The sequence below is a fragment of the Dendrobates tinctorius genome, unplaced genomic scaffold (assembly GCF_039654945.1).
Source record: "Dendrobates tinctorius isolate UK_male_01 unplaced genomic scaffold, ASM3965494v1 ptg000250l, whole genome shotgun sequence".
Classification (NCBI taxonomy): Eukaryota; Metazoa; Chordata; class Amphibia; order Anura; family Dendrobatidae; genus Dendrobates; species Dendrobates tinctorius.
In genome coordinates this window covers 53,986,766-54,054,098 of record NW_027361917.1, presented here as the reverse complement: position 1 = coordinate 54,054,098, position 67,333 = coordinate 53,986,766, and the positions used below count along the sequence as shown (strand labels likewise).

General features: G+C 46.9%; 1 protein-coding gene across 3 annotated transcripts; it reads left to right on the top strand.

Annotated features, from left to right (window-relative positions):
* Nucleotides 1-7,849: 7,849 nt before the first annotated feature.
* FBXO5 (F-box protein 5) lies at nt 7,850-26,110 on the top strand. 3 transcript variants are annotated; one of them, XM_073557693.1, is made up of 5 exons: nt 7,850-8,016; nt 19,977-20,644; nt 21,406-21,496; nt 24,061-24,234; nt 25,148-26,110. In XM_073557693.1, exons 2-5 carry the CDS (start codon nt 20,004-20,006, stop codon nt 25,397-25,399), a joined length of 1,158 nt encoding a protein of 385 aa, XP_073413794.1. In that variant the 5' UTR covers nt 7,850-8,016; nt 19,977-20,003; the 3' UTR covers nt 25,400-26,110. The 3 variants fall into 3 exon arrangements, with proteins under 3 accessions (XP_073413794.1, XP_073413795.1, XP_073413796.1); XM_073557694.1 differs by having other exon boundaries at nt 8,010-8,148; XM_073557695.1 differs by lacking the exon at nt 7,850-8,016 and adding an exon at nt 8,224-8,242.
* The last annotated feature ends 41,223 nt before the right edge of the window (nt 26,111-67,333 follow it).

Here is a 67,333-nt window from a genome sequence, read left to right as displayed (position 1 = left end):
CCAGACCTTCTAACCCAGGGACCTCTTGTACATCAGAGACCAGAGATGCTACAGCCATCAGCCTGGATCCTGAGGCGGAGATCCTAAAATCAAAAGGGCTCTCCGAACTAGTAATATCAACTATGCAAAAGAGTAGGAAATCGGTAACCTCAGCCATATACCGGAAAATCTGAAAGAGGTTCTGTTCTCAGTGTACAGTACCAGTATCTGTTAGCAAGGTCCAAATATCCCCCATATTTTCGTTTTCCTCCAAGTGGGCTTTGACAAACGACTGAGGCCTAGTACGCTAAAAGTACAGGTGTCAGCCCTAGGTTCATATTTTGATTATCCACTAGCCAATCATCTCTGGGTGGTGAGGTTCATAAAAGTCATACAGCATATGAGACCACAATCCGAAGCTCAATACCACCCTGGGATCTCAGCTTAGTTCTAAATGAACTACGCAAGGAACCATATGAACCACTAGAGCAGGCCCTCTTAAGATCAGTAACGTTCAAAGCCCTCTTTCTGTTAGCAATAATTATTGCGAGACGCATAGAGGAAATCCAGGCCCTGTCCATAAAACATCCATATTTAAAAATTCAGGAAGACTGCATGGTCTTAAAATTAAATCTGGCCTTTCTTCTCAAAGTGGTTACCGATTTTCCACCGGAATCAAGAAATAGTACTATATACTTTGTGCCAGAATTACAGCAACGAGAGAGAACGCTCTCTCCACCTCTTGTACTTTAAAAGAACCGTTCTTCAATACGTAAAACTCACGAAAGACTGGAGAGTGGACTCTAATCTCTTTGTCCAAATGGCAGGCAAAAACAAAGGGAAGAAGGCATCGTAATCTAGCCTGGCCAGATGGTTGAAGTCAACTGTTGGTGCAGCATATGTGTTGGCGGGGGAAACTCCATCAGAAAACCTTAGGACCGTTTCTGCCTCATGGGCAGAGAGCTCAGGAGCATCCATGGACCAGATCTGCAGAGCCGCAACCTGGTCTAAATTTAATACCTTTTGTAAACATTACAAATTGGATGTTATGGCAAATTATCAAATGGCCATTGGGAGGAAAGTCCTTTAGGCTGTAATCTTGCCCTACTTGGAGTAACTTGGTATTTCTCCTGGTGGTGCTGTCAGGAGGGGTGTCCTGGAAAGTAGGAATTAGTCATACCGGTAATGGTATTTCCAGGAGTCCATCATGACAGCACCCCTATATACCCTCCCTTGAATTTCCAGCCTGATATGTGATGTAAACATGTGTAGAAGGAAGTTCAATAAAATTGTGTTGCATCCATCCTGGTATGGTACTTAGAAAATCACTGAAGGGTGTTAGTTGGGAGGGGCTATTTAACCTCTTCTGTGTTCTTGTCCCTATCAAGGATAAGAAGGACAACCTCTTGGTGGTGCTGTCATGATGGACTCCTGGAAATACCATTACCGGTAGGACTAATTCCTGCTTTTAGTCTATAAACTTCTGACAACATGTCTCTGAATTTCCAACCAATAAATTTTGTATTTTTTTTCTGACAAAGAAAAATGGTCAAAATTAAAAAAAACAACAACCAAGTGCTTTCAGACCTCAAATAATGCATAGAAAACAAGTTCATAATCATTTAGAAACAACAATACTAATGTTTTAACTCAGGAAGAGTTCAGAAATCAATATTTTGTGGAATAACCATGATTTTTAAAAACCGCTTTCATGCGTCTTGGCATGCTTTCCACCATTCTTTCACACTGCTTCTGACGCAAAAGCAGTTCTTCTTTGATGACTTGTGACTATCCATCATCCTGTTGATTGCATTCCGGAGATTTTCAAAGGGGTTTAGGTCTGGAGAATGGACTGTCCATGACAGGGTTTTGATGTGGTGGTCTCTTAATTTTTGCCAGAGCTGTATGGAAGGACCCGTGCCCACTGTATCACAAGCAGCTCCTTATTGACAGATGCTGCCTGTGGCTCATTGCTGCCTTCTCCCCTGATGAACCCCATTTTGGACTGGGAATATAGAGGGAAACACGTCGGGATGGGGCACCTGCCCTCTGAGAAGTGTTTTTCTATTACTGGTTGCTTATTGGTGCTTTTAAAGATTCATGGTGCTGGTGGGGAATTAATACAATTATGCTTACAGGACCATGCATCTTTCAATGTGAGTGGCTGATACTTGATCATTCTTTCTTGCCTTTCTTCATTTGAAAAACATTTCTCGCCTGAGAGACACATCTAGATATTATCTAAATTACTTGTGATTTAGGGATAACAGTCTGGTTGTCCCCTCTCACTATCACACTGAGATATGAATATAAATGGACAGACCTATATGAGCGCTTGGATGTTGGATACAAAGGCTTATGAGAGATGTGCTTGATCGATATCACTGCTATGTAATATTGAGCCTTATCTTCTGCACGGCTCACTTTAGTCTAGGCACCAAGGACCAGACCACTTGTTTGCACTAAAAGCACTTTATTTGGTGTTTGCTGGTGGCTTTTGTTAGGGAGTCCTGATCAGGGCCAGGGAGGGTCAGTCGAAGTGGAGCGGGGTACCAATTCGCTACCCAGGGTGTCAACATCCGCTGCTAGGAAGGGACTCTATATAGGGTAAAGCCCCCTTCACACACAGCGGCGCACCAGCGATCCCGACAACGCTATGATCTGGTCAGGATCGCTGGTGTATCGCTACATGATCACTGGTGAGCTGCCAAACAGCTGTGTACCTTGGATACCAGCGTACTCGCGCTGGGAGCTAGTATCCAAGGTAAACAGCGGGTAACTAAAGCGCGCGGAGCACTTAGTTACCCGCTGTTTACCTTGGATACCAGCTCCCAGCGCGAGCACGCTGGTATCCAAGGTACACAGCGGGTAACTAAGCGACGCGCGCGCGCTTAGTTACCCACAGTTTACCTTGGATTCCAGCTCGGTGATCGATGGTCTCCCACTGCCACACGCAGCGATGTGTGCTGGCCAGCGGGAGACCAACGATCAAAAAAATGTCCAGGGCATTAGAGCACGATCAGCGATACCTGGTGGGGGGAGGCCGGTCGCTGATACATGTCACACACAGCAAGATCGCTGTTGCATCACAAAACTTGTGACTCAGCAGCGATCTCGCTAGCGATCTCGCTGTGTGTGACTGGGGCTTTACGCTCAACCGATCTTCCCTAGACTCTTCCGGTATCTTTATTTACCTATTGGATATATTTATCATATAATTCTCTAACTTGATTGATAAACTACAGTGCTGTGCAAATTAATTGGGACAAAGCATTTTTTTAAGTAAAATCGTAAGTTAGTTACCAGTCAGTGATTCAAAACAGTTTTAACTGCTTTCAACAGGCACTCACAAATAATTGGGGTATTTGACTTTTTTAAAGTATTGATTAAAAGGTATTTTTTAAAGGATTTTTTGTTTGGTTCTCATAAAGTATTCATACCCTGTGAACTTTTTCCACATTTTTTCATGTTACACCCACAAACTTAAATGTATTTAATTTGAATTTTGTGTGATATATCAACACAAAGTAGCAAGTATTTGTGATGTATAAAGGAAATCATGCATGGTTTTCTAATTATTTTAAAAATATGAATCTCTAGCTCAGTGAGATTGGATCAAGAGCGACAGGGACAGCAATTTTTAAGTCTTGCAGTGTCTCAATGGGATTTAGGCCTGGACTGTGGGCCAGTTATACACACTAATGTGCTTTGCTTTAAACCATGTAGCTCTGGTAGAATGTTAGGGTCATTGTCTTGCTGGAAGGTGAACCTATGCCCCAGACTCAATCTTTTGCTGCCTCTTACAGGTTTTCCTCCAAGATTGCCCTATATTTAGCTCCATCCATCTTTCCATCAAGTCTGACCAGCTCCCCTGTCTCTGCTGAAGAAAATCCTCCTCACAGCATGATGCTGCCACCACAATGTTTGACAGTGGGGAAGGTGTTTGAGATGATATGTAGTGTTTGTGTTCCACCAAACATAGCATTTTTTCATTTAGCCCAAAAAGTTCTATTTTGGTTTCATCTGACCAGAGCACCTTCTTTCACATGCTAGCTGTGTCCTCTACATGGCTTTTTGCAAACTTTAAATGTGACTTCTAATGGCTTCCTTTGTAAAAAAAATAACTTTCTTCTTGCTCCTCTTCCATAAAGGCCAGATTTGTGGAGTATACAACGAACTGTGCACAGATTCTCCCACCTGAGCTGTGGATCTCTGCAGCTCCTCCGCAGTGATCATGGGCCTCTTGGCTGCTTCTCTAGTGCTCTCCTTGCTTGGGATGTCCGTTTAGTTGGATGGCCAAGTCTTCATAGATTTGAAGTTCTGCTATACTCCTTCCATTTTTTGGGATGATGGATTGAACTGTTTTCTGAGATGTTCAGAGCTTGGGCTATTTTATTTTTATAAACTAAAGCCTGCTTTACTGTTCTCCACAACTTTATCCCTGACTTGTCTGGTGTGTTCCTTGGTTTTCATGATGCTGTCTGATCCCTAAATGTTCTCACACAAACCTCTGAGGCCTTCACAGAACAGCTGTAATTATACTGAAAATAAATTACACATAGGTGGACTCAATTTACTAATTGTGATTTCTGGATGCTATTGGTCACTCCAGGTTTTATTTAGGGGTATCACAATACAGAGGGTCTGAATACACATGCACGACACATTTTTCAGATTTATATTTTTAAAATAATAAGAAAACCATCATTTCCTTTACCCTTCAAAAATACTTTCTACTTTGGGGAATTTGTCAGCAGGTTTTTGCTATCTAATCTAAATGCACTATTATATGGGAACAAGGTCCCAGATTCCAGTGATGTATCACAACTGCTGCACCCAGAACACTAAGGGCCCCGTCACACATAGCGATCTCGCTAGCGAGATCGCTGCTGAGTCACAAGTTTTGTGACACAACAGCGATCTCACCAGCGAGATGGCTGTGACAGCGATCAGCGACCGGCCCCCCTGCCGGTATCGCTGATTGCTGTAGGAAACCGCTGGACATTTCTTTTGTCGCTGGGCTCCCGCTGGCCACGCATCGCTGCGGGAGACCAGCGATCTGCTGGTAACTAACGTACACATCGGGTATCCAAGGGACGTGCGTCCCTTAGATACCCGATGTGTACGTTAGTTACCAGCGCGCTGATGCAGGGAGCTGGTACTAATGTACACATTGGGTATCTAAGGGACGCACGTCCCTTGGATACCCAATGTGTACATTAGTTACCAGCTCCCTGCATCAGCGCGCTGGTAACTAACGAACATAGCGACGCCCTGCGCTCGGCGTCGCTGTGCTGATCGCTGGTGACGCTGTCTGTGTGACAGCTCACCAGCGATCACATAGCGACTCACCAGCGATCCTGACACGTTGATATCGTTGTCGGGATCGCTGGTGAGTCGCGATGTGTGACTCCAGCTTAAGTGATATAATCATTTACCTCTGCTGCAGATTTGTCAGAGCTCATTATCTTGAGCCCTGTGTAACCCCATCAACCCAATTAGAAGCTTTCTATGTGCATTGTATTCTGTAATGATAATCTACTGCTGATAAAACATTTATATTGAAACAGATAAACACAGCCTAGCAAGGGACATATCCCTGTGAGCAGGATCTCTTTACCTACATCATGCTGCTTTCAAATTACATAACAAAAAAATCTTGCCAAAGTGCATTGTGTGGTGGAACATTCCTAAGACAAACAGTAATAACCTCTTAGATGGCAGAATAGACATGTAAGTGTGGGGATTCCTGCATGTTGGTGCTCGTACTCAAGATACTGAATAAGTTGAGATGTTTTCAAAATGTTTCCGTTTTATCATTTTGCGTATCACAAATATGTCTCTACATCCTGTGATTTCCAGAACTCCACACAGCCCACATCTTTCCCGGAACGTCAGCTGTTGTGAAATTGCGATCCACACGCTGCTGTTAACCTGTCAAATGCCACTGTCAATCTCTGGCAGCGGCATTTAATTTGTGCTTACCAGAAGGGCGCTGGAAGTCTCGCCCATCACTTGATCGCGGGTCACCGATGGGTCAGCATGACAACCAGAGGTCTCCAGCAGCCCTCTAGGGTTCTCATGGCCGTATTGCTATGAGCGCTGCCTGGTTGGTTTACGCCCATAACAAGTGAGCACTTTTGCTACACACAGGCCATCTGATCATTGCCTGTGTGTGGCACGAGCAATCAGACAACTGCAGTTTCTAGTCTCCCATGGGGACTATTGAAGCATGTAAAAAAAAAAAAAAAGTTTTTAAAAATATAAAAAAAAATAAGTTAAAATCTCCTCCCTTTGGCCCCATTCAAAATAAAACAATAACAAAAAAATCAAACATACACATATTTGGTATCGCTACATTCAGAATCTCCCGATCTATCAAGATAAAGAAATTTAACCTGCTCCGTAAACGGTGTAATGAGAAAAAAGTTAATTTAAAAAGCCAGAATTACGGGGGGTTTTTTACATTGCAATAACGGATGATCAAAAAAAATTGTATCTGCACCAAAATGGTATCAATAAAAACGTCTGCTCGGCGTGCAAAATTAAACCCTCACCCAGCCCCAAATAAGGAAAAATGGAGACATTACAGGTGCTATTTTTTTTTAACCAAAGTTTGGATTTTTTTTCAACACTTAAGTAAAAAAGAACCTAGACATGTTTGGTGTCTATGAACTCATAATGACCTGGAGAATCATAATGGCAGGTCAGTTTTAGCATTTAGTGAACCTAGCAAAAAAGCCAAACAAAAAACAAGTGTGGGATTGCACTTTTTTTTTTCTGCAACTTCACCGTACTTGGAGCGTACTTTTCCCCTATTTTCCGGTTCACGATATGTTAAAACCAATGATGTCATTCAAAAGTACAACTCGTCCTGCAAAAAAACAAGCCATCACCTGGCCATTTTGACCAGATAATCACAAAAGATATGGCTCTGGGAAGAAGGGGAGCAAAAAATGAAAATACCGCTGGTCGTTAAGGGTTTAATATGGAGGAGGGTAATGTGCAGCAGCTTAATTGGCGGTGCGGCTGTGGGGAGAACATGTGCGTACGAGGGCTGAGCGCTCCCCATCACCAGCTGCATGTCACGGCTGGGGACAGTCACATCACATGCATGGAAAGCCTGGGTGGTAGCTATTTGGATATTCGCTCATCCCTAGTGCGTCTCGCTTCCCTGTTAGCTGGAAGGGATGGGGGATCCATTGCTCCCTACACAGTGACTTCCTACGGTGTGATCGCCATTCCTTCTGTTTGGTAACGCTTTCTCTGGCGGCCCCATAGAGAACGGATGAAGCAGCGGATGGGCGCCGGTATGGCAGAGCCATTTTGTAACGGTGATAGATTTTGCGTTCTCCAGTTCACTGCGGGTCCCAGCAGTCAGACCCCGCCATAACCAGACAGCTTGTGGTTACTGATGGTGGGGTCTCCCTGATGACCTCAGTCTAGGCAGCAGCTCTCATGGACAGGCAATGTCTGGGGTGCCATCATGGCCATACTATGTCCTGGAGCCTTTAGTTCGGACCTGTTATTTATTTGGGGACAGCAGTGTGTCATATCATCTGCAGTACACTGTGTTGCTGTACCCAATGCTGCATGCGCCACCCTGTCACCAGCTGTGTCACAGCATGTACATCTCTGATGCCACCCTACTACCCGGCAGTAACACACCGCCATTGTCCCCCGCCAGACACCAACATGGTGGCTCCTGCGCCCGGCCCCTTATTACCAGGAATGTTTGTGCTGATGCTACGTGCCTCCCATCAGCCAATGGACTGCTCAGACTGCTTCGGCGCCAGACGCCTCCTGATTGGCTAGCAGAGATCGGAAGTGGCCTTTCATTGGTCAAAGCTTTTAGACGCGAAATTTAAACATTTTCTAAGTTGCTTGAGCAGCTGGCGCCATTTAACTGTGTGTGAGCGGCCGGAGCGCTGGTGCCGAGCGGCGGGAAGAGGTTTAATAGAACAGGCTTTAATCGTTCATGGTCATCTACATGAAGCGCTGAGAGCAGCACAGCCAGGACCCTGAGGCTGGGAAGCAGTAAGTAGCTGACACCGTCTGTACTAATGGCTCTGCACGGAGGAGGGCGATGTGCCGGGGAAGCTGGGAGTGCACGGTGGAGATGGCGGGACCTGTGAGGACGGAGCCTGCTGTGCTGAGTGTAACCGTCAGGTGGGAGCTCGCTGCGAGGGAAGGCTGCGGACACCGGCTGCCACCCGCCAAAATCCCTCCGGAGCCCTGCATCACTTTCTGTGGGAGAAATGGGGTGAGGGGAATAATGGAGTAGACTGTGGGGGTCGTCACTCTGCTGGGTACAGTCTGTGTGCGCGGCCGGAGGCACACAAAAGCAAGTTTAGGCGGATGGAAAATGGCGCTTAGTGGGGGAGGGGGCGCCTGGTGTTACCTCATCCAGTGCACAGTGTATACACACTGGGGAGAGGTGGTGTATACTGGTAACCTGCCCAGTGACACTACTGGGGAGGTATAGGGTGTATACTGGTAACCTGCCCAGTGACACTACTGGGGAGGTATAGGGTGTATACTGGTGACCTGCCCAGTGACACTACTGGGGAGGTATAGGGTGTATACTGGTGACCTGCCCAGTGACACTATACTGGGGAGGTATAGGGTGTATACTGGTGACCTGCCCAGTGACACTATACTGGGGAGGTATAGGGTGTATACTGGTGACCTGCCCAGTGACACTATACTGGGGAGGTATAGGGTGTATACTGGTGACCTGCCCAGTGACACTATACTGGGGAGGTATAGGGTGTATACTGGTGACCTGCCCAGTGACACTATACTGGGGAGGTATAGGGTGTATACTGGTGACCTGCCCAGTGACACTATACTGGGGAGGTATAGGGTGTATACTGGTGACCTGCCCAGTGACACTATACTGGGGAGGTATAGGGTGTATACTGGTGACCTGCCCAGTGACACTATACTGGGGAGGTATAGGGTGTATACTGGTGACCTGCCCAGTGACACTATACTGGGGAGGTATAGGGTGTATACTGGTGACCTGCCCAGTGACACTATACTGGGGAGGTATAGGGTGTATACTGGTGACCTGCCCAGTGACACTATACTGGGGAGGTATAGGGTGTATACTGGTGACCTGCCCAGTGACACTATACTGGGGAGGTATAGGGTGTATACTGGTGACCTGCCCAGTGACACTATACTGGGGAGGTATAGGGTGTATACTGGTGACCTGCCCAGTGACACTATACTGGGGAGGTATAGGGTGTATACTGGTGACCTGCCCAGTGACACTATACTGGGGAGGTATAGGGTGTATACTGGTGACCTGCCCAGTGACACTATACTGGGGAGGTATAGGGTGTATACTGGTGACCTGCCCAGTGACACTATACTGGGGAGGTATAGGGTGTATACTGGTGACCTGCCCAGTGACACTATACTGGGGAGGTATAGGGTGTATACTGGTGACCTGCCCAGTGACACTATACTGGGGAGGTATAGGGTGTATACTGGTGACCTGCCCAGTGACACTATACTGGGGAGGTATAGGGTGTATACTGGTGACCTGCCCAGTGACACTATACTGGGGAGGTATAGGGTGTATACTGGTGACCTGCCCAGTGACACTATACTGGGGAGGTATAGGGTGTATACTGGTGACCTGCCCAGTGACACTATACTGGGGAGGTATAGGGTGTATACTGGTGACCTGCCCAGTGACACTATACTGGGGAGGTATAGGGTGTATACTGGTGACCTGCCCAGTGACACTATACTGGGGAGGTATAGGGTGTATACTGGTGACCTGCCCAGTGACACTATACTGGGGAGGTATAGGGTGTATACTGGTGACCTGCCCAGTGACACTATACTGGGGAGGTATAGGGTGTATACTGGTGACCTGCCCAGTGACACTATACTGGGGAGGTATAGGGTGTATACTGGTGACCTGCCCAGTGACACTATACTGGGGAGGTATAGGGTGTATACTGGTGACCTGCCCAGTGACACTATACTGGGGAGGTATAGGGTGTATACTGGTGACCTGCCCAGTGACACTATACTGGGGAGGTATAGGGTGTATACTGGTGACCTGCCCAGTGACACTATACTGGGGAGGTATAGGGTGTATACTGGTGACCTGCCCAGTGACACTATACTGGGGAGGTATAGGGTGTATACTGGTGACCTGCCCAGTGACACTATACTGGGGAGGTATAGGGTGTATACTGGTGACCTGCCCAGTGACACTATACTGGGGAGGTATAGGGTGTATACTGGTGACCTGCCCAGTGACACTATACTGGGGAGGTATAGGGTGTATACTGGTGACCTGCCCAGTGACACTATACTGGGGAGGTATAGGGTGTATACTGGTGACCTGCCCAGTGACACTATACTGGGGAGGTATAGGGTGTATACTGGTGACCTGCCCAGTGACACTATACTGGGGAGGTATAGGGTGTATACTGGTGACCTGCCCAGTGACACTATACTGGGGAGGTATAGGGTGTATACTGGTGACCTGCCCAGTGACACTATACTGGGGGAGGTAATAATAAAAAATTTTATTTTTATAGCGCCGACATATTCCGCAGCACTTTACATTTCAGAGGGGATTTGTACAGACAATAGACATTACAGCATAACAATAATCACATACAGTAGATTATAACAAATACCAAGAGGAAAGAGGGCCCTGCTCGCAAGCTTACAGTCTATGAGGAAAGAGGTAGACACGAAAGGTGGGTGGTAACAGTTGCCCTGATTGTATGGACCAGCCATAATGTTAGGTGTGTGACAGTACGGACACAGAGGGCTAATGGATGCATAAAGCATGTGGGAGAATGATGCGGGGAACCTGGTTATGGTAAAACTTTTGGCTCTGCCACACAGGGATAGATTAGGTTAATGTGTTGAGGCGGTAGGCCAGTCTGAATAAATGCGTTTTCAGGACACGCTTAAAATAATGGGGAGTAATCGTATTGACCTGGGAAGTGCATTCCAAAGAATTGGCGCGGCACGTGTAAAGTCTTGGAGACGGGAGTGGGAGGTCCTGACTATTGAGGATGCTAACCTCAGGTCATCAGCAGATCGGAGGGCGCGGGTAGGGTGGTATACTGAAACAAGGGAGGAGATGTAGGGTGGTGCTGAGCCATGGAGGGCTTTGTGAGTGAGGGTAATAAGTTTATACTGAATTCTGGAGTGGATGGGTAGCCAGTGTAATGACTGGCACAAGGTAGAGGCATCGGTGTAACGATTGGTGAGGAATATGATCCTGGCTGCAGCATTCAAGACAGATTGGAGAGGGGAGAGTTTGGTAAGAGGGAGACCGATTAGAAGAGAGTTACAATAGTCGAGACGAGAATGAATAAGAGAAACAGTAAGAGTTTTTGCAGAGTCAAAGGTAAGAAAAGGTCGAATTCTAGAAATGTTTTTTGAGGTGCAGATGACAAGAGCGAGCCAGTGGTCGAATGTGGGGGGCAAAGGAAAGCTCGGAATCAAGTATGACCCCAAGACAGCGGGCCTGTTGCTGGGGAGTAATAGTGGAACCACACACAGAAATGGCAATGTTGGGTATAGGTACATTAGTAGAGGGAGGAAACACCAGGAGTTCAGTCTTTGACAGGTTCAGTTTCAGATATAGTGAGGACATGATATTAGACACAGCGTTTAGACAATCGCCGGTGTTTTCTAGAAAGGCTGGCGTGATGTCAGGAGAAGAAGCGTATAATTGGGTGTCATCAGCATAGAGATGGTACTGGAAACCAAATCTGATTGTTTGACCAATAGGGGCAGTGTACAAGGAGAAGAGGAGGGGGCCTAGAACCGATCCTTGGGGGACCCCAACAGTAAGGGAAAGATGAGAGGAGGAGGAACTGGCAAAAGATACAGTAAAGGAGCGGTCGGAGAGATAGGAGAACCAGGAGAGAACGGTATCCTTGAGGCCAATGGAACGGAGCATAGTGAGGAGGAGCTGATGATCCACAGTGTCGAATGCTGCAGAGAGATCCAAGAGAATTAGCATGGAGTAGTGACCATTTGATTTAGCTGTTAGCAGATCATTAGAGACTTTAGTGAGGGCAGTTTCAGTGGAGTGTAAAGAGCGGAAACCGGATTGGAGAGGGTCGAGAAGAGAGTTTTGAGAGATAGCGGATAAGACGGGAGTGGACCAGGCGTTCCAGGAGTTTAGAGATGAAGGGAAGATTAGAGACAGGTCTATAGTTAGCGGCAGTTTTGGTCGAGGGATGGTTTTTTAAGTAGTGGATGTATGATGGCATGCTTAAATGAGGAGGGAAAAATACCAGAAGAGAGAGAGAGGTTAAATATTTTAGTTATGTGAGGGGTGACAGCAGGGGAAAGGGACTGGAGGAGCTGTGACAGAAATGGGTCACTGGTGCAAGTAGTTGGGCGAGAAGATGCAAGGAGCGTGCTTACTTCTTCTTCTGTGACTGGTTCAAAATCAGAGAGTGAGTTAGATGCAGTGGGGGAGGGAGGACAGTGCATGGTATGAGGTGATTGGGAGGTAATTTCCTGTCGGATCTGGTCAATTTTTTCTTTGAAGTAATTGGCCAGATCGTCAGCTCGGAGCTCCGTGGTTGGGGCCTGTACTCTTGGATTGAGTAGAGAATGAAAAGTGTCAAAAAGACGTTTCGGGTTATTGGACAGTGAGGTGATGAGGGTGTTGAAATAGGTTTGTTTTGAGAGGTGAAGGGCAGTGTTGTATGTTCTAAGCATAAACTTAAAATGGATGAAATCTTCGGGTAGATTGGATTTTCTCCACAGACGTTCGGCGCACCTGGAGCACCGCTGCAGGAAACGTGTTTGCACCGTGTGCCAGGGTTGTCGCCGTCTGCGTTGTGGTGTTGTATTTATAGGGGGTGCAAATTCATCCAGGGCAGTTTGAAGTGTTTCATTGTAATGCTTCAATGCAGAATCAGGACATGAGAGGGAGGAGATAGGGGCCAATGAAGACTGCAAGTTCTTCATATGTTTCTGGGTGTTAATGGCCTGTGTGTTTCTATAAGTCTGGACAGTGGGGGTGACCTGAGCAGCCTGGCAGTTCTTGATGGAGAATGAAAGAAGATTGTGGTCAGAGAGCGGGAGAGGGGAGTTTGCAAAATCATCCACTGCACAAAGCCGAGAGAAGACCAAGTCGAGGGAGTTTCCGTCTTCATGCGTTGGAGAATTAGTAAGCTGCGAAAGGCCAAATGAGGAGGTTAGAGAAAAGGTGAGTAGCAGATGGTGAGAGGGGAAGAGCAATGGGGATGTTGAAATCTCCCATGATGAGGGTAGGGATGTCACAGGAGAGAAAATGTGGAAGCCAAGTGGCAAAATGATCCAGTAACTGATGGGAGGGGCCGGGAGGACGATACACCACCGCCACTCGCATGGAGAAGGGGGTGTAGAGTGACGGCATGGACCTCAAAAGAAGGGAAGACAAGTGAGGGTACTTGCGGGATAACCTGAAAGGTACATTTTGGTGATAGGAGCAGACCAACGCCTCCACCAGCTCTATTGTCTGATCTTGGGGTATGAGAGAAGTGAAGCCCCCCGTATGAAAGAGCAGCAGCAGCGGTTGTGTCTGACTGCTGGATCCAGGTTTCAGTAAGAGCCAGAAGGTTAAGAGAATTAGAAAGGAAAAAGTCATGAATGAGAGTTTGTTACACACTGAGCGAGAATTCCAAAGTGCACAATTAAGAGAGACAGATGGCAGGCAGGGAATATTAATAAGATTAGAGGGGTTTCTGAGTGTAGCAGTCAGGAGGTTTGACTTTCTATAACATGGGGGACCAGGGTTGGGAGCAATGTCTCCTGCGACTAGGAGAAGGAGGATAGAAAGAGTGAGCAGATGGTTAAGTGATTTGTGAGAGCGTCTCTGATGTTGAATGGTGGGACTGACTGGATCTGTGCAGTTTAACAACGTGAAAAGAGCATGAGTGCTATACATAGGAGAGGAAAGAAGCGAGGGGCCAATGTGGATGGAGTGTAGAGAGTTAATGCCAGGGCGGTGGATGTGTGTGAATGCAGCGGCCAGGATTAAAATTACACAAATGCATATGGTATATATTTGTTGTACTCCAAATGTACAGGGAGTAGATGTATATAAATGTCTTACCTGTCTCCTGCCCTGTCTAACTGCCAGTACTTTGATAAACTGTACTTGGATAAAGTGTGCATAAATGCCCCCTGCAGAGGTATAGGGTATATACTGGTGACCTGCCTTGTAATGCTATACTGGGGAGGTATAGGGTGTATACTGGTGACCTGCCCAGTGACACTATACTGGGGAGGTATAGGGTGTATACTGGTGACCTGCCCAGTGACACTATACTGGGGAGGTATAGGGTGTATACTGGTGACCTGCCCAGTGACACTATACTGGGGAGGTATAGGGTGTATACTGGTGACCTGCCCAGTGACACTATACTGGGGAGGTATAGGGTGTATACTGGTGACCTGCCCAGTGACACTATACTGGGGAGGTATAGGGTATATACTGGTGACCTGCCCAGTGACACTATACTGGGGAGGTATAGGGTGTATACTGGTGACCTGCCCAGTGACACTATACTGGGGAGGTATAGGGTGTATACTGGTGACCTGCCCAGTGACACTATACTGAGGAGGTATAGGGTATATACTGGTGACCTGCCCAGTGACACTATACTGGGGAGGTATAGGGTATATACTGGTGACCTGCCCAGTGACACTATACTGGGGAGGTATAGGGTATATACTGGTGACCTGCCCTGTAATGCTATACTGGGGAGATATAGGGTATATACTGGTGACCTGCCCTGTAATGCTATACTGGGAGATATAGGGTATATACTGGTGACCTGCCCAGTGACACTATACTGGGGAGGTATAGGGTGTATACTGGTGACCTGCCCAGTGACACTATACTGGGGAGGTATAGGGTATATACTGGTGACCTGCCCAGTGACACTATACTGGGGAGGTATAGGGTGTATACTGGTGACCTGCCCAGTGACACTATACTGGGGAGGTATAGGGTGTATACTGGTGACCTGCCCTGTAATGCTATACTGGGGAGATATAGGGTGTATACTAGTGGCCTGCCCTGTAATGCTATACTGGGGAGATATAGGGTGTATACTAGTGACCTGCCCTGTAATGCTATACTGGGGAGATATAGGGTATATACTGGTGACCTGCCCAGTGACACTATACTGGGGGAGGTATAGGGTATATACTGGTGACCTGCCCTGTAATGCTATACTGGGGAGAGGTGGTGTATTCTGGTGACCTGCCCAGTAATGCTTTACTGGGGAGATATAGGGTGTATTCTGGTGACCTTCCCAGTAATGCTTTACTGGGGAGATATAGGGTGTATACTGGTGACCTGCCCAGTAATGCTTTACTGGGGAGATATAGGGTGTATACTGGTGACCTGCCCAGTAAGGCTTTACTGGGGAGATATAGTGTGTATACTGATGACCTGCCCTGTAATGCTATACTGGGGAGATATAGGGTATAAACTGGTGACCTGCCCAGTGACGCTATACTGGGGTGATATAGGGTATATACTGGTGACCTGCCCAGTAATGCTATACTGGGGAGATATAGCCCCATCCTGGATCTGCCCCCATCCACCTTTCCTACAGTCCCTACCCAACATCCCTACAGTCCCTATCCCCATTCCCTTCTGTACACTTGCTTTGGCAAAACTAATGTGTATTTAGTCCTGCCAGTAAAGCTTCTTTGAATATAGGGTATATACTGGTGACCTGCCCAGTAATGCTATACTCGGGAGATATAGGGTATATACTGGTGACCTGCCCTGTATTGCTATACTAGGGAGATATAGGGTATATACTGGTGACCTGCCCTGTAATCAGAGGTCGCGCTACATATTTTTCAGAGGAGTAAAAATACTCCTCCCAATATTTTTGAGGAGTATTTTTCACCACGGAGGAGTACGCAATTTGTATGAATTAAAATTGATGCTACACACGCTGAGATGCACAGAGAGCGCCGCGATGACGACAGTCGCGCGGGTTACGTGTCCGTACGGCTGCTGCTGCTGCACGCTACCACCCGCTGAGAGACAAGCACAGAGGGCGCGCCGCGATGACGTGAGTCGCTCCGCAACATCTGATACTGCCCTTTCCCCAGCTCCGTCCAACTTGCTGCCACTGTAGCTTAGAACGATGCGTCCCGTGGACGTATCATACTAATCTGAAGGCGTTTTTTCGCCTGCCTGTGCGTCATAGATGCCCAGACAGGCGTTAATGCGACCTCTGAAGACACCTTATAAAAGGGATTTAAATCCGCTTGCAACTTTGGAAGGGGGAACATTCCGCAGACGCGGATTTTGCTGATTTTTCCATTTTGTGGAGATGAATCGGAACAGAACCGGGACCAGAAACTGGGGGCGTTAAAGAGGTAAAATGCCCCGGACAGAAATCAGTCCATTCACATATAGAAGATTCCAGAACATCACCCACAGCTAGAAGGGAGACCCCCGGGGGTCGTACAGGGACACAACATGCCTTGTGCGCCCCCTGCAGGCCGGGCAGGAAGCACAGTGAGGGGAGCAGGCAGCACGGAGGCCTGTGGACGGTCACCGCGGCCCGCACTCCACAGCCGACAGGAGCATGGACGAGCAGCACACAGCCCTCCCCACAGTCCCCGAGGGCTGAGGACCCGGCACTCACCGCCCACCCGGTACATATTCGCCGCCATCTTTCGCTCTCCCACGCACAATAACTCGGGGCGCCGAGTGTGTTTCCGATGCCCGTGGTGGGGGCGGGGATACATCCGGTAAGGAGAGGGAAGGACTGCGCGCAAGTGCAGCTGCAATGTAGACGGCCTGTCACTGAGCGCAAGTGCACCTCTGATACTGCCCTTTCCCCAGCTCCGTCCAACTCGCTGCCACTGTAGGTGAGAATGATGCGTCCCGTGGACGTATCGTACTAATCTGAAGGCGTTTTTTAGCCTGCCTGTGCGTCATAGATGCCCAGACAGGCGTTAATGCGACCTCTGCCTGTAATGCTATACTGGGAGGTATAGGGTGTATACTGGTGACCTGCCCAGTAACGCTATACTGGGGAGATATAAGGTGTATACTGGTGACCTGCTCAGTAACGCTATACTGGGGAGATATAGGGTAAATACTGGTGACCTGCCCAGTAATGTTATACTGGGGAGATATAGGGTATATACTGGTGACCTGCCCAGTGATGCTATACTGGGGAGATATATGGTAGTGATGGGCAGTCCGGCTCTTTTTGGTGATCCAGCTCTCACGGCTCCGCTCACCAAAAAGAGCCGGCTCTTTTTGGATCCTAAATGGATCCCTATTGCATACATGTTCAGGTGTCCGAAACTCCGCCCACCTACCATGTAAACCCCACCCACTTTCTAGGTACCAATTAAATAGCCGAGCGGGCGGAGTTTTGTTTGTGTGGGTGGAGTTACGTGTGCAGAACACCGGGATTTTACACCCAGTGAGAGCCATTCAGGGATTTTAGTGGCTCTGTCGGATCGTTCGCGAACGACACATCACTAATATAGGGTATATACTTGTGACCTGCCCAGCAATGCTATACTGGGGAGACATCGTGTATATACTGGTGACCTGCCCTGTAATGCTATACTGGGGAGATATAGGGTATATACTGGTGACCTGCCCAGTGTTGCTATACTGGGGAGGTATAGGGTATATACTGGTGACCTGCCCTGTAATGCTATACTGGGGAGATATAGGGTATATACTGGTGACCTGCCCAGTGTTGCTATACTGGGGAGATATAGGGTATATACTGGTGACCTGCCCAGTGTTGCTATACTGGGGAGGTATAGGGTGTATACTGGTGACCTGCCCAGTAATGCTATACTGGGGAGGTATAGGGTATATACTGGTGACCTGCCCAGTAATGCTATACTGGGGAGGTATAGGGTATATACTGGTGACCTGCCCAGTAATGCTATACTGGGGAGGTATAGGGTATATACTGGTGACCTGCCCAGTAATGCTATACTGGGGAGGTATAGGGTATATACTGGTGACCTGCCCAGTAATGCTATACTGGGGAGGTATAGGGTATATACTGGTGACCTGCCCAGTAATGCTATACTGGGGAGGTATAGGGTATATACTGGTGACCTGCCCAGTAACACTCAGGGCTGTGGAGTCGGTAAGCCAAACCTGCGACTCCGACTCCTCAATTTCCCTTACACCGACTCCACGACTCCGACTCCCACACATATTGCTTATATTTAAGTGAAAAATTTATTGTAGTACAATGTGAACCTCAGACATTTAATCATTTTTATGATCCAATAATCAAGATATTTAGATAGAACAGAATATATATTGGTGTACTACCCGGTTTTCATTCTTTTTGGTACAGATACGATATGGATGGACAGATATGGATAAATGGATATATAGATAGAGCAGATTTCTAATCTGCTTTTGCTATTGAAAACATTATCTATGAGCTCAAAAACCTTCCAGGTGATGCGGTTTTTTAAAAAGATGATCAGCTTTTGCAGCTGAAAAACGTATCCTCAAAAAACACAGGAAAAACGCTGTGTGTGAATGTAGCCTTAGATCAGGAATAGAACAGCCATTTATAGGACATTTCATAACTTTCCCAAACTCCTATGAAAAAATATTCAGCACATCCTGCATTGAATTACTGTACCCAGTTTATTATATATTTTAGGAGTCGGTCCATTTTATACCGACTCCAACTCCGACTCCACCAAAATGAGCACCGACTCCATGACTCCGACTCCACAGCCCTGGTAACACTATACTGGGGAGGTATAGGGTGTATACTGGTGACCTGCCCAGTAATGCTATACTGGGGAGGTATAGGGTGTATACTGGTGACCTGCCCAGTAATGCTATACCGGGGAGGTGTAGGGTATATACTGGTGACCTGCCCAGTAATGCTATACCGGGGAGATATAGGGTGTATACTGGTGACCTGCCCAGTAATGCTATACTAGGGAGAAATAAGGTATATACTTGTGACCTGCCCTGTAATTCTATACTGGGGAGATATAGGGTGTATACTGGTGACCTGCCCAGTAATGCTATACTAGGGAGAAATAAGGTATATACTTGTGACCTGCCCTGTAATGCTATACTGGGGAGATATAGGGTGTATACTGGTGACCTGCCCAGTAATGCTACTATCTATTAGGAAGTACGAGAGACACAAAAGGCAAAAATAAGTGTCAAGTATCATAAGCCACCAGTATAAGAAATGGGGGCATAATTTAACGCTTCATGAACCAGTTCTCAGCCAGTGTAAGTACAGATAGAAAGTGTTACTGGGTGTAAGGAAGTGAGAATGGGGAACCGTTGGATTAGCGAGGTATATTTTTGTAAATATTATATCGTTTCATGGGACAATACTCCAAATATGACACTTTGATATACAAGCTGTCCACAGACCATGTTATAACACTCAAATCACATATGTAAACTGTACAGAAGAACCATAGACAAAAAAAATGTTAACTTTATGAAACACACCAAAATATTAAAGTGGGAGACCACAGCTGTACCTAGTCCATAGCCATGGTTTAAATCTACCATACAGTGTTTTGAGTCAAAAAGGACTCAAGGTAGAGAAAAACACATAAGATACAATGTATTACTTTCTGTGGTGTGGTGGTGCCCGCCCCTCTTCTGTGTGTCCCCCCCACCACCTTTAGTCATCTGACTCAAGATGCTGTCTATGGTAGAATTAACAAACCCTGGCTATGGACTAGGCACAGACTCTTGTTGACTTATTATGGGTGTGTGGCATCACCTTGTAGTCTACCACTTTGCATATAAATATTTAAAAATAATTATTCTGATTGGTAAATGGCATAGCGAGAAAAAAATCAAAACTCCAGCGTTAGGGTTTTTCTTTTTTTTTTTTTTTTTTTTTTTTTTTTTTTTATCCCAGCAACATCACAATTTCAGGCGATTAAAAGATTCACTTTTTATCTATTTTTTTTTCCTTTGGTTGCAGATCTGTTACTGACTTACAAGCCTAAAGATGAAGTGTGGGGTTAAGACTCCAACAAAGTTATCTCCATCAAAGTTAAAACCAGAAGAGAGCCCAACAAAGAATGACCTTAACCCTTGTGGAGGGCATGAAATCTCCCCAAAGGCAGACACCAGCGAGCACTTATCTCCTAGTCGAGTCTCTATCGTTTGGGTAGACAGACCTGTGAATAACAAGGAAAATCTTCTGCGTAGGCTGAGTGCCGTAGATACCAGCGACTTGGAGTGTAGTCCTCTGCAGGACAGCGGTTATTCTTCGGTGCTTCTCAGTGACTCTCAGAGCCAGGATGAGGATTTTGGCACCAACCTTATATCCACCCATTTGTTTGAGACACCAAAACAAGACTCTCAGGAAAATATTGCTCCAGTCCACCCAAGTACACTCTCTTTACCGGTTCTCCGCTTTGAGGAAGCTGTTTGTTCTACATTAAAAAAAAGTGGTAAACGATGTTCAAAGGTTGACTGGGATGCTCTTCAAGAAGTAGTCTCGCGTGAGGCTTTCTGCCTTGACAAGCTTATTGGTAAAAAAATGGGTTTGGAAAGAATGGACATCCTTGGAGAGCTTTTCCAGAGGGATTTTAAGCATCTGCTCAGCCAAATCTTAAAATATCTTAATGATATTGATTTAATTAAGTAAGTTTCTTTTTCTGTGAGTTGTTTCATTCTGACTTGCTTTGTCTTTTTGATTTAAAATGTGATTTCTGGTTTTAACATATGGAACTTGGGTCACTTCCCTTTTCTCCTCCATGAGGGTAGGTGCACACGATCCAGAGTTGCTGCGGGTTCGATGCTGCGCTCTTGCACAGCGTCGAACCCACAACGGCCAGATGTTACAGCATAGTGAACGGGATTTCAAGAAATCCCATGTCCTTTGTGTCCACAGACACCCGTGGCTCCCCCATGGAGACGACATGTGGTGCATCTTTCCAGACCACATCAAGTTAATTTCTCCTGAGGAGACTAGCGTCTCCACAAGAGAAATTTCACAGATGAAATGTGTTTAACGAGATGAATACGCACAGTTCATTGAACACATGCGGATTCACCTGTGTTCGTTCAATGGACTACAGCGCCTTGGACACAGCGAATATGTGCTGCGTTCAAAACGATGCTGCTTCTGGATCATATCTCTTGGACTATGTTCACGTGTCCAGTAATTGTCAATAGAAGGTATAACAGCCTCTTTGGTCTGCGCTAGGTGAATGGAGCCCTATGGATGCCCTTGGTGGGACTCGGCGTCCTTTTGTTCACGCCAGTGCAGATCCATAATTTGTTATATGCTGCATCATCCACTCATGATATTACTATTAGACAATATATAGGAACCAGTGTGGTTGTTTATTAGAGGGTACTTTTTGTTTTTTGTGTTTTCCTGACGCTTTGGTTTCTTTTAGTGTTATCAGTGTGAGCACAACATGGCGGAAGATCTTAGAGAGGGACAACTGGGCATACAGTGTATATAAACGGTGCCATAAAGAAATCTGTGTAAGTACCCTTTGTGCGCTGAGATTTAGTCTGCATACTCGAAGTATTTCCTAAACTCCAGTCCTCAGGGCCCACAGATCATGCTTTTAGGATCTCGTTAGTATTGCACAGGCGAGACCCTGTGGCAATGTGAGGCCTTGATAGTGTGTTGCACACGTGATGGACTTAAGGAAAAATGGGAAACTAATAATCTGATCTAGTGAGACTCTTCAGCTTTTACATGGTGCATTTCTAGTAGGGGGGCTTAAAATTGTCAAACTGTCAATCGATGAGAAGGGTGAAATATGTTCAGGCTGAAGTAATGGCTTCATTAGCTACACCAATTCTGCTAGTTGATATTAACACTGGAGACTTTTTCCTGACCTGCTGCATAATTCCTGTGAAATATAAAATCACTGAGTTTTACTAGATCAGGGCACCGCAAACTTTTTCTTGGGTGCTCACCAGACAGACCAAGATGATGATGGCATGGCCGAGTGGTCTCAGGCCTTTGATTTAGGCTCAAGTCTCTTCAGAAGAGTAGGTTCGAATCCCACTGTTTTCAGGTTGAGGTTTTCAACAAAACATTGAATTTAGTCTTATGATTTGAGGGTGAGCCATGAGTAGAACAGGCTTCCACGAGAAGTGGGGAGTTCTCTTTCAATGGATGTCTTCAAACATTTATTTATTTTTTCCTGAACTCAGATTAACTTAACTCCTTAAGGTCCACCGATATGCATTAAAACGCTGCCTGCAAATGGGCCTTATTCACTCGTCACCACTTTAAAATGACAATTGGGGAATAAGGGTTTAGTGCAAGGTACCAAAGACCGTGCAAGTGCACCATAACTGCACGTCACCGGTCAATGTGACGTGCATGGGTGTGGGGTGCCATTATATAATTAAGATAGGAAGCAGAGATTTCTTCCAGGCACCGCACGCCCTGGAGCCTGCAAGAAATCACTAGCATAAAAGATTAAAACTGATTTTCTCATCATCTAGACCACAGCTATGAGGTGTACAGGTAACTGATTTAACCATTCTATTACCTGTATGCCCATAGTAATGGCTTAGACGTGTCCCAAGGGGTGACAGATTCCTTTTCTGTTTTGAAGTGACTAATATATTGATCTTCCAAAGAAGCGCTGCGGAATATGTTGGCGCTATATAAAGATTATTATTATTCCAAAGTGATACCATTTTTAAAAACTGCACCCCTCAACATATTCAAAACCACAGTCAGGTAGTTTAGTAACCCTTCAGGCGGTTTCCAGCAGGGCTGTGGAGTCGGTAAGCCAAACCTGCGACTCCGACTCCTCAATTTCCCTTACACCGACTCCAACTCCGACTCCGACTCCCACACATATTGCTTATATTTAAGTGAAAAATTTATTGTAGTACAATGTGAACCTCAGACATTTAATCATTTTTATGATCCAATAATCAAGATATTTAGATAGAACAGAATATATATTGGTGTACTACCCGGTTTTCATTCTTTTTGGTACAGATACGATATGGATAGACAGATATGGATAAATGGATAGAGCAGATTTCTAATCTGCTTTTGCTATTGAAAACATTATCTATGAGCTCAAAAACCTTTCAGGTGATGCGGTTTTTTAAAAAGATGATCAGCTTTTGCAGCGGAAAAACGTATCCTCAAAAAACACAGGAAAAACGCTGTGTGTGAATGTAGCCTTAGATCAGGAATAGAACAGCCATTTATAGGATATTTCATAACTTTCCCAAACTCCTATTAAAAAATATTCAGCACATCCTGCATTGAATTACTGTACCCAATTTATTATATATTTTAGGAGTCGGTCCATTTTATACCGACTCCACGAAAATGAGCACCGACTCCACAGCCCTGGTTTCCAGGAATTGGTGGCATGACGGGTAAGAAAAATACCGCTAACTTCTGAACAGGTCACTACAGCCGGCAGACTCTAAGGCCATTATTTGGCTCTGAATTGCCATGGCAAACATGAGGCCCACACAGTCATCTCTGGGTGCAAATGGGTTTAAAGAAGCCCCCACACTCTTACCATTTAGATGTTGGCACGGTGGCTCAGTGGTTAGCACTACAGCCTTGCAGTGCTGGGGTCCTGGGTTCAAATCCCACCAAGGACAACATCTGCAAGGAGTTTGTATGTTCTCTGGTTTCCTCCCACACTCCAAAGACATACTGATAGGGAATTTAGATTGTGAGCCCCATCGGGGACAGTGCTGATAATGTTTGTAAAGCGCTGTGGAATTAATAGAGCTATATAAATAAATAAAATAAATGTTGTCATTTGACCACAGCATCTAAGGTGCTAAGCTTCCATGGTTGTTGCCAACACAGTTTTGTGACTGACTGCAGCAGGGTGTCAGCCATAGTGTACAGCTAAGTGTTGCATTCCCTAATGGGTGAAATGCTATTCTCTTAGATCTCAGGTCAGTTTTAAATCGTATTGGTCATTATGGGGTTATAATGGGTTTCCAGTTTTGGAAAGCCTCTGTCCCTCGCCTAATGTTTAGATATTAATCTTGGATTGCATCTGCTTTACATTCTCAAGTAACATTCTGTATCTTCACAGGAAGTAGAGGCCAGGAAGGTGGAACATACTGCTACACGGGAAGCTTCTCTCTTCCGGGTCCCCCTGTCATCAGTTCAGAAGGTAGCCAGCGCTGCCTGCTGTGTTTCCAAGAAGAAAAGTACTCAAAAGAACAAGCTGTCTCAGTCATACAGTCGTTACTCGGAGTATATTGAGGTAAGACTCAAATGTCAAATTGTAGTCATTTTGATTCTCAAGAGATGCTGAAATCATGACTCCTATTTACTGGCTGTTGTGCTATAGGCTAAGGGGGTTCACCTCTATAAAGGAAAAAAAACTGGTGTGCTGATGCAATGGAACTTGAGCTAATGGTGGCCACCATGAATTCTCAAGCTGTGTCCTCTTATTTGTTTAAGCATGAAAGATCAAATGCCACAAAATATTTATATCTTTACTAAACTATTTTTGGGCAGCTGAGGGTACAACTGGGGACGCTTTGATGTCGGAAGTCACATGTCCAACCCCCATCTTGAGTGTTATGAATGTGACTGCGCAGCATGCACTGTTAAACACCAGATCCTGTGGCAGCAGGGGTCAGGGCGGTGTTCCCCCCAGCTCTAGTCCTCAAGAGCTACCAACAGGTCATGTTTTCAGGATTTCCTTAGTATTGCACAGGTGGTGGAATTATTGCCTGTGCAGGTGAGCAGATATCACCTAGGCAATGCTGAGGAAATCCTGAACATGTTTTGTTAGTGGCTCTTGAGGACTGTAACTGGAGAACCCTGGTCTAGGGACATGGCTGCTGTACTGTGATATGTGGGCTCTGGGGTTTTCTATGCTAGATTGTGGCAGTTCATCAAGAAGGGGCCAACGGCTGTAGCGACATTCATCCTCAAACTTGCGGAGAGATTTCAAGTTCAGGAGTGAACGCTGTTTTTACTGTAGTCCCTTATGTAATCGGTGGTCCTTAATTCAGTACCCAATAACCAATGTTTTCGTATAGGTTAACGAGTGGGATCTCTCACTTCAATCATGGATTTAACTCTTAACACCACAGCCAAAATGACAGCATTTGAATAAGCAATTTATGTCTAATTGTTCTCACTTGCTCTTTCTGCTTTCCTCACAGGCTGGAAGAACACTGACAAATGACCGAAGCCTAAAAATGTGTATAGACTGTGGTTCTCCTGCCAAGTACGACTCCTACCAGCACAGGGCTGTCTGTACCAGGGACAGTTGTCAGCTGGACTTCTGCACGCTGTGCAATTGTAAATATCATTTTTCCAAAGACTGTGCGACCAGCAAAGCTCAAAATCACAGATACTTGTCAGAACCACTTCCAGGGAGTAAGAAGAGCAAGCAGAATTTGCGAAGGCTATAACTTTATCTAAGAAAAAAAAAACACCAATCAAATGTTTCCTGTTGGAATGACAAAAGCAAACTGTTTTATTTCACATAGAAAGTATGTTTTATCCCATTTGTAAACGGAAAGCTGAAATAATGTTTATTGGCAAACTACGTTCTAAATTATCTACTGGTGCCTGGCATTAACTTCCAGTCACTTATTCTTCCTGCCAATCCAGTACATTAATTCTGGCAAAAACTTTTAAGCAGAGTGTGTAAAGCCTATTAGACACCCTGTATATTCCTGTCACATAAGTCTTATACATGTTCGAAGACCTCCTGATACACAGCAGCTTTGAGGGTGCCTCATGAAATCCCTCCCCAAACTCGTGTTCTGGATGCCGTATAGTTGGTGTCTTGGAATTTGATGGTTTTACTCCTGGTTTGCCTGTGAATCTTTCCAAGATTTTTTTTTTTTTTTTATTTGATCTTAAATATATTTTTTTTCAATCTTTTATAATTACCAAAACAATGAATATTTTTAAATCTCAAGATTCAATCAGTTTTAAGAAATGTTACAAAGTTTGCCAAGTTCTAAGGTTTGCTTTTGTTTTGCGCTAGTTTTATGACTCAATATGCTTTTGTATATCTGTAAATATGTATAAAGTGTCTGTAAGCGTCCTGTTCTGCTTGTATATATTTACGTGTGCAATATTTGCATGAAGTTTAATAAATTATTACAAATTTATCTGCTTTCATTTTATACATGAATGATTGAAATAATTTTTGTCATAAATGAATGGTGAGTGCACTACATCAGCAGTAGGTTGACTTAAATTACAGCTGACATCACGCTGCAATGTCAGTGATGATCCTAAGTGTTAAGTCAGGGTCACACTTGCGCCGCCATCTTTGTCCGGGAAGAAAATGGCGGGCGCATGCGCCGCCGAATCTGCTGCCAGATTCCATTCATTCAATGTACATTTTGATCACTGTGATAGGGTTTTATCACAGTGATCAAAATAAACAAAATAGTAAATTACCCCCCCCCCCCACCTTATCACCCCCTTAGGGAAATATAATAAAATAAAGAAAATATATTTATTTTCACTTTTCTGTTAGGGTTGGGGTTAGGATTAGAGGTGGGTTGGGGTTGGAGCTAGAATTGAGGGGGTTTACACTATTTCTGCACATCAGGGAGTCTCCAAACGCGACATGGTTCCACCATTGATTCCAGCCAATTTTGCGTTCAAAAAGTCAAATGGTGCTCCCTCCCTTCTGAGCCCAGCCGTGTGCCCAAACAGTGGTTTACCCCAACATATGGGGCATCAGCGTACTCGGGACAAATTGCACACCAACTTTGGGGGTCTAATTTCCCCTGTTACCCTTGGGGAAAAAAAAAAAAATGGGGGCTAAAAAAATCACTTTTGTGGGGAAAAAAAAAAAAATTATTTTCACTGCTCTGCGTTATAAACTTCTGTGAAGCCCTTGGGGGTTCAAAGTGCTCACTACACATCTAGATAAGTTCCTTAAGGGGTCTAGTTTCCAAAATGGAGTCACTTGTGGGGGGTTTCCACTGTTTGGGCACATCAGCGACATGGCGTCCAATCTCAATTCCAGCCAATTCTGCATTGAAAAAGTCAAACGGTGCTCCTTCCCTTCTGAGTCCTGCCATGTGACCAAACAGTGGTTTACCCCCACATATGGGGTATGTGCGTACTCGGGACAAATTGTACAACAACTTTGGGGGTATGATTTCTCCTGTTGCGCTTGTAAAAATAAAAATTTGGGGGCGAAAAGATCGTTTTTGTGGAAAAAAATTATTTTTTCTCTTTGCCAGGACAGCACCCACTGAGAAAGAGGGGATCCGCCCCTAGGAACAGGAAACCTACAGAGATAAAAAGGGTGGCCCCCTCAGTTGGTTTCCTGTTCCTAAGGGAACCTATGGAGAGAAAAGGATACCTGGGCTGTGAGGCTGCCTGTGCAGTCTATGCAGACATGGCATAGGCTCCAGCGTCAGGGGAGGCCTGTTTATCAGCTTCCCCCTCATCTGGTAAGGGCGGCGTGAGGCCAGGGTCCGGGTATGGCCGCCCTGGCTCGTGTGGGGAGCACGGTGCGGCTGGACGCAGGGACTTCAGCATTCAGCACCCCCCTGATGGCACACTGCGAGACCAGGATCCGGGAGAGCGCGGCAGGGGGTATTGGCAGTGGAAGCCGCCCTACCTGATGACCCAGAGGCGGCACAGACAGCCGCGTTATGGTCCGGTCCGGCAGCGCTGCAATGAGAGACGCGGGAACGGTCTGCCCGGGGGGGGCCCTCTTTCCGGCGGTGACCGGGAGCACAGCCGGCATGCGCAGGAGGACAGCAGAGCGCTCTCCCCTGGAAGTGTCTGGGTCGGTTCAACCTCTGGGGGTACCGAGGAGCATAGAGATGTGGCGCCGCCTGTACAGAGTGGCCGCACGGGGCACAGGACCCTGCAGTGAGGAGGATGGCACTTCTGGGTGGGTAAAGAAAAAAAAAAAAGTCCTGCGCTTATGTGAGACAAGCTGCATCAAAGCACCGGCCAGAGGGCATGCGCAGTAATGTCATCCCCAAGTGATCCTGTTTTGCGCCCACTTGAGCTAGAGGTGCCTTCACGCAGCAGCAGGAAAGCGGCACGGGACCCTCCAAGCAGAGCGGTTCCACAGACAAGAGTGGAAAGGACAAAGTCCGAGCCTCCGCAGCCAGTACCATGCTGACAAGCGTCACTTGGGAGAGTGTTATTAATCACACCGGTCAAGCTGATGGGCCCCTTCTTTCTGTACAGCCTTTTGGGCTAAAAGGACCGAGAAGTCAAAACAAGGAATGTGCCCTGTGCTCCCATCCCCTTCTGGATAGTTATCCCAAGAGCTTGTCAAATCTGCATTGCGCAGACCCTGCAGGAGGAGTCCTCTGTAAGGACAGAGGACATGGAGGAGCTACAGGCCCTGGGGAGTTCCAGTAGTGCCGGGAGATAACCTCACCTAAGTCCAGATCCCCTTCAGACAGCGGGGAGCTTGACTCCGATTCCTCCCTAGAGTCATCCTCAGAGGAAGAGGAACACGTGTGTTTTCCGACGGACAGCATTAACAACCTGGTCAAGTCGGTGCAGAACACTATGGGGTTGTTGGATACTAAGGACCCCTAAACTCTACAGAAGATTGTTTGCAGGTCTCTCCCAGCGGAAAGGTTGAGCTTTCCCAGTGATCATAGCAATAAAGGAGCTGGTGAAAAAAGAATGGGAGAAGCAGGGGCAGAGAGGTTTCATGCCCGCAACATCCAAACGGCGATATCCCTTTGATGATGAAGATTTGGCTTCCTGGGCTAAGGCCCCCAAGGTAGATGCGGCCATAGCCTCCACTTCCCGCCGGTCTTCCTTGCCTGTAGAGGACTCTGGAATGCTATTGGATCGCCCTCGCCCAGGGCAGCGGGGTACTCGGAGCCGGGCCGTTGAGTTCAATGGGTGATGTCACGGTAGCTGTGACCCGGTCCGTGGCCCTGGGCGTCCATTGTAAAAGGGGAATGTTGAGTGATGGAATAAAGTTTATTAATGAATGTTTCGTGACGCCACCTGTGGTGTTCGGCAATGAAGATGTTAAGCCGACGCTGCAGACAGATCCTCTGGGACAGATGGTGTGGTGCAGCAATGATGGTGTAGCCCTCCACAACAGGGCTGTAGTCCCAGGGCAGTGTAGGTGAAGAGATAGGGGAGAGACGTGGATGGTGCAGGGCTAGGCACAAGGATGTAGCAGTGGTGGGTGTGTTGACGCAGGACTAAGTGGAGGACACCAGGACATGTAGTTCCAAAGCTTTACTCACAGTTTGTTGCAGGTACAGGTGCCCGCCTCGGTGCCGTGTCCTCCGGGTCAGGGGCTCAGCCAACTTCCAGGCAAGATGAAGTACTCCTTTCCAACACTCTGCCAACATATGTGCCTTTTCTGAACGTCTCCCTTTTGCGCCTGTAGTGAAGTACTCACAGTACTGAGTTACACTGGAGTTCCTCCTGTCAGATGTTCCTATCAACTCTACTTGTAGAGCAGACAAATGTAGCCTTCTTCGGGGACTCCTTGCTACTAAGTCCCGGCTCACTCACGTTGCTGTTGTGCCCCCAAGTCTTGTGTGGGAATAAAGTGGTGACAACTTCTATTCCTCCGGTGTCTGCTGCAGGACCATTAGTATCCACACAACCTCGGGGACCGGACCCCGGCCTTGCGCTGTGAACTTGGGAAGGGTTCTGCTCTAACCCTAATCCTTAGTCCTCTCCTCACGTTCCGTACTAATCCTTCTTTCTTATGGAGAGAGCCAGACAGTCTCAATATTCTTTTCTTGTGCCAGCGGACCCAGGTCACTGAGGTCGGCTGCAGCACTTCCTTCATCCATCCCACTCAGGGGATCTTCCTCTGACTTTGTCAGGCTGACTAAATCCTAAACTGTTCCCGCTTTTTTGATGCTAACTAAACTCAGCCTGCCTCCCAGCATGCTTCGTGTTACTAGCAGGGAGCCACCAAAGGGTGCTTTGCTACACTACTATGTTGTGTGGGATGCATGTGTTGGAGTGTGGTCAGGTGTCTCCATCTTACCTGAATGGTGGGGTACCACACCTCAGGAGGAGGTGCAGTACCTCTGTGGCGACTGAACCCTCAGGGGCGCCACATACCCCCCATTAAACACAGCATGTCCGCGGGCTGCAAGCGAAACAAAGTTAGACAGACAAAGGAACATACAAAAGTTTTTGAAATGCTTAAAGAACAATACTTATCTAAACTTCCCAATTTGGGAGGCACTCACTCTTGAACGTTACAAACAATTTAACTATCTATACTTAATATATATTAAAAGCTATATTACCTAATTTAAAGTGCTATGGTACCAGCTCAAGTATCATCACTAACACATTTTCTATTACTTCTAGACTTCTAAACCCTAGGTGACAACCGCTGATGCCTGGTTCGCCACCTGCATTTTCAAACTTCATTCAGATTTTCATTTTTATTCAAATCCTTCATCTCTTTATTAAAACATTCTTAGTTATTATTACTATCAATTAAATTCTATATAAAAGCTGTTCTATGACTATTAATACTTTCATAAGGCACATTATAAAATACTCCACATCAAAACTTCAATAATTCTTGTAAGTGCTGGACACCGCTCCCAGCCAGGATTTCTTGCAGTGTCCTTTAGGTGGGAGCCATGCTCCAAGTTGAGGTAGTCCTTATCCATAAAAGACCTATGTAAAACCAAGAAAGGGCACCTAAAGAGGTGCAACTATGTACAGGTCAGTTCTGGATCATTCACTGTCCATGATCTCACAGTTCAATTATAAAGGCTGCCACAGAACTAGGCAAACTTGAATCCAAAAGAAAAAACAAACAAACAGCATGATGAACAAAATTGTAAAGGGCCTAACAGTGCCTATACCCTGTTGGGTAACAGTTCAGTTATTTGTACATTGTTTCTCTATTGGTGGTCTCCTGGGGTAGTGGAAGCGGGTTGCTTTGGCTGCTTCCAGGGGAGAATTGCAGGGCATCCTCTTCCTGCTTGTGGGTTCACATAAGAGGTAGTGGCCGTTGGGTGGATTGCTGCCCGAGGTACAGCGGGTTTAGCTATTTGAACCATAGGGTGTGGTACTGGGGTGGATGTTATCTGCCTGGCTTGGGCAGAGGTAATTACTACCGTGGGAGGTATTCCTGCCGGGGGAACGTACGCATGTTCCTTTTTGTAGGCCGCAATAAAATCCTCTGGTATGCGGCGCACGTTCATGGCGCACCAGCCATGGAGTCCCTCATGTCGGGTGAAAGTTACATACTCTCCCGGTTGCAAGTCTCGAGCATGGTGGCCCCTCCGGAGGTGAGACTCTACATCCCTCCGGCTGAAGAAGAGGTCAGAGATCCTCTGGGGGTCCGAGATGAAGCCAATCCCCCGTTCTAACATTAAGGACCTGACTCCATCCTGCTGAGTCCCGGGGCCCATAATGACCAGCAAGGACCTTCTTCTGGTCCATATCAGGGCCTAGCACTGCAAGCCTCCGCTGCTCCCGTTCCCTCTGCTCTGCTGCCAGCTGGCGGAGGGTCTGTTGCCAATAGGATTCCTCTTCCTTCTCCACCTCTTGGGCCAGACCCCTACCCACCGTGGACAGGGGCACTACCGCCAGGGGATCAGATGTTTCCCCCCAGGGTTTAGAATCCCGGTCCCAGACCAGGTCCAGCATGACCTGTCCGGACGCTGCAGCAGCTGTACACCCCGAGGCCTTCCCAGGTGCAGGGGCAACAGACGTACCTGGGGCCTCCTGGCGATGCTCCGGTGCAGGTTTGGGATGGCGGTCAATAGCTGGAACATCCACAGGGATAGTCCAGTCAGCGGTCGGAGGCGGCGGTAGAGTGGGTGGCGGCTTCGGGTCCACAGGGGTCTCCGGTGGGACCTGCGCGGCCGCGTCAGGTCCTGGCAGGAGTCTAACTCCCTCCGCTTCAGCCTCCAGGCCTCCTGGGAACTCACGACAGGAGGATTCAGAAAGAGAATTGGAGGGATCCAATGGCTGGATATCCTTAAAGACAAAAATGTCCAGGAAGGATGGGAAATTTTGAAAAATAATTCTCAAAGCACAAATGTTAACAATTCCGAAAAGAGGGAAGAATAGGAAGCATTTAAGGAAACCTGGATGGATGAACACAGAACTTAAGCACATTCTAAAAAGGAAGAAAAAAATGTTTATAAAATGGAAAGAGGGAGGCATATCTAAAGAAGAATATAATGCTGTCTGCAGAACCTGCAGGGCACAAATCAGATTATCTAAAGCTGACCATGAATTGAGGCTTGCAAGAGATGTCAAAAGCAATAATAAAGGATTTTGGGGGTATGTCAAAAGTAAAAAAAGTTAAAGATGCTATAGGATTTTTACAGGAAGAAAATGATGAAATGGTAAGACAGGATGTTGAGAAGGCCGAACTTTTAAATTCCTATTTTGCATCTGTTTTCTCTCAGAAAGGAAATGTAACATCAACTGTTCTTCACTGTCCTATTAAGGGAATAGAAGAATCCAGGATATCTATAAACAGAAAGATAGTGAGGAAACACTTAGCCTATATGAATTCAAGTCTCCAGGTCCAGATGAATTACACCCCAGAGTACTGAAGGAGATAGCAGAAGAAATTTTTGAACCCCTCTCCATAATCTTTGAAAATTCTTGGAGAACAGGAGAAGTCCCAGAAGACTGGAGAAGAGCAAATGTTGTTCCGATCTTCAAAAAGGGGAAGAAGGTGGACCCAGGCAACTATAGGCCGGTGAGTCTGACTTCTATACCAGGAAAGATCTTTGAACAAATTATTAAACAACATGTATGTCAGTACCTGGATAAGAATGAAGTGATTAAACAGAGTCAGCATGGGTTTGTAACTAATAAGTCATGTCAGACTAACTTAATTTCCATCTATGACGGAATCACTGATTGGGTGGATCAAGGAAATGCTGTAGATATAGTATATCTTGACTTCAGCAAAGCATTTGACAAAGTCTCTCATACAATCCTTATTGAAAAAATGACTAAGTATGGAATGGACAAGCCAACTGTTAGGTGGATTCATAACTGGCTTAGTGATCGGACCCAAAGAGTGGTCGTAAATGGCTGTACATCCAGTTGGAAGAATGTCTCAAGTGGGGTGTGAAGATCTAGAGTCGAGGGTGTTAGTAATCACCTAGGCAGGTTAACGATGCAACAAGTTTTATTTGTATCCATACAAGCATTTCAGTAAGTCCAGATAGATGACCCCAATGCAATGCCCCCAGTCCACGGGATCAGCAACAAGTCAGTAAAAATAGTCCATGGGTTAATTCCTAGGGGAATATAGATCTCGCGACCGAAGCCCGAGAAAACTTAGTTCCAAGTTTGATAGTCCATTCATGGGTTCCAGGAGCGGCCTTAACTCTGCTCCTTTCGCTTCAGATCCCCAGACACAACTGAACTCCCCCATCAAGTATCTCAACTCTACTCCCAACCCCCTAACCAATGAAAATTGAATTCACTGCCAGTGAAGTCTCCGGCCAGTCTGGAGTGGTGTGAACCCAAGTGGCCCCCCTGCCGAGAGAAAGGCACATATTCCCCCACCAGATAAGGTCATTGCATGTAAATACAACATAAATTGAGGTAACTAGTCATCTGTGCTGGGAAAGTATTTCAGTTCCTCACATGGGGTACCACAGGGCTCTGTCCTGGGCCCTGTATTCAACATCTTTATCAATGATTTAGATGAAGGGATTGCGGATAAACTGATTAAATTTGCTGATGACACAAAGCTAGGAGGGATAGCTAATGCTAGAGAAGAGAGAGAGAGGATTCAAAAAGATATAAATAAACTGGAGAATTGGGCAGCAACTAACAGAATGGTTTTTAACAGGGAAAAATGCAAAGTACTACATCTGGGCAATAAAAATGAAAAAAGCATATACAGAATGGGAGGAATAGGGCTAAGCAACAGCACATGTGAAAAAGACTTGGGTATACTAATAGATCACAGACTGAATATGAGTCAACAGTGTGATGCAGCAGCAAAAAAGGCAAATGCAATTCTAGGATGTATTAACAGAAGCATACAGTCTAGATCACGTGAAGTCATTATTTCCCTCTACTCCTCTCTGGTCAGACCTCATCTGGAATATTGTGTCCAGTTTTGGGCACCACATTTTAAAAAAAGACCTCAACAAACTGGAGCAAGTTCAGAAAAGAGCGACCAGAATGGTGACCGGTCTGCAAACCCTGTCTTATGAGGAAAGGTTGCAGGATTTGGGAATGTTTAGTTTGCAAAAGAGAAGACTGAGAGGAGACTTAATAGCTGTCTACAAATATCTCAAGGGCTGTCACATTGTAGAAGGATCAACTTTATTCTCATTTGCACAAGGAAAGACTAGAAGCAATGGGATGAAACTGAATGGGAGGAGACACAGATTAGATATTAGAAAAAACTTTTTGACAGAGTGATCAATGAGTGGAACAGGCTGCCACGAGAAGTGGTGAGTTCTTCAATGGAGGTCTTCAAACAGAGGCTGGACAGACATCTGACTGGGATGATTTAGCGAATCCTGCTTTGAGCAGGGGGTTGGACCAGATGGCCCAGGAGGTCCCTTCCAACTCTACGATTCTATGATTCTATGATGTGTCAGCTGGGCAATCTCGTCCTCCAGCTGCTGGCGGTTCATTTTGGAAGTCGGATTGGAGCCTTCAGCCAATGCGCCGGGGAGGTTCAGCTCAACCTCCTCGCGCTCTTCGGTCCTCCTTCCTTCTTCCATCATGGCGTCCTGGTGTTCTTTCTCCTTCCTGGCCCCCTTTCCCGCCACCAGCTCTCGCTCTTCTGGGGGCGGCGTCTTCTTCCTAATCCTCCATACCAAGCCAGTATCCAAACCCCTCGGGGCGTGGGCCATGTTGCAGTTGCATAGAAGTTCAGGCAGGGGAGGCCCAGGACAGTTTGCGGTCTTTCCTTAGGACCACCCATGTTGTCACGCCCTTCTTCACTGCGCCGGAAGCCATTTTGAGAGTCCTTTTTGCAGTCTATTAATTTGGTTATTCTGCACATTCTCAGCAATGTTTAAGTCCAATAAATTCAGGCACCCAGAACCCGGTGGCACCGGGCTTCGTCATCCTGTTTGTGACTCCAAGTTGGATCGCCCTCGCCCAGGGCAGCGGGGTACTCGGAGCCGGGCCCGTTGAGTTCAATGGGTGATGTCACGGTAGCTGTGACCCGGTCCGTGGCCCTTGGCGTCCATTGTAAAAGGGGAATGTTGAGTGATGGAATAAAGTTTATTAATGAATGTTTCGTGATGCCACCTGTGGTGTTCGGCAATGAAGATGTTAAGTCGACGCTGCAGACAGATCCACTGGGACAGATGGTGTGGTGCAGCAATGATGGTGTAGCCCTCCACAGGCAGGGCTGTAGTCCCAGGGCAGTGTAGATGAAGAGATAGGGGAGAGACGGGGATGGTGCAGGGCTAGGCACAAGGATGTAGCAGTGCTGGGTGTGTTGAAGTCTCCCTTTTGCGCCTATAGTGAAGTACTCACAGTACTGAGTTACACTGGAGTTCCTCCTGTCAGATGTTCCTATCAACTCTACTTGTACGGCAGACAGCTGTAGCCTGCTTCGGGGACTCCTTGCTACTAAGTCCCGGCTCACTCACGTTGCTGTTGTGCCCCCAAGTCTTGTGTGGGAATAAAGTGGTGACAACTTCTATTCCTCTAGTGTCTGCTGCAGGACCATTAGTATCCATACAACCTCGGGGACCGGACCCCGACCTTGCGCTGTGAACTTGGGAAGGGTTCTGCTCTAACCCTAATCCTTAGTCCTCCTCTCCTCATGTTCCGTACTAATCCTTTCTTATGGAGAGAGTCAGGCTTTCTATCAATGTTCCTTTCTTGTGCCAGCGGACCCAGGTCACTGAGGTCGGCTGCAGCACTTCCTTCATCCATCCCACTCAGGGGATCTTCAATCTTACTCTGACTCTGTCAGACTGACTAAATCCTAAACTCTTCCCGCTCTTTTGATGCTAACTAAACTCCACCCGCCTCCCAGCACGCTTCATGTTCCAAGCAGGGAGCCACCAAAGGGTGCTTTGCTACACTACTATTTTGTGTGGGATGCAGGTATTGGAGTGTGGTCAGGTGTCTCCACCTTACCTGAATGGTGGGGTACCACACCTCAGGAGGCGGTGCAGTACCTCTGTGGTGACTGAACCCTCAGGTGCACCACACTATCTGACTCCCTGGATCGCAAAGCGGATGCACTCCTTAAAAGGTCCTAGGAGTCATGCACAGGAACCTTCAAACCAGCAATATCGGCCATGTTTACCGGAAGATCCATGTTGGTATGGTTAGACCACTTAGAGGAGAATTTAAAGAATGGTATGTCTAGAGACAAACTGCGTTCTTCTATCCCTCTAATCAGAGGCGCAGCAGCCTTCCTGTCAGACGACTCGGCTGACTCCGCCTGGTGGCCAGAATGGCAAGACTAACCAATGCAGCCCGCTGGGCCTTGTGGCTAAAAGGATGGAAAGGTGACGCACAGACCAAGTCCAAACTCTGCGCTATACCCTGTCAGGGTGAGTACCTGTTTGGTGCAGTATTTAATGAAATCCTCACCAAAGCAGGTGAAAGAAAGAAGGGGTTCCCTAATCCATATGTTCCATTCTACAGGAGAGCATTCAGAAAGTCGTCGTTCGGCAGGAAGAAGGATTATAAGAGTCAAGACCGCTGGGTCAATAAGTATTTCAAGTAGAAGGGAAACCTGTTTGGCAGACATCCTTTCAAGTCTGGAGATAAATCCCGGTAGCTCCAACCTACTGGTGGGTCGCAGGTTATTACATTTCTGTACGAAAGAAAATGAAGCCAGCTCACCACATTGCAGGTGCACGGGAACTCCGTCCTGATGAGACGATATACAACAGAAATAGAAATGCTCCAAGACCGCACCATATTAACCAACACAAACCCAATGAATAATAATCACGGCAAAAACTCAAGATATAAACCACAAAAATAAGTATAAATTGCCATAAATACAAATTTTATTGAATGCAAAAGCATAACAAATGAATAGATAAAAATTACAAAAATGGGTCACTGCTATCCAAAGAGGGAGCCATATTGCACACGTGCCCGAATGAACATATACAAGTAAAGATACAAATCAAATACAATTATTACTCATGGAATGGCATAAAGTATGCTGCACACAAACTAGTAACAGTAATCAGAATAAGAACAGCGCAAATGCAACTGAACTCACAGTGCTTTCCACAGTGGGAATAAACATAGCCAGTCCATGATTATATATCAATTACTGGGAGCGCCCAAAACAAAAGTGCTAAAGTGAAAAGACAATATACAAGCATACGGGCAGTTCACACAGGGGCACTTACAAGATGTGAGTAATGGTGCTGGCTTCACCCTCGCCCCAACGCGCGTTTCGCTTCTTCGTCAGGAGGCGTGTCTAAGGGCTAGGTAGGTGGGTATTAAATATACTGGACAGCCAATCAAAAATCGAGGAAAATGTGCACGTCACTAAATTAACATACGGCCCGTCCCCACTACGTATCACCGCTTCCTGCCTTCATGGCGCATGTGCCGCTGACGTCACACTCCCTGAAGCAAGACCACAGGTTAACGGACTTGGAGCAGAAGCGGCGGCGCGTCGTCAAGACGACCGCGCAAGCGCACTGCTTTCCAATTGTCCGCCTGCCGGAGGTCGGAGTTAGACCAAGCCAGACATGCGCACTAGACACAGCGGTTAAACAATACATTGGATCATCCACTGGAGGAACTAGGGAAAACTAAATCATAATATAATGAATAGAAATACAAATAAAAAGGAATATAATGAAAATAAAGTGACATGTGATACATTTATAAAACAAATAATAATATGATGTGATTACTTATAATAAACAGTGATAATAGCAACGTAATATCAGTGAAATAATATGCACTAAAATAACAAAAATAACCATAATACAAATGAAATCCAATTATGATCAGCATGATTGATCTTCAAACGTGCAATACAATACATAATTAAATATGCTATTACACAAACACGATTCTTGAGTGATGCGTAGAATTCTTCAAGAAATCCCTGTTCCACGTATCACGTTTCAAAAGGATGATTCAATGGAAGAAAAGACAGTCAGACGAAAGGCTGTCCAACTAAAATCGAATCTAAAATAAATAAAATTAAAATAAATACAAAAAACAAAACAAACAATAAAAACAACGAAATCCCAACCACAGAAAAAAGGCCCACAAATTATATTATAAAAATGAGCTGAACCCGAAACTTTCATTTAACCCAAAAGGGGTGATGGAATGTAATCTGTATATCCACTTTCTACCTGGGATAAACTTTTAAATAGATCCCCACCCCTAGGGCCCAAAGACACTTGATCAATAGCTTTAACAATCAGCTTACTTGAATCAGACTTATGATGAACTTTAAAATGTTTCGCGAGAGTCTTCAACGTATCCATGGAATCCGTGTTCTTTGCCTTTTCAATATCACGTACGTGTTCACGGACACGAATTTTTAGCTCTCGAGTAGTCATTCCTACGTAAATCAGTCCATAAGGACATTGAGCGTGGTAAATGACTCCTGAGGATGAACAGGTAAGACGATGCAAGATTTTAAATGTGCGGGATCCATCAAAGTTGGAAAATTCCTTGCATTTAACTAAATTTCTACAAGCTTTGCACAGTCCACAAGGGAAGAAAACCTTAATAGACAGGCAAGTCAATTTGTTCCTAGAACTCTCATAGTGGCTTCGCACAAGCAAATCACGCAGATTTTTAGATCTTTTAGCTGTAACTAAAGGTGATGCTGGAATGATATTTTTAATAATGGGATCCATTTTCAGTACATCCCAGTGCTTTTGAAGAATTCCTTTTAGAGACTCCCATTGATTGTTGAATGGGGTAATCAATCTAAGTGATGGATTAGCATTGATCTCCTTATTAGATGATTTATACAATAATTCATTCCTTGTAACATTGCATGCTCTATGATAACCCCGCCGAATAGTCCTATGGATATACCCGCGTTCACGAAATCTTGAGTATAAATCTTTAGCCTGATGATCAAAAGTTTCTTTCGTCGAACATATTCTCTTGATTCGAAGATGCTGACCAATTGGGATACTACTGATGGTTGAACGCGGATGTGAAGAGCCAGCATGTAATAGGGCATTAGTTGACGTGGGTTTGCGGTATACATCAGTGGCCAAATGGCCATCTTCCATGCATTGAATATCTACATCAAGAAAATTGACTCTACGACCATGAGAATAGGTCAGCCTAATATTTAAACAATTATCATTGAGTTCCATCATCAGACAATCCAACTGTTCCACCGAGCCCTCCCAAATGAACCAAATGTCATCAATATAACGAATCCATTTGTGGATTCTAACCATCTGGTTCACCGGGTTACTCTGAAATATGTCACGCTCCCAAGCCCCAAGGAACAAGTTGGCGTACGAGGGGGCACAGCAAGCCCCCATAGCTGTCCCCTGGAGCTGTAGGAAAACCTGACCATTAAAGGTGAAACAGTTGTGCTTCAATATAAACTCAAGAAGAAGAATTAAGATCTCTACCAAAGGTTTCTCTAAATTGCTGGAATGTAAATACCACGACACCGCACGCAAACCATCCTCATGACGTATCGAAGTATAAAGGCTCTCCACATCCGCGGTCACCATCAGCATATTATCCTGCAAATCTAGCCCATCAAAGTGACCCAAGGCAGATGTTGTGTCTTTAATGAAGGAGGGCAAAGTAGAGACTAATGGTTTTAAATAATGGTCAATAAATTGACACACTATCTCACAGAGTCCTCCATTCCCAGAGACTATGGGTCTCCCCAGTGGATCAATCGGATTTTTATGTATTTTGGGAATTAAATAAAATGTTGGAAGGCGTGGTTTAATACCAACAATAGTGTCCTTCATTTTTTTGGAAATTATGTTCATATCAAAAGCCTTAATAATTATTTCACTAAGTTTTTCCTGAAAGGATGTTAATGGATTATGTGTTAATTTTTTATAACACTTTTTGTCCGACAGCAATTTCATAGCCTGTTTCTCATAAAGTATATTTGGCCAAATTACCAGGTTGCCACCTTTATCGGCAGATTTGAATGTAACATCTGACCAAGACTTTAACTCTTTGATAGCAGCTTCAACTGACTGTCTATTCTTATTTTTAGAAGGAACAATTCTCAATTTCTCAATGTCAGCTGAAACCAATTTAACAAAAATATCAACTGCCGGGCAAATATTGAGACTAGGGAATTTTTTTGATTTGTTAAAGAGATAATGAGGGAAATCACTAACCTCAGAAACACCATTCTCATCCGCCAAAGATTCCAAGATCTCCAGAGCCTCCCTCTCTTCCCTAGTATCAAATCCTATATTCGTATTAGACTTTTCATGAAATCGTTTGAGAATCAGCTTTCTGGCAAACAAGTGCACATCCTTTATTGCCGTAAATGGGTCTAAGGGAGTACCAGGAGAAAAAGTTAAACCCTTCTCAAGTAAATCAATCTGAGTATCAGAGAGACAATGTTCCGAAAGGTTTATTACCTTAGGATGATCATTACACCTATAATTATCTTGTCTTATTTTGTAATCCCGATTCATCCTTTTTCCACCAAACCTTGTTCTAGTATTGGCATACCCCCCGGATTCAGATTCCGAGTTCGAGGATGCACTACTTGCATATGATGATAAAGATACATTGGAAGAACTCCTAATCAAGGGCTTTTCCAATTTGCGCGTCTTGAATTGCCAACGATACACTTTTTTATTTTCATAGTCGCCAACATCTCTTTGATATTTCTTTGTTTTAATAGTACTAATATCCTGTTCCCATTTACTCAAATCACGCTCAAGGTCCTTGTAGAAAGAATTCAACTCCTCACTCTGAAATTTCTGACTCATCGAGTTCTGTGATTGTTCAATTTGCAAATCAATCTCTGCAAGCAGTTTAACGTTCTTCTCATTAATGATTTGCATGAAAGACAAAGAACAATTAGTTGCACATTCTTCCCATTTCTTAAGAAGCAGCTCGTCATCCAATTCAAAAGACGGAAACAATTGGCCACGTAAACCCCTTGGAATTATTTTCAACCTCAAATAGTTGTCCAATGAGATCTTAGTCCACCATAACCGGGTCTTTTTATGAACAAGATTCTTATGGTTCCGGGTCAGGTCCTTAAAATCACACTGAGTATCATTAAAATTGGAAGCAGTCCCTTGAACAAATATATTAGACGCTTTTTGAAGCCAAGTCAATTCCCTAGCTTTTAGGTCCATAGTGACCAAATTTGGGTATAATCTGTTAAAGAACAGAAAAAATATTAACCAACACAAACCCAATGAATAATAATCACGGCAAAAACTCAAGATATAAACCATAAACCACAAAAATAAGTATAAATTGCCATAAATACAAATTTTATTGAATGCAAAAGCATAACAAATGAATAGATAAAAATTACAAAAATGGGTCACTGCTATCCAAAGAGGGAGCCATATTGCACACGTGCCCGAATGAACATATACAAGTAAAGATACAAATCAAATACAATTATTACTCATGGAATGGCATAAAGTATGCTGCACACAAACTAGTAACAGTAATCAGAATAAGAACAGCGCAAATGCAACTGAACTCACAGTGCTTTCCACAGTGGGAATAAACATAGCCAGTCCATGATTATATATCAATTACTGGGAGCGCCCAAAACAAAAGTGCTAAAGTGAAAAGACAATATACAAGCATACGGGCAGTTCACACAGGGGCACTTGCAAGATGTGAGTAATGGCGCTGGCTTCCCCCTCACCCCAACGCGCGTTTCACTTCTTCGTCAGGAGGCGTGTCTAAGGGCTAGGTAGGTGGGTATTAAATATACTGGACAGCCAATCAAAAATCGAGGAAAATGTGCACGTCACTAAATTAACATACGGCCCGTCCCCACTACGTATCACCGCTTCCTGCCTTCATGGCGCATGTGCCGCTGACGTCACACTCCCTGAAGCAAGACCACAGGTTAACGGACTTGGAGCAGAAGCAGCGGCGCGTCGTCAAGACGACCACGCAAGCGCACTGCTTACCAATTGTCCGCCTGCCGGAGGTCGGAGTTAGACCAAGCCAGACATGCGCACTAGACACAGCGGTTGAACAATACATTGGATCATCCACTGGAGGAACTAGGGAAAACTAAATCATAATATAATGAATAGAAAAACAAATAAAAAGGAATATAATGAAAATAAAGTGACAATTGTGATACATTTATAAAACAAATAATAATATGATGTGATTACTTATAATAAACAGTGATAATAGCAACGTAATATCAGTGAAATAATATGCACTAAAATAACAAAAATAACCATAATACAAATGAAATCCAATTATGATCAGCATGATTGATCTTCAAACGTGCAATACAATACATAATTAAATATGCTATTACACAAACACGATTCTTGAGTGATGCGTAGAATTCTTCAAGAAATCCCTGTTCCACGTATCACGTTTCAAAAGGATGATTCAATGGAAGAAAAGACAGACGAAAGGCTGTCCAACTAAAATCGAATCTAAAATAAATAAAATTATAAAGACTGCTGTTGCTGTCGAAACGCGTCGCCTGCTGTCCCTCTGTGCACATATGGTGCGGTCTTGGAGCATGTCTATTGTCATTTTTTAATCATTGGAATAAAATTTTGAAGATTTTTACGCAAGGAGCTGGAACAAAGATTTGTCTTTTTCTATTACATTTCTGCCATGAATAGGGAGCGATAACAGCTAACTCCTGGGCCATTAAAATTGAGACATCTGGCTTAAAATTAGAGTTTGCCCGGAGCCCTCCAGACTCCTTTCTATTGACTTCTCTAAAGGCCCTTTTACATTTAGCGATGCACCAGCGATCCGACCCGGTCAGGATCGCTGGTGCATCGCTAAATGATCGCTAGTGAGCTGCCACACAGGCAGACCTCACAACGATGCAGCAGCGACGCAGCGCACGATACTTACCTTTCACACACAGCGATCCTGACGTACTCCCGCCCGCGTCCACGCGTCGCTCGTCTCACACAGCAGGAAGCCCAGCAGGAAGCAGACGACGAGAAATGGAGCCGCCCGATCTCGCGCGATCAGCGATAACCAGCGGGGGAGCCAGTCGGAGGTAAGTATCACACATAGCGATATCGCTAGCAATATCGCTATAACGTCACAAAATCAGTGACGTTTTAGCGATATTGCTAGCGATATCGCTATGTGTAAAACCCCCTTAAAGTTACCAGGCTCAGCAGGAGGGGTTAGAGTTGGAAATTAGAGGCCTATTGTCCAAACTGGTTCTAGTAGAGGTCCCGGCAGATCAAAGGGGAAAAGGCTTTTACTCCCCCTTATTTCCGGTCTCTAAGCCAGATGGCTCTTTTAGAACCATAATTAATTAAAAAAAAACTGATTACCTTTTTAAGATCTCAAACCTTCAAAATGGAGTCCATACGATCAGCCATAAAACTTTTATTTCCCAGGTGCTGCATGGCAGTCCTGGATCTCAAGGATGCATATTACCATCTCCCAATACATATCTCGCATCAACGTTTCTTCCGGATGTCGGTCGTATTAGAAGGCCACATCTGTCATCTTCAATTCACGGCGATGCTCTTCGAGTTGTCCATGGCGCCCCTCGTCTTCACCAAATAGATGCTGGAGGTGATGTCACACTTACGATTAAACAACACCTTAATAGTCCCGTACCTGGACGATCTTCTGGTAGTGGGAAATTCTACCTTCCAATGTTAACAGCGGCTGGCTGATGTAATCTCATCTTTACAGGCTTTAGGTTGGCTGATCAACTGGAAAAAATCCAGGCTACACCCGGTAACCTGCCAGAGGTTCCTGGGCCTTCATCTGGACTCAGTAAGGCCAGGATCATGCTGTGTTAATGCAGTCCGTTCAACGCATAGCGTTGACGGACTGCGTTAATGCTATAGCATTACGCAATCGCGTTATGCTATGCCGCTAGCGCAGATGCTTCATCTGTGCTAGTGGTGACGGACCCTCGGACGTTGCAGCCCGCGTCCGAGGGTCCATCACAGAATGACGGCACACCGCTAGCGCATGCCGATTATGGCATGCGTTGGCGATGCACCCGAAAATGGGGGTTAGTGGCAGCGTTAACGCATTGCGTTATATCGCGTTATGCCGTGTTGTAGCGCAATCCGTTAAACGGACTGCATTGATGCAGTGTGACCCCCAGCCTAAGTCAGAGATGCCTCTTGCCGTAAGCAAAGAAATTAACAATAATTAATAAAGTGCATTCAGCAATCGGCAGTCCTAGAATATCCTTGAGGGAGGGTATTTCCTTGCTTGTCTCCCTGACATCATGTATCCCTGCAGTACAGTGGGCCCAGTTTCATACTAGAATGTTGCAGAGGGCCATCTTGCAAGAAGAGGAAATACTGCAGGGACAGTTGGAGGGCATAATGTCCTTATCATTGGAGGTAATCAGCTCCCTGGCATGGTGGCTGGATCCAATCAACCTCTCGGGAGGAGTCCCATGGGTAGTTTATCCCTCAAATATAGTTACTATGAATGCTAGCCCCTTTGGGTTGGGAGCACATTTAGCTGAGAACATGGTTCAGGGACGGTGGTCCAGGGCTGAAGCAGACGGTTCGTCGAATGTGAGGGAGTTAAAGGCTATATATCACGCCATATGTAACTTTATTCGGTCGTCCATGACAGCACCACCTGAGAAAGGGGATCCGCCCTTCAGGAACAGGAAACATAGATACAAAAGGGCAGCACCTCTCCCACGCATCAGATGGTTTCCTGTTCCTAGAGGACAGGACTTCCTACAGATCGTCTGCCATGGATCGTCAAGGAAATTCCCAGGCCGGCTGACCGACCCAGGTAGCGGGGGGTCTCCTACCTCGGTCAGTGCAGGGTCCCTGGAAGAGCCACAGTGGGGCCGGGCAGGTCGCCACGGCAGTGTGCGGAGCAGGTGGAGCAAGGGGTCCGGAGGACAGCCGTCTCCAGAGTGTCGGCACCAGAGGTATGTATTCCCCGGGCCCTTCCTGGTGCACCCCCCCCAAGGTCCGGTCTTCATCTTCGGCCCGGTCCTGCGTTAGCGCCCAGTCAGCGGTACATGTCAGCGCACGGGGGGCTGGAGGCATACCGGGCCAGGGCGCCGTGCCAGCTCCCTATCGTGCGTCCCGCGGTCTCAGTTTGAATGGCAGAAGTGACGCTGCAGAGGGGGCGGGGCCGGGAACACTGAAACCGGAAGTCGGGTGCCGGCTGGCTTTTTTGTATGTGTCGCAGGAGCTCGGTTGTCCTGGGTCGCATGCAGCGGCCGGGGGGGAGGGGGGGGGGGCTGGAGCACGGGGCGGGTGAGGTTACGGGACGGTCCCAAGTGGGAGGTGCCCTTGGCCAGAACCCTGCTGGCCGGATATCCGGAGGCAATATAAGGCAGGCTGGGACGCTGCTGGGGTGCTTCTGAAGGCCCATTGCAGCAATGGATACGACGAAAGCCCCCATAGACCAACAGGATGAGGTGCAGGAGCACCAGCAGAGGCAGACCTCAGTAAAGCCTCATACAAGTGGTCAGCAGAAGAAGCAAGGACGAACGAGCGGGCAAAGCCGCAGAAGTTCCTCCAGACTGAAGAATCCCGCTGCCTCCCTCCATGATCCGGTACCTGCTTCGACTGCATGGGTATGAGATCTCTGTGAAAGTACCCTGATGCAGTATTCCCTTATGGTTTTTTTTCTCGCAGGGGAAGAAAAGTTTGGGTAAACAGAAGCACAGGGAGTGTGCCCTCTGTAGTTGCCCCTTGCCAGATGCCCACCCTAAAAAGTTGTGTCAGCCGTGCGTGTGACAGACGGTAGGGTTTAAAAGGGATCAATAGTCCATGGCTAGATTGGCAGGCCCTTACACTCTCCCCCGTTTATACAGGTAGCGGAAGAGATGCCTGACTTCACCACAAGCCTGAGAAAAATAATCAGGACAGAAATGAAAACCCTATTACAAGGGGAGTCTTCTAGGAGAAGAGAAGCTAGTCTTTCGGGTTTAGAGTCCTCGGTCGCCCCTAGGAAGGACGATGACTCCTCAGAGTCCCCTGCCTCCTTTTCATCTTCGGAGGAAGACTCCAGCCGTTTCTGCTTCCCCTTAGACCAAATGGATAGACTTGTCAAAGCAGTAAGATCCACCATGGGGGTAGCGGACACAAAACCAGAGCTCTCAGCACAGGATATGATGTTCGGTGGTCTAGATCCAAGGAAGCACAGGGCCTTCCCTCTAAATAACAAGGTCCAGAGCCTGATAGAGAGTGGAAAAGGCCTGAAAAGAGGTGCACCTTACCACCGGCCTTTAAACGGCGGTACCCCTTTGATGACCCAGTGGTAAGCAGATGGGACAAGGCCCCTAAGCTTGACGCAGCATTAGCTAAAGCCTCCAAAAAATCCTCCATACCGTTTGACGATATGGCCTCCTTGAAAGATCTGTTGGATAAAAAAGCGAATTCATTTCTAAAAGGAACATGGGAGATGTCAGCTGGCGCTCTAAGACCAGCAGTAGCCGCCATGTGCACAGCCAGATCCATGATAATCTGGCTGGATCAACTGGATTCTCAGCTGAAAGACGGAGCCTCGAGAGCATCCATCCGGAAGACCCTGCCGATCATTCAAAACGCCGCTGCCTTTTTAGCTGATGTGTCGGCGGATTCGGCAAGGATGGCGGCCAGGACCGCAGGATTATCGAATGCAGCTCAAAGGGCTCTCTGGTTGGAATGTTGGCCGGGAGATATCGAGGCCAGGTCCCGACTCTGTTCCATTCCGTGTGAGGGGGAATATCTATTCGGTCCCGTGCTGGACGATCTTTTAGAAAAAGCTGGGGATGATAAAAAGAAATTCCCCAGTCTGCCGAATCCTTCTTATAGACGTCCCTTTACCAGGAAGGGATATTTCCGTAGAAGGTCATCCAGAGATTAAGGCACATGGGATGAAAAAAGAAGGAAAGGTACAGGATTTATGTTTGGAGTAGGGGGGCGCCAGGAAGGGCCAGCGTGTAAGGCTAAAAAGCCACCCCAATGACTAGTTGCTCCTGTAGGAGGGAGACTAGCTGCCTTCTACCCGGCCTGGTTGCTAATTTCTAGTAGCAACTTGATCCTGGGGTTGATAGCATCGAGACTACGGCTAGAATTTTCCTGTGTCCCCCAAAACAGATTTAAGGTTACCTCTCTTAGATCTTCCCCATCAGAACAAGCTGCCCTGGAGGCCGAGGTTCATGATCTATGCTGCAAGAAGGTCCTGACTGTTATGCCTTGCTCACCAGGAGGCGGGGCTTCGGCCCCGACGTCACTCCCTCCGGTACGGCGGTCCCTCAGGGGTCCCCGTCGGGTGCGCGCACGCAACTCTCGTCCCCGGGTCTCCTCCTCCATGCCACATTTGCGCTTGCGCGCTCCTGTCAGTGCTGTATAGGGCTCGGTCTCCTCTATGGTATTGGAGGACCTGACCCGGAACCACTAGTGGTCATGTGCTTTCTGGCTAGGTCCTGACCCGGAACCAGTAGTAGTCATGTGCTATATCAGATGACCTCCCCCTAGGGGAGGTGCCTGATTATTGTTGTGCTTCCTGGCTGGGTCAGCTGTGTCCCAGCCTGGCTGTGCGCTGTTCTCAGGTCCTCTGCTCTGTCTGCTATTCTGTGATGCTCCTAGCACTTGCTCTGAACCTTTGTTGCTTCATGCTCAGTTGTGCCTCCTGGCACATCCTCTCGTAACCTGTCCCTTGTTTCTTGCTCAGTCGTGCTTCCTGGCATTCACTCTATTTCTGTGTTCTGTTACAACCCCTTGCACGACTGCTGTCTCATCCTGTACCCTGTCGTGCTCCTTGCACGCGTCCTGCTTTGTTTACCTCCGGATGTGTTGCTCGCTACACGCCTTATGTGCCCATGTGTACCCGTCTTGCACTATCCTGTATTCAGCGCACTCCCGAGTATTCTCCTGTGTTACCTAGTATCCTGCACCCTCCAGTTACACAGTCTCGTTATCTCCTGTGAGCCGGCTGCCTGGTGCCAGCAGTTGTGGTATCGTATCCCCTGGGGCTTGCTCCTGACACTCCCTGTATAGGGGGTGGTCCTCACTAGGCTAGCTCGCCCTGGGAGGGTTGGTGCCGCGACCCAGAGGGTCCACTCCAGGAGTCGCTAACACTCTAACATTCTAACAGTATAATCAGGCCATGGACCCCGCTGGTACTGCAGCTTCCGTCCAAAAGGAGCTGACGTTCCTCCGGGAAAACCAGATTAGGATTATGGCATTTCTCAAGTCCATGGAGTCCGGTTTATCTGCCTCTCAGTCCTCTGAGCCTGGGAATGCTGCCCAGTTGGCTAGTCTCCGGCTGCCGGTCATGTTGGTGCCAAGAGGACACTCTCCCGTTTATCCCACGATTACTGGTGGCCGTCTATTGCTCAGGACGTCAAAGACTTCGTGGCTGCTTGCCCATCGTGTGCCAAGAAAAGACTTCCCAAGCAACCATCCTCCGACAGCTCGCCTCCTAAGGATGAATTGACTTCCAATGACTGCACCACCGCTTCGGCCTCCAAGCATGTCAGTGTGCCTCTGCCGGTTCGACCTGTCTCGGGGATACCTGCCTCCGACTCTCTGTCCGTGGAGTTCTCCAGGGTATGGCAGGAGACCGAATTTTCTCGTATTGAGACTCTGGATCTCATTGGTCCTCATGCAGTTAGGAAGTGTCTGGATCCCGCTCATAGTGTCAAGGTGTTATTTTCCAGTTCTAGAGAGAGGGGGCTTAAAGGAGGGGGTACTGTTATGCCGCACTCACCAGGAGGCGGGGCTTCAGCCCCAACGTCACTCCCTCCGGTACGGCGGTCCCTCAGGGGTCCCCGTTGGGTGCGCACGCGCAACTCTCGTCCCCGGGTCTCCTCCTCCATGCCACGTTTGCGCTTGCGCGCTCCTGTCAGTGCTGTATAGGGCTCGGTCTCCTCTATGGTATTGGAGGACCTGACCCGGAACCACTAGTGGTCATGTGCTTTCTGGCTAGGTCCTGACCCGGAACCAGTAGTAGTCATGTGCTATATCAGACGACCTCCCCCTAGGGGAGGTGCCTGATAATTGTTGTGCTTCCTGGCTGGGTCAGCTGTGTCCCAGCCTGGCTGTGCGCTGTTCTCAGGTCCTCTGCTCTGTCTGCTATTCTGTGGTGCTCCTAGCAATTGCTCTGAACCTTTGTTGCTTCATGCTCAGTTGTGCCTCCTGGCACATCCTCTCGTAACCTGTCCCTTGTTTCTTGCTCAGTCTTGCTTCCTGGCATTCACTCTATTTCTGTGTTCTGCTACAACCCCTTGCACGACTGCTGTCTCATCCTGTACCCTGTCGTGCTCCTTGCACGCGTCCTGCTTTGTTTACCTCTGGATGTGTTGCTCGCTACACGCCTTATGTGCCCACGTGTACCCGTCTTGCACTATCCTGTATTCAGCGCACTCCCGAGTATTCTCCTGTGTTCCCTAGTATCCTGCACCCTCCAGTTACACAGTCTCGTTATCTCCTGTGAGCCGGGCGCCTGGTGCCAGCAGTCGTGGTATCGTATCCCCTGGGGCTTGCTCCTGACACTCCCTGTATAGGGGGTGGTCCTCACTAGGCTAGCTCGCCCTGGGAGGGTTGGTGCCGCGACCCAGAGGGTCCACTCCAGGAGTCGCTAACACTCTACATTCTAACACTGACGGAGGTGCTGGAGGCAGAAAGGGGAAGAGGTTTCTACTCCCCTCTGTTCCTAGTCAGTAAGCCAGACGGCTCCTTCAAGACTATAATAAATCTTAAAGCCCTTAACGAGTTCCTGGTCATACGTCCGTTCAAAATGGAAACAATCAATTCCACAATAAAATTGCTGTTTGAAAATTGCTTTAAGGTGCTGTTAGATTTAAAAGACGCCTACTACCATATACCCATTCATGCAGCCCATCAGCATTTCCTCAGAGTGGCGGTTCAGTTAGATGGGTCAGTTCAACATTTCCAATATGTGGCCCTCCCCTTTGGGGTTGCAGTCACTCCACGGGTATTTACTAAAGTTGTATCGGAGGTTATGGCCCATCTGCATGAATCAGACATTCTAGTGGTCCCCTACCTGGATGACTTCCTTATTATAGGCAAAATGGCGGAACATTGTTTGGAGCAGTTACAAAGGGCAATGTCTGCCCTAGAGCAGTTAGGATGGCTACTTAACATCAAAAAATCTTGATTGCAGCCAATGAGAGTCCAGCAATTCTTAGGCCTAATCTTAGATTCTGAGAAGCAGGAATGCCGTCTGCCTCCTGAAAAGTTAGTCCTGAACGCTTCCAGTAACCCCACCATGTCCCTCAGGAAAGCCATGTCCCTTCTGGGCTCTCTCTCGTCCTGTATCCCCGCGGTCCGGTGGGCCCAGTTTCATACAAGGGAACTACAGGGCGAGGTTTTATTACATCAAAGAGTCCTTGGGGATTACCTGGAGGACCAGCTATCTATCCCGGAACACGAGAGAGTCCCTTGGTGGTTAGAGAAGAATAACTTATCCGGGGGGGTGCCCTGGGAGTATAACATAACTGCATAGTCACCACAGACGCAAGCCCTTCCGGTTGGGGGGCTCATATGGGTGAGATTTTAGTCCAGGGCCTATGGGAGCATCATCAGGTAGAAATGTCGTGTAACCTGAAAGAATTGACAGCGGTGGAGCAGGCAGCTAAAAAGCTCCTTGTGTATCTACAGGGTCATCACGTGCGAGTGTTCTCCGACAATCAGGTCACCGTGACTTATATCAATCACCAAGGCGGGACTCGTTCCAGACCCCTGATGAATGTAGCAGAGCGTTTGTTCCAACTAGCAGAGCAGCATTTTCTATCTTTAACAGCTCTACATATAAAAGGAAAAGAAACACCACGGCGGATTTCTTAAGCCGCAATCTGCTAAAACAAGGGGAATGGTCCTTAAAAACCTCCATCTTCGACCTGATTGTACAAAAGTGGGGGCAACCAGAGGTAGATCTCTTCGCCACCAAGAAAAACAGGAAAGTGAGACAATTCTGCTCTCTAAATCCCAGAGAGGACCCTCTGGCGGTATACGCTTTTCTGATAAAGTGGGACTTCAGGCTAGCCTACGTCTTCCCTCCCCTATCTCTACTACCCCTGGTGATGAGGAAAATCAGAAAGGACAGGGCGAGGATTATAGTGATCGCTCCATTTTGGCCCAGGAGGGCATGATTCTCATGCCTCAGGACCATGTCTGTGTCCGACCCGTGGGTGCTTCCGGACATCCCAGATCTCCTATCCCAGGGCCCAGTTTACCATCCTCAGGTGGCTGGCCTACATCTGACGGCGTGGATTTTGAACGGTCACTGCTAAAAGATAAAGGTTTCTCCCCAGACCTGATTAACACCCTGCTTAAAAGTAGGAAAATCATTACAACCAAAATTTACTTTAGAATCTGGAAAAGATTCCTTCAGAACTCAGTAGTCGCTGGGGAATCAGCACCTATAGTTCAGATCTTAGAATTCCTACAGTAAGGTCTGGACATGGGACTTTTCACCAGTACCCTTAAAGTACAAGTATCAGCCTTGGGGGCCCTTTTTAGCTGCGACATCGCGGGTAATTACTGGGTCAGTAGGTTGATTAAGGCGGCAGGTAGATCGAGACCAGTAGTGAAGGATAGGTTCATGCCGTGGGACTTGAACCTAGTTCTCATGGCTATGACGGAAGCTCCATTTGAACCTATCTCATCAGCTTCCATAAAAAACCTGTCCCTCAAAGTAGCCTTCCTGGTAGCTCTGACGTCAGCTCGTAGAGTAAGCGACATCCAGGCTTCCTCCTTATTAGAGTTGAGCGAAACGGGTCGAAAAAATTCAAAAGTCGCCGACTTTTGGCAAAGTCGGGTTTCATGAAACGAAACCCGACCCTAGGATGAGGTCGGCCACGAGGTCGGCGACTTACGCGCCAAAGTCGCGTTTCAAAAGTTTGTTTTGCGCTCTTTTTCAGCCAATCAGGATCCACGGACACTGTGGGCAACGTGATGACATAGGCACGGGTCACCACCATCTTTCAGAAGGGCATGCAAGTGATTGGCTTGCTTTGGTGGGCGTCACAGGGGGTATAAAAGGGCGTGCACGCCGACCGCCATCTTACTTCTGCCGATCTTAGTATAGGGAGAGGTTGCTGCTGATTCTGTAGGGAGAGCGTTAGGCAGGGAAGAAGACAAAAAAACTGCTTCTGCTGCTAGCGATTTGGCCTGCACAACACACAAGTCACTGTGTGTGCAGTGCAAGGGGAGGCTATATTGTGGTGTATCAGTGGTGTTGGTTGTTGGGCTGCCTTTTAAGGCTTCCTGACACGCTGGCATTGCTGTTTACCCACTGCTCCGCAAACTGCTTTTTTAAAAGCAATCCAATCTCCCTTATCCTCTCGTCACTTTGGTCACAGGCAGCTGTGCCATCGAGCGTGTCACATAGCGCTCAGATATCAGTGGGCCGCACACAATCCACAAGCGTCCACTGTCCACAAGTGTACGCAGAGATTCAAAATCTCCATTATCCTCTCGTCACTTTGGTCACAGGCAGCTGTGCCATCGAGCGTGTCACATAGCGCTCAGATATCAGTGGGCCGCACACAATCCACAAGTGTCCAGTGTCCAAAAGTGTACGCAGAGATTCAAAATCTCCATTATCCTCTCGTCACTTTGGTCACAGGCAGCTGTGCCATCGAGCGTGTCACATAGCGCTCAGATATCAGTGGGCCGCACACAATCCACAAGTGTCCAGTGTCCAAAAGTGTACGCAGAGATTCAAAATCTCCATTATCCTCTCGTCACTTTGGTCACAGGCAGCTGTGCCATCGAGCGTGTCACATAGCGCTCAGATATCAGTGGGCCGCACACAATCCACAAGTGTCCAGTGTCCAAAAGTGTACGCAGAGATTCAAAATCTCCATTATCCTCTCGTCACTTTGGTCACAGGCAGCTGTGCCATCGAGCGTGTCACATAGCGCTCAGATATCAGGGGGCCGCACACAATCCACAAGTGTCCAGTGTCCAAAAGTGTACGCAGAGATTCAAAATCTCCATTATCCTCTCGTCACTTTGGTCACAGGCAGCTGTGCCATCGAGCGTGTCACATAGCGCTCAGATATCAGTGGGCCGCACACAATCCACAAGTGTCCACTGTCCACAAGTGTACGCAGAGATTCAAAATCTCCATTATCCTCTCGTCACTTTGGTCACAGGCAGCTGTGCCATCGAGCGTGTCACATAGCGCTCAGATATCAGTGGGCCGCACACAATCCACAAGTGTCCACTGTCCAAAAGTGTACGCAGAGATTCAAAATCTCCATTATCCTCTCGTCACTTTGGTCACAGGCAGCTGTGCCATCGAGCGTGTCACATAGCGCTCAGATATCAGTGGGCCGCACACAATCCACAAGTGTCCACTGTCCACAAGTGTACGCAGAGATTCAAAATCTCCATTATCCTCTCGTCACTTTGGTCACAGGCAGCTGTGCCATCGAGCGTGTCACATAGCGCTCAGATATCAGTGGGCCGCACACAATCCACAAGTGTCCACTGTCCAAAAGTGTACGCAGAGATTCAAAATCTCCATTATCCTCTCGTCACTTTGGTCACAGGCAGCTGTGCCATCGAGCGTGTCACATAGCGCTCAGATATCAGTGGGCCACACACAATCCACAAGTGTCCAGTGTCCAAAAGTGTACGCAGAGATTCAAAATCTCCATTATCCTCTCGTCACTTTGGTCACAGGCAGCTGTGCCATCGAACGTGTCATATAGCGCTCACATATCTGTGGGCCGCACACAATCCACAAGTGTCCACTGTCCACAAGTGTACGCAGAGATTCAAAATCTCCATTATCCTCTCGTCACTTTGGTCACAGGCAGCTGTGCCATCGAGCGTGTCACATAGCGCTCAGATATCAGTGGGCCGCACACAATCCACAAGTGTCCAGTGTCCAAAAGTGTACGCAGAGATTCAAAATCTCCATTATCCTCTCGTCACTTTGGTCACAGGCAGCTGTGCCATCGAGCGTGTCACATAGCGCTCAGATATCAGTGGGCCGCACACAATCCACAAGTGTCCAGTGTCCAAAAGTGTACGCAGAGATTCAAAATCTCCATTATCCTCTCGTCACTTTGGTCACAGGCAGCTGTGCCATCGAGCGTGTCACATAGCGCTCAGATATCAGTGGGCCGCACACAATCCACAAGTGTCCAGTGTCCAAAAGTGTACGCAGAGATTCAAAATCTCCATTATCCTCTCATCACTTTGGTCACAGGCAGCTGTGCCATCGAGCGTGTCACATAGCGCTCAGATATCAGTGGGCCGCACACAATCCACAAGTGTCCAGTGTCCAAAAGTGTACGCAGAGATTCAAAATCTCCATTATCCTCTCGTCACTTTGGTCACAGGCAGCTGTGCCATCGAGCGTGTCACATAGCGCTCAGATATCAGTGGGCCGCACACAATCCACAAGTGTCCACTGTCCAAAAGTGTACGCAGAGATTCAAAATCTCCATTATCCTCTCGTCACTTTGGTCACAGGCAGCCGTGCCATCGAGCGTGTCACATAGCGCTCAGATATCAGTGGGCCGCACACAATCCACAAGTGTCCAGTGTCCAAAAGTGTACGCAGAGATTCAAAATCTCCATTATCCTCTCGTCACTTTGGTCACAGACAGCTGTGCCATCGAGCGTGTCACATAGCGCTCAGATATCAGTGGGCCGCACACAATCCACAAGTGTCCACTGTCCACAAGTGTACGCAGAGATTCAAAATCTCCATTATCCTCTCGTCACTTTGGTCACAGGCAGCTGTGCCATCGAGCGTGTCACATAGCGCTCAGATATCAGTGGGCCGCACACAATCCACAAGTGTCCACTGTCCAAAAGTGTACGCAGAGATTCAAAATCTCCATTATCCTCTCGTCACTTTGGTCACAGGCAGCTGTGCCATCGAGCGTGTCACATAGCGCTCAGATATCAGTGGGCCGCACACAATCCACAAGTGTCCACTGTCCACAAGTGTGTGCAGAAATTCTAAAACTCCCCTGTCCTATAGACACCTTGTACCTTGTTTTACATTACTATATAGTTTGTTGGATTTTGTCTACATTTCTACCAAAAATGAGGAAGGCTGGTGGAAGAGGCCGTGGAATTGGGCCGGGGTTGGCAGCTGGTAATGATGGTGTTGGTGGTGGATCTGATGGTAGTGGCAAGAGCAAAATAGGACCGAATGCAGGAGGTGCTGACCCTGCGTCATCGTCTGGCTACATAAGGCCTCGAACGCTTAGTTTTCTAGGAGTTGGTAAACCGCTTTTAAAGGCAGAGCATCAGGAAAAAGTTTTGTCGTACATTGCTGACTCAGCCTCCAGCTCTATCGCCTCCTCTTCTTCAGTTGTAAAAAGTAAAAGCACTGAGTCGTCATTGGAGGCTCATGTTCATGAACCACACCTTTCCTTGTGTCCTTCACCCCAACCAAGATTGAAGGATGACGCAGGCCATACTACTGATTACTCCATGGAGCTGTTTTCACATACCATGCCTGGATTATCAAGTCAAATGGTGAATTACCCAGGCCAAGATTAATCTGACATGGAGTGCACTGATGCACAGCCGCTGATGGATGATTCTGCTGGTACATTCACTCAGAGCACTACATTGTCCTCGCAGTGTACAGAGCCAGATTTTGACCCTGATGAGACTCAGGTGCCCCTTCCCGCACACTATACCACCATACACGGTGACACAGAGAAAGGTGCACATGACATAGAAGAGGAGGTGATGGATGACCCAGTTGTTGACCCAGATTGGCATCCATTGGGGGAAGAGGGTGCTGCTTCCAATAGCTCAGATGAGGAGCATCCACAGCAGACATCGACATCGCAACAGCTGTTATCTGGCAGGCCCAGAGCACTCCAAAGACAGGTTCCAAACATCAAAAGAGTTGCTGGACAGCTTGTCCAGAGGGTCAAAAGATCACAGCGTGCTAGGCCGCAAAATGTCTGCCAAAGTAGGAAGAGTGCAGTGTGGCACTTTTTTGAACAAAATCCTCATGATCAGGCCAAGGTTATCTGTAAGAAGTGCGCAAAGACCTTTAGCCGAGGGAAAAATCTGAAAAATTTGAATACCAGTTGCATGCTTAGACATTTAACCAGCATGCACTTGCAAGCGTGGACACAACACCAAACCTCAAGTGCCACATGTGCAACTGATCACAACGAAGGTAGTCAGCAACGCTACATTGTTTCCCCCACTGTAAGCCCACCGGTTAGCACAGCAGCAAATGTTGAGGTGTCGTTGCAAGGCCACAGCAGTCAGGGAATCCCACTGTTATATCAACGAAAGACTGATTCTAGGCCATCAGAAAGAACACCAACTCCATCACCATCATCAACCCTCTCTCAGTCCGCCCTGTCCACCGCTACTTCCACCATATGCAGCTCTCAAGTCCAGCTCACCCTCCCAGACACTATGAGTAGGTCAAGAAAGTACTCAGTCTCTCATCCGCGTACACTGGGTTTGAACGCCCACATTGCCAAACTAATCTCGTTTGAGATGATGCCCTTTCGATTGGTGGAAAGCACAGCTTTCCGCGAACTCATGGCCTATGCAGTACCACGCTATGACCTACCCAGTCGCCACTTCTTCTCTCGCAAAGCCATCCCAGCCCTCCACCATCATGTGAAAGACCGCATTGTCCATGCACTCAAGCAGTCAGTGAGCGGAAAGGTGCACCTCACAACTGATGCATGGTCCAGTCGGCATGGCCAGGGCCGTTACGTGTCCATCACTGCGCACTGGGTTAATGTGGTGGATGCAGGGTCCACAGGGGACAGCGGTGGTGGGACAGTGCTGCCTAGCCCACGGTATAGGAAACAGTTGGCTGTAGGCGTTCGACCCTCCTCCTCCTCCTCCTCCAGAAGCGACAGCTCGTCCACAGAGCGCAGTCGTACGAGCACTCCATCTGCAGCTGCCACTGTTGCACACGATGTGTCCCCCTGTCGAGCAGCTAGTGGAAAGCATCAGCAGGCTGTGTTGCAGATGATGTGTTTGGGCGACAGACACACCGCCGAGGTGCTGGCCGAGTACTTGAAGCGACAAACTGAGTCATGGCTGGGCAGTGTACATCTTGAGGCAGGCAAGGTAGTTAGTGATAACGGCCGTAATTTTGTGGCAGCCATAGCCCTTTCAAAACTCAGCCACATACCTTGCTTGGCTCACACCTTGAACCTGGTGGTGCAGTGCTTCCTCAAAAATTATCCGGAGTTAACAGCCCTGCTCCAGAAGGTGCGAAGACTGTGCGCGCACATCCGCCGGTCGCCTGTACACTCCGTTCGTATGCAGAAGCTGCAGCGATTGCTCCACCTTCCCAACCACCGCCTCATTATCGACATTGCAACAAGGTGGAACTCCACCCTGCACATGGTGGAGCGGCTGTGCGAGCAGAGGCAGGCCATAATGCATTTGTGGGAGGATACACGGCCAGGCACTTTGAGAGCAGACATGGAGTTGACAGGCGTGCAGTGGTCGAAGCTGAAAGACCTTTGTAAAGTCCTTCAGTGTTTTGAGGAATGCACACGGCTGGTAAGCGCAGACGACGCCATCCTAAGCATGAGCATCCCACTTATGTGTCTGCTCATGCAAACTTTGACGCACCTTAAGGAGCAGGCGTCTGCAGCCAATGTTGATGAGGAGGAAGAGGAGGAGGGAATCCTTGATGACATTCAGCCATTGTCTGCTCAGGGACCTCTCCCGGACGAGGTGGAGGAAGAAGAGGAGGAGGATGATGGGGATGATTACTTAGGGGAGGAGGATGCATCTCGTGGGGCAAGTGAAAATGTTGGCGTGGCAAGGTCTGGTACAGGGTTTGTGCATGACTGGAGGGATGTGGATTTGCCAGAAAGTGCTCCTCCACCCAGCACTCGCAGTGTATCATTGACACCGGGAACATTGGCCCACATGTCAGATTATGCCTTGCGGATCCTAAAAAGGGACCCCCGCATTGCCAAAATGATGAACGATGACGACTACTGGTTGGCCAGCATCCTGGATCCACGCTATAAAGGCAAATTACAAAACATCATGCCACAGGAGAACCTTGACCTAATATTGGCTAATAAACAAGCAACTCTGGTAAATCGGTTGCTTGAGGCATTCCCAGCACACAGCAGCGGTGATGGTTCTCACACGAGCCGTACGGGCCGGGGGCAGCTTGGCAGAGGTGTTTGTGGTGCACACAGCAGAAGTGGCGTTGGAGACAGGGGTTTCATGACAATGTTGTGGACTGATTTTTCAAATTCCGCTCACACAACTGGTAATACTGCATCGATGGAAAGTGACAGGAGACAGCAGTTGTCAACTATGGTTACAAACTACTTTTCCTCCCATATCGATGTTCTCCCACACAGGTCATTCCCCTTTGACTATTGGGCCGCTAAACTGGACACCTGGCCTGAATTGGCCCAATATGCCTTACAGGAGCTCGCTTGCCCAGCTACAAGTGTGCTATCGGAAAGAGTCTTCAGTGCAGCTGGATCAATCCTGACAGAAAAAAGGACCCGTCTGTCAACCCAAAATGTGGATGATCTAACCTTCATTAAAATGAACCACGCATGGGTTTCCAAGGATTTTGTCCCACCTTCCCCTGATGACACATAGGGTGACAGAAAAATGGCTTGCTTTGGTCCACCTCTTCCTGGTACTTCACCTATTTCGCCTTTTGCATCAGTTGAATGTCCAACATCAACATATGCCACTTTCTAAAACTCCCTAACTGTGCTGCCTCCCCCCCCATGGCCGGGGTCACCACCTAGCGCACGCACGACACCGTGCGAGTGCCGTTGCCCTGGACAGGTGGGTAGGCCGACTCTTGGGCGCGGGCACTGGCACAAGGTCCCTCATAGTGCAATCAAGTGTCTCTGACGGCGGTGGTGCACACCCGCCGTCAGACACACCGCTGTTCTATGAGGGGCCCAGTGCCAGTACCGACGCCCACGAGTGGGCCCCCCTTGCTTGGCCAGGGCCCCAGCATTTGCAATCTTTACCTCTCCCTGCTCCTCCGCTGTGTAATCTGGGCCGTCAAATCCATACTGTGCCTGACACCGTCTGAGCCTGCCTCCTGAGACATATATTTTGAATGTGTACGCTATCCATACATGTTATCCGGGGATACGGTACCCCTTCTAACCTTTGTGCAATGACGTGCAATCCATACTGGGCCTAACACCGTCTGAGCCTGCCTCATGCTGTATAGACATATATTTTGAATGTGTACGCTATCCATACATGTTATCCAGGGATACGGTACCCTTTCTAACCTTTGTGCAATGACGTGCAATCCATACTGGGCCTAACACCGTCTGAGCCTGCCTCATGCTGTATAGACATATATTTTGAATGTGTACGCTATCCATACATGTTATCCGGGGATACGGTACCCTTTCTAACCTTTGTGCAATGACGTGCAATCCATACTGGGCCTAACACTGTCTGAGCCTGCCTCATGCTGTATAGACATATATTTTGAATGTGTACGCTATCCATACATGTTATCCGGGGATACGGTACCCCTTCTAACCTTTGTGCAATGACGTGCAATCCATACTGGGCCTAACACCGTCTGAGCCTGCCTCATGCTGTATAGACATATATTTTGAATGTGTACGCTATCTATACATGTTATCCGGGGATACGGTACCCCTTCTAACCTTTGTGCAATGACGTGCAATCCATACTGGGCCTAACACCGTCTGAGCCTGCCTCATGCTGTATAGACATATATTTTGAATGTGTACGCTATCCATACATGTTATCCAGGGATACGGTACCCTTTCTAACCTTTGTGCAATGACGTGCAATCCATACTGGGCCTAACACCATCTGAGCCTGCCTCATGCTGTATAGACATATATTTTGAATGTGTACGCTATCCATACATGTTATCCGGGGATACGGTACCCCTTCTAACCTTTGTGCAATGACGTGCAATCCATACTGGGCCTAACACCGTCTGAGCCTGCCTCATGCTGTATAGACATATATTTTGAATGTGTACGCTATCCATACATGTTATCCGGGGATACGGTACCCCTTCTAACCTTTGTGCAATGACGTGCAATCCATACTGGGCCTAACACCGTCTGAGCCTGCCTCATGCTGTATAGACATATATTTTGAATGTGTACGCTATCCATACATGTTATCCAGGGATACGGTACCCTTTCTAACCTTTGTGCAATGACGTGCAATCCATACTGGGCCTAACACCGTCTGAGCCTGCCTCATGCTGTATAGACATATATTTTGAATGTGTACACTATCCATACATGTTATACGGGGATACGGTACCCCTTCTAACCTTTGTGCAATGACGTGCAATCCATACTGGGCCTACCACCGTCTGAGCCTGCCTCATGCTGTATAGACATATATTTTGAATGTGTACGCTATCCATACATGTTATCCAGGGATACGGTACCCTTTCTAACCTTTGTGCAATGACGTGCAATCCATACTGGGCCTAACACCGTCTGAGCCTGCCTCATGCTGTATAGACATATATTTTGAATGTGTATGCTATCCATACATGTTATCCATGGATACGGTACCCTTTCTAACCTTTGTGCAATCACGTGCAATCCATACTGGGCGTGAGAACGGCTGGCGAGCTGTTAAGCAAGCTACAGCACCTGTCCAGACAAGTACAGGGATTCCCTAGCGAGGAGACTTATTTGATTGTTTTCTATGTTGGGACAGCAATTTTTGGGGAGCACTATACTCTGGAGAATGATAGATGGGGCCCACCATACACTGGAACATTCCAAAGGTGGACATCAGACACTGGAGCAGCATTTACAGGGCCCATTATACACTAGAGCAGTAGAAATGGGGCCCATTATGTTTGGAGCATTATTTGGGCCCATAAGACAGTGGAGCTTCATCCATGGGGACCAACATATACTGTAGCATTATGTGGAGCTCATCATATACTGTTTCAAACATTATATGGGACCAATGATTTTGTATGGAGAAATAGATGGGCCTCGTCATGAGATGTAAAAAGTGAGGTATTTTTCATTGTACTATACCGCTATTTCTCTGCCGTATCGGAGCATGATGAGTTGTGGTATGTGTTAAAGGGGCGCTCTTTCGCTCAGGGCACATGAAAACCTGCAGCCAGCCCTCCCCCCCCACAAATTTAGCCAAATTACCCCCATTTTTCAGTGCGTAACTTGTATTATGAAGTTAATTAAGGTTGACAAGCTTAAGTAAGAAGAATTGATGCTTTTGGCATTCAAATGGGCACTGTAGGTGTGTTTCCTGTCCTCCTCTCACTGCCGACTTTTATTCCCCATTGACTTACATTGGGTTTCGTGTTTCGGGACGACCCCGACTTTTCCCTATAATCGGACGATCTTGCTCGACCCGACTTTTGGAAAAGTCGGGTTTCACGAAACGAAACGCGACCCTAAAAAAGCAAAAGTCGCTCAACTCTACTCCTTATATACAGTTAAAAGACGATAGGGTAATACTTAGGCCTGATCCAGCATACTTACCTAAGGTAGTTTCTAGTTTTCATAGGACACAGGAAATAGTCCTTCCATCCTTCATCCCTAATCCAGCTAACAAGACGGAAAATAAACTACACACCTTAGATGTTAGGAGATGTCTCATAGAATATCTGACAGCTACCGATCCCTGGAAGAAGGATAATGCCCTATTTGTCTCCCATCAAGGCGCTAGGAAAGGTCTTAGAGCATCAAAAAACACACTAGCCAGGTGGATTAGAGAGGCTATTTCACTAGCCTACACCTCAAAAGGCAGATCGGCACCTGGGAAGCTGAGGGCGCATTCCACCAGAGCCATGGCGACCTCGTGGGCTGAAAGATCAGAAGTCTCCATTGACGAGATATGTAAGGTGGCTACTTGGTCCTCTCTGAGCACCTTCTATAGTCATTATAGGCTAGACCTGGGTGCTTCCTCAGACCTCTCCTTTGGTGTCAGGGTTCTGCAGGCTGTAGTCCCTCCCTAAAGTAGTTATTACTCTCTGTAATTCTCTCAGGCGGTGCTGTCATGGATGACCGAATAAAGTCTTAGTTACTCACCGGTTAACGGTATTTTTCAGAGTCCAAGACAGCACCCGTAGATTCCCGCCCTGGCCTTTAAGTTTTGGTGTGCACTTTTTCCTCTTGTATATATCCACTGGTGATAAATAGTTAAGTAATAATAGTACAATACATAAATCATGCCATTAACCTCGGAGGTCCTCTTGTGCTCTGTAATCCAACCGATGCGTGGGAGAGGTGCCGCCCTTTTGTATCTGTATGTTTCCTGTTCCTGAAGGGCGGATCCTCTCTCTCAGGTAGTGCTGTCATGGACTCCGAAAAATACCGTTAACCGGTGAGTAACTAAGACTTTCTTCCGCAGCTGCAAGGATCTCATACAAGGATTCAGTCAGACAACACTACCTCAGTAGCGTACCTAAACCACCAAGGAGGTACACGATCAGAGATTCTCATGTCTATTGCGGAAAAAATCCTAGATCTGGCCAAAAAACATCTCCTGTCCCTATCAGCTCTGCGCATCAGATGAGTAGACAACTCCACAGCAGACTTTCTCAGCCACCATACCCTACATCAAGGGGAATGGGTGCTCAACCGTCGCATCTTCAGGATGATAACGGTCATGTGGGGCATACCAGAGATAGACCTATTCACTACAAGGGACAACACTTCACTGTACAAAACAGACAATCCAGATATACTCGATGCCCTTCAGTCCCCATGGACGTTTCATCAGCCCTACATCTTTCCTCCAATGATACTGTTGCCGATTGTCATCAGAATAATAAGGGAGGTAAGGGTGAGAGTAATCTTAATAGCCCCATTTTGGCCCAAGAGGGCATGGTTTTCATGGCTGAGGGCCATGTCAGTCTCCGACCCGTGGATCCTCCCTTGGGATCAGGACCTTCTCTCACAAGGACCCTTTTACCACCCTCAGGTCAAGGGCCTGCGCCTCACGGCATGGAATTTGAGAGGCAGCTACTGAAACTAAGAGGATTCTCGAATAATCTAATTGATACCCTCTTACATAGTAGAAAAGAAGCCACGACAAAAATCTACACCAGAGTGTGGAAGTAGTTTCTAAATTTCCATTCAGCGGGCCTTTCCAGCAATGTGTCTATCCCTGCTATCTTAGAGTTCTTGCAGAGAGGGCATGAGTTAGGACTATCAGTAAACACTCTGAAAATTCAGATTTCGGCTCTGGGGGCCTTGTATATTTATGACGTTGCGGGCAACAGATGGGTAGCTCGATTTATCTCAGCATGCCAGCGAGGAGACCCGATTCATATACCTCAGGTACCACCTTGGGACCTTAACTGAGTCCTAGATGCCTTAACAGAGGCCCCATTCGAGCGCCTTACAATCCCGTAAATGAAGTACGCTACATTAAAGACTGCCTTATTAGTAGCCTTGGTATCGGCAAGGAGAGTGAATGATCTCCAGGTCTTGTCAGTACATCCTCCCTTCTTGTCAGTTATTTCTTGACAGAATAGTGTTAAAGATAGACCCGTCCTATCTCCCTAAAATGGCTACTAAATTCCATAGATCTCAAGAAATCTATCTTCCCTCCTTTTATAATAACCCGGCAACACCAGAAGAGAAAAGGATCCTCACCTTTAGACATAAAGAGGGCCATCTTAGCCTATTTAGGTAGGACCAGACCCTGGAGGCAGAGCAGGGCTCTCTTTGTGTCCTTTCAGGGTAACAAGAAGGGGTCACGAGGGGCACGCTGTCTCAATGGATCAGAGACGTGATAAGACTGGCATATTCGGCAAGAGCAGAAAACACGCTGCAGGGCGTGAGGGCACATTCCACACGAGTCGTATCTTCCTCATGTGCTGAAAGAGCAGATGTCCCGATTGACCTCATATGTACTGTAAGGCCGCAACCTGGTCCTCACCTTCTACCTTTTATAGTCATTACAGGCTAGACTTATCTTCCTCTGCCGACTAAGGGTACCGTTACACATAGCGATGCACCAGCGATCCCGACAACGATATGGATCGCTGGTGCATCGCTAAGTGGTCACCAGTGAGCTGCCACACTGGCAGATCTCACCAGCGACATTGCTGGGGTCAGGGTCGCTACTTACCTGTCAGACGCGGCGATCCTGACGTCCTCCCGCCCGCATCCACACGTCGCTCGTCGGCGCCACAGGAAGCGCTGCAGGAAGTGGCCGACGAGAAATGCTCCAGGACCTTCTCGCGCGACCAACGATGAGCAGCGGGGGAGCCGGTCGGAGGTAAGTATCACATGCAGCGATATCGCTAGCAATATCGCTGCTACGTCACAAAATCGGTGACTTTACAGCGATATTGTTAGCGATATCGCAGTGTGTAACGGGGGCTTTAGTCTTTGGTAGATCAGTTCTTGACACTGTGGTCCCTGCCAGGTGATTGTCTCTGAAAATCTCTCAGTGGGTGCTATAAAAAAAATGGATTACTTACTGGTAATATTCTTTTATGGAGTCCACAACAGCACCCACTCAATTCCCTCCCTTAGTTATAGTTACACGCGGTTCACTCTGATGGGACAGTGGTTAATTGTATATAGGTGAAAAAATATGTGATTGCATATAAACTAAAGAGTGTAAATATGTATATACTTTAAATGGCTTATGGAGAAAATTAACTAAAGTTTGTGAGGTGGTTCCTCTCATTCCCTGTAATCCAACTGAGGGAGCGAGGGGGCTGCCCCTTTTATCTCTCCGTTGGCTTCCTGTTCCTAGGGGCGGATCCCCTCTCTCAGTGGGTGCTGTCGTGGACTCTATAAAAGAGTATTACCGGTAAGTAATCCGTTTTTTTATTTTCACGGCTCTATGTTATAAACTTCTGTGAAGAACTTGGAGGTTCAAAGTGCTCACCACACATCTAGATAAGTTCCATAAGGGGTCTAGTTTCCAAAATGGGGTCACTAGTTGAGGGTTTCCACTGTTTAGGCACATCAGGGGCTCTCCAAATGCAACATGGCGTGCTATCTCAATTCCAGCCAATTCTGCACTGAAAAAGTCAAATGGCGCTCCTTCCATTCCAAGCCCTGCTGTTCGCTTAAACAGTGGTTTACCCCCACATATGGGGTATCGCCATATTCAGGAAAAATTGCACAACAAATTTTGTGGTTCATTTTCTCTTTTTACACTTGTGAAAATAAAAAAAAATGGTTCTGAAGTAAAATGTTTGTAAAAGAAAGTTAAATGTTAAATTTTTCGTTCCACAGTGCTTCAGTTCCTGTGAAGCACGTAAAGGGTTAATAAACTTATTGCATGTGATTTTGAGTGCCTTGAGGGGTGCAATTTTTAGAATAGTGTCACTTTTGGGTATTTTCTGTCATATTGACCTCTCAAAGTGATTTCAAATGTGATGTGTGTTGTGAGTTCATTTTTCCCTTCACCGTTGAGGTCTGATGAACTCACTCCTCTGGTGAAGGAAGGTAGTGAGGCTGATTACCAAACACCTGGGCAGCTAGATGATGACTGGGTGGCTGGAATTGAGGACTGGATATAAGGCAGCTGACGCCCTTCTGCCTTGCTGGTGATCCTGCTGGATTCTTGGAGACCAGTCTGATTCCTGCTTCTCAAAGCTAAGTTTTTCTGCTCTGCTTTGTACACTTCAGATTTGTTTTGCCTTGCTTTTTGGGAGTTCTGCCATCCCCAGCCGGGGCTGAGCTGAATTCCATTTTTGTCTCTGATCTGTTGATCTTTTGCTCTGTCTTCAGAATATACCTGAGTGCTGATATAGTCTTTTGAAGCCTAGCGACTTCAGGGCCTGTTTTTCCTATCAGTCGGTTGGCACATTTTAGATAGTTTTTGCGGATGGCAGACAGCGACTTTCCTATCCTGTCCTACTTAGTTAGCTTGGGCCCCATCATTTGCTCAACCTATCTTTCTATCTGTGTTAGTGTTTTCATCTTGCTTCACCGTCATTATATGTTGGGGGCTGCCTATTGCTTTGGGGTCTGCTCTGGGGCAGTTTAGTTTTTCCCCTTTCTGTCTTTAGGCTATGTAGTTCTCCGGCTGTGATCGAGGGGTCTAGGGCACCGTAGGAACCCCCCACGGCTACTGCTAGTTGTTGTGGATAGGTTCAGGGGTCTGCAATCCGATAGCTGCCAACCTCTCTGGTTTTTCTGGAATTAGCTAGCATTTTGTTTTTTCCTCCTTCGGTGACTCATCATAACAGATGTGGTCCCTAAAAAAAATGGTTTTGTAAATTTTGTTGTAAAAAAGAAATCGCTGGTCAACTTTTATCCCTTATAACTTCCTAACAAAAAAAAATTTTGGTTCCAAAATTGTGCTGATGTAAAGAAGACATGTGGGAAATGTTATTTATTAAGTATTTTTTGTGACATATCTCTGATTTAAGGGCAAAAAAATAAAAAAATTCCAAATTTGCAGGACAAGATGATGTTTTCAGCAGTACCATGCTTATTTATATCCGTCTTTTTGATTGCGCGTTAATCCACTTTTTGTTTATCAGTATGATGATAAAGCATTGTTTTTTGCCTTGTTTTTTTATGGTGTTCACTAAAGAGGTTAACTATTGGGACAGTTTTATAGGTCAGATCGATATGGACGTGGCGATACCAAATATGTGTACTTCTATTGTGTAGATTTTTTTTATTCAAATATTTATTTACTGATAGAATACATTGATTTTTTTATTATTTTTTTAAAATATTTTTACAATTATTTAAAAAAAAAATAAAATAAATTTAATTATTACTTTTACACTTTGTCCCACTATGGGACAATGATTTTCTGCAGACTGATCGCTTCTATAGCATGCAGATGAAGCAGCATCTGCATGCCATACGACATCAGGTCTCCATAGCAGCGATCGGGACCCGCGGGGTCTCTGATCCAAAGGCAGAGGGGCTCTCAGCCCCTGTTCCGGCTCCGGAATGCTGCTATCACGTTTGATCGCAGTGTGACGGCTCCTTGTCACTTACTGCCGGGTGTCAGCTGTTAGAATCAGCTGACACCCAGCCACGCTCTCCCTGTAAGCGCTGTCGATCGCACATGACGTACTATTCCGTCCATGGGAATTAAGGCCCAGGTCACATGGACGGGATAGTACGTCCAATGGCAGAAAGGGGTTAAAGTGAACCAGTGCTCAATTAACCCCTTTATCACTGAGAGTGGTTTGCACGTTAATGACCGGGACAATTTTTGCAATTCTGACCTCTGTCACTTTGAGGTTATAACTCTGGAACACTTCAACAGATCACACTGATTCTGAGAATGTTTTTTCGTGACACATTCTGCTTTATGATAGTGGTAAAATTTCTTCGGTATGACTTCCATTTATTTGTGGAGAATAAA

What these genes read in the sequence shown, in the direction of transcription:
- FBXO5 (XM_073557693.1), top strand. Translation starts at nt 20,004, where the DNA reads ATGAAGTGTGGGGTTAAGACTCCAACAAAGTTATCTCCATCAAAGTTA. An exon ending in GGTGCCATAAAGAAATCTGT is followed by an intron (nt 21,497 to 24,060) that starts GTAAGTACCCTT and finishes GTATCTTCACAG; the next exon opens with GAAGTAGAGGCCAGGAAGGT. An exon ending in GTTACTCGGAGTATATTGAG is followed by an intron (nt 24,235 to 25,147) that starts GTAAGACTCAAA and finishes CTTTCCTCACAG; the next exon opens with GCTGGAAGAACACTGACAAA.